Genomic DNA, 71,279 nt, shown 5'->3' with positions numbered 1-71,279 from the left:
ATACGAACTCCGTTGATAACCATTGTATGCCGGAATACGTACAATAAGGGTTAATCCGTTGATTCACTCATGAATACCGGAAGAACACCGAGAGAAGGGAACAATCCCACCCTCTACATTTTAACTCTCAATTCGACTCTACTAATAAAACCCTAAACATCTAAAAGGAAACAAACTAACTTGACCAACAAGACAAATAATAATTAAAGATATAATATATTATACGATTCTATCTTCATCAGTGAGAGAGAGAGAAGCAGGTGCGTTTAGCCCAGAAATTTCAGAGAGAGGACGTCAGTCGAAATTTTTGAGGAGTGAGTAGATGGATTGATTACTTGAGCTTGAATCATCAACAGCCTCAACTGTTTAGCAACAACGTATTGGCATTTGTTTTCAGTCTATAGCATATGTTCTACTTTTTTTTTTTGCATTAATCTTGTTGGGTATCTTCGCCTTGCCGGGATTACTCCTCTTGGTTCCCGAACCTCCGGTCCGTCTCACTTCGTGCTCAAGCACCAAATCCACTTCAATCTTCTTTAGGTCTTCACTCTTCCTTTCCAGATATTCAATCTTCAGCTCCAATTCTGCCTCCAATTACCTGCACCTCAGATCTGCACAAATAAAGAGTAAAAGGAGTAAAAGGAACAAAAGAAAAAAAAAAGGGATAAGGAATCAGAGAAGGGTTTCAGTCGAGGGAAAATGTGTCCTCGGGACACAGGGGCTCAGATTTTCCCCCTTAAACTCAGCAACCCTTCCGGCAGCTGAATGATCAAAGGCAAGGTATGGATGACGGAGCAGCTTCTCAGATCTCAACAGAGCCACCAACAGCAGGAGCCAAGGTCAGAACTCCAGCGGCTCAGATCTTCTCAGGTAACCACCAAACAGGGCTCCGATGATCTGGAAAGCCCGGTGATACCACCACCCACGCAGGGAATCCCGTATTTTCAAGGAGGTTAACCACAAAGGAATAGCAGAGCCTTTCAGTCCTTGACCATACGTACTCCCGGCATGGGAGAGCATCAGAGATATAAAGGAAGGCAGCAGCAATGGTAGGGAGGCGTGCCATTGAAGGCGGTGGAAAAACCAAGGCAGGAGGGCGGTGGGAAAGTGGAGAGAACGAAGAGTCAGGGAGGGAGTGGAGAGATTTAGGGTTAGAGATGGAGCGGCGCGGATGAGAAATGAGAGAGAGAGTGGGGACGCGGAGGGGTATATCTGAGTGATGGAGTGGGCTAGGGTTTGGGGATGGGTTTAGATAGGTGAGTGGGCTCGGTTCTGGGCCCTGAAGTTGGCCCAGACCCAAAAAGAAAAGAAAGGGAGAAGGGAATGAGAAATGGGCCAACCTCACATATCCACCTTTGGCACATTGATCATTCTGTCACCAGGGAAGGGCCATCAATTGAGTTGGAGTTATCATCACAGCCCTAATTTTTACTCTTATCTGCCACAAAGTCAAGACAAGAGAGGGTGAGAAAAATATTAAGCATATTTAACTCAATCTCAAACCACAGAGATCAACCCAAGGAAATCACCATTCCTCAAACCCAAGGGGTTATCATTGGAGACTCAACAGTCACACACAGAGAACATACAGAGCAGAACAGAGCTCAAAGCCCATCATGCACAGAAAAAAGAAAACAAGGCAAACACACACAAGAGATCCACACAGGAAGCCTAAAAGAACAAGAACAAGAACAGATCAACAATCAAACACAAAGCATACAGAAGAAAGGAAAAACAAGCAGAACAAGATAACTACACATTCATATGCAAAGTTTTCTGACAGGAAGTAAGCTTGGCAACAGGAAGACACTTAGTACCCATGTCAGCAGGATTGAACTCAGAGGGTATTTTCTCAAGTATGACCTCACCTTTCTCAACAACATCTCTTATGAAATGATACCTGACATCTATATGTTTTGTTCTATCATGAAACACAGGATTTTTGCATAATTGGATTGCAGACTGACTATCAGAGAACAACAAGGGTTTATCATCAATATGTTGGAGTTCAGACAGGACTCCATTCAACCAGATAGCTTCCTTTACAGCTTCAGTGGCTGCAATGTACTCAGACTCAGTAGTTGACAGAGCAACAATTCCCTGCAATTGAGATTTCCAGCTAATACAAGAACCACAGAGAGTAAACACATAGGAAGTAGTTGACTTTCTATTATCCTTATTGTTAGCATAATTAGACTCAACATAACCAACACATTTGACTCCATCATCAGATTTATCAAAGGAGAGACCACAATTCACAGTTGATTTCAAATATCTGAACAACCATTTAACAGCTTCCCAATGAGGCATTCCAGGATTAGCCATATATCTGCTAAGGCAAGAAACATCATAGGCTATATCAGGTCTAGTGCTTATCATTAAATACATGACAGAACCTATGGCATTAGCATATGGAATGTTTTGCATCTCTGCAAGCTCAGACTCAGACACAGGACATTGCTTTTTACTCAACTCAAAGTGTGAACCAAGGGGCACATTAACAGAATTGCAATTTTCCATGTTAAACTTCTTTAAAACCTGCTTCACATAATCAAACTGATGCAACAGTAAAGTGGATTTCTCCCTATCTCTTTCAATGCACATGCCCAAAATTTTCTTTGCATCACCAAGATCTTTCATATCAAAATTCTCACATAAACACTTCTGAACATGCTCAATGGTTTTCAGACAGGGACCAAGAATCAGCATGTCATCCACATACAAGAGCAAGTAGACAGGAGTACCAAACTTCATGTAATACAAACAGTGATCAAACTTACTCCTTGTAAAGTTCATGCTTCTCATGCATTGATCAAATTTAAGATTCCATTGCCTTGGTGATTGTTTTAAGCCATATAAAGATTTTTTCAAAAGACACACATGATTTGGAAAGTTTTTGTCAACAAATCCTTCAGGCTGTTTCATATAAATGTTATTCTTTAATTCACCATGCAAGAAAGCAGTTGTAACATCCATTTGCTTTAATTCCCAATTGAAATGAGCACATAAAGCAAGCATAATCCTGACAGTAGTGAATTTAACAACAGGAGCAAAGATTTCATCATAATCAACACCTTCCTTTTGAGTAAAACCTTTAGCAACCAATCTAGCCTTGTACCTAACATGGTCCACCTCATTCTTTATCTTAAACAGCCACTTACACTCAACCAAAGAGCAGTTATCAGGTTTTTCAACAAGAATCCAAGTATTATTATCATGCAAGGAGTTCATCTCAGATTCCATAGCAGCATACCATTTTTCAGATTCAGGACAGTTCATGGCTTCAGAAAAAGTACTAGGTTCAGACACATCAACATTATTAAACACATTGAAAGCATACATTGACAAATTGTAGTCATCAAACCTAGCAGGGGTTCTCACATGTCTTCTTTCTCTATCTCTAGACAGCAAGTAATCATTCTGAGTAGTGTTCCTATCCGAGCTAGGTTCTGGGGCAGGATCATGCAAAACTCCAGGTTCAGGTTGAGGTTCTGGTTCAGGTACTGGGATATTGTTATTGGTATGATCATGCACATGCTCAGGCTCAGTGTTTGGTTCAGGGTCCACCTCAGAAGGAATGGGGGGAGTGATTATAAAATCATATCTTTCTAGGTCAATAGGCCTGGTTGTCTCCACCTCACTTGGAGTGTCAGAATGTGAGGATTCAGGTAAGCATGGAAACATAAGTTCATTAAAAACCACATCCCTACTAATGCATGTCTTAAAACCAGGCACAGACCTATCCCAAAGCCTATAGCCTTTGACACCCTCAGGATATCCTAAGAAAATGCACTTCTTAGCCCTAGGCTCAAGTTTATCAATATTCTGATGCACATAAGCAGCACAGCCAAAGACTCTCAGATTATTCAAGCATACAGGCTTATTCCAGAATACAAACTCAGGTAGTTTACCAAGTAAAGGAACAGAAGGAGATCTGTTAATCAAGTAGACAGCAGTCATAAGGGCTTCACCCCAGAAATGCTTAGAGAGACCAGAAGCTACTAGAAGACTTCTAACTCTCTCAAGGAGAGTTCTATTCATTCTCTCAACAACTCCATTTTGCTGTGGGGTATAAGGGACTGACTTGTGCCTAATGATGCCTAACTCAGAACACCATCTATCTAAGGACTGATTACAAAATTCAAGGCCATTATCAGTTCTAATGCATTTAATGCTTTTTCTAATTTGGTTTTGAATCTGAATGGCCCACTTAGATAGTTTATCAAACACATCAGATTTGTTTTTCATAAGAAACACCCAAGTTTTCCTAGAAAAATTAATCATTTATCACAGATAGAAAGTACACATTACCACCATGAGTGGGCACCTTTGCAGGGCCCCAGACATCAGCATGCAGATACTCAAGAATTTCAGTGCTAACATGTTTTCTGGGATAGGGAACAGAAAGGGGGAATGCAGACTTATGATGCTTTCCTAAAGTGCAAGGTTCACAAAATGTTATGTCTGAAATTTTGTCATTACCAAAACAGCCAGCTTTTCTCAGGATATTCATGCCCTTATTGCTTAAATGACTTAGTCTAGCATGCCAAAGTGCAGACTTATCATCATGAACCATATTAGTAACTTGTAAAGGCACAGATTCAGCATGCACAGCATACAAATTTCCCTTCCTAAGTGCAGAAAAAACATGCTCAGAATCTTTCTTGAATTGAAAACTCAGATGATCAACAGATCCAGTTACTCTATTATCAGCAATTTGAGACACAGATAACAAACTGAACTTCAAGTTGGGAACAAATCTGACATCAGTCAAAGTAAGGCATTTTCCATTTTCAAATCTCAAGCATACATCACCCTTCCCAATGATTTCACAACTCTGACCATCAGCTAAGGCAACATGACCAGATTTGACAGGTTGGAGATTAAGAAAAATATGCTCATGGGGAGTGACATGAAAAGTACAACCAGAATCAATGAGCCATTCACTGGAACTCATGGTTTTTGAAATAGCATTTGAGTAACTTATGAACTGAAAATCATAGTCATGCATCATATAAACACAGTCTTCCTCATACACATTATTGGCATTCTGACTAGGCTCTTCAGGAGTGGGTTGCTTTTTCTGCTTAGGGAGTTTACATCTGTTTATGAAATGACCAGGTTTTCCACAGTTCCAGCAGACCTTCCTAGGCTTTTGATAAGAGTTTTGTTTCTGGTTTTGACCTCTATACTCAGAATTCTGATTATAAGGTCTCATATCCTTAGGCCTATCAAGGTTCTGACCCCTATTGAAGTTCTGGGGTTGGTTCTTATTCACATAAAGGATTTCACCATGCAGAGGTTTTGACTTAACCAAATTTAGTTCACTTTCTTTTGACTTAAGACCATTGGTGATCATTTCACAAGTAACTTTTGACCCACCATACTTCAAAGCAGATTTTACCTCAGCAAAAGGCTCAGGTATAGAGTTTAAAAGAATTTGGGGGGCATACTTCTCAATAGAATCATCTCCAGCAAGCTTTAAATCATGCAGGAGTTTATTGAAATTTTCCATATTGGTGTCAACATCTTTAGAGGAATCCATTTGAAAAGACATAAATTGGTTTTGCAGAGACCAGGTTGACACTTCAGAAGGTGCAGCATATAAGGCATTTAAGTCATCCCACAAATCTTTTGCACAAGCATGATGAGACACTTTTCTGACCACAGAACTACACAAGTTTAACAAAATAGTGGCCCTAGCACTATCATTCATTTCTTGTAGTTTAACATCAGTAACAGCCTCATCAATTTTAGTGGTTATGGCCTTTTTTACCTTCTCTTTAACCAGAATGCACTCAATTTTGATTTTCCAATCCTGAAAATCGTCCCTGCCATTAAATGGCACTACATGCATGTTGTTCATGTTGATGCAGATGAAAGCAAGGAAGATCACACAAGCACAGAGCAAGAGACACCACAGCAAAGGTCACCAGGACCTTAAAGATGAATCAAATGGAGTTCAGGAGCAGGGAAGAGCCCAGATCTCAGCACAGATTGATCTGTGGAGCAAGGATTCACACTGGTCCCTCCAAAAGTTCCAACAGGACTTAACAGAGTCCAGAAACTCTCAATCTGAGGGAGTTTTCAAGGTATTCAACCTTTCAGAGAACAAAAAAAAAAACACAGAGCTCGAGAACACAACAAAAGTTACAGGTGTACTACTGTAAGCCTCGTATCAGTCAAGCTATCCAGGCTACCACGCACGAGAAGACACTTTAAAGTGAATTCAGACGGACTGGACCGTAAGCTTAGACCAACGATGAGCTTTTGAATGCTCTTGAGGTCACAGGAGATAACACAAGAACACAAACAGAAAACAGCAAGCGGAAGCAAGTAACTCAGGATCGAAAGACACCCAAAGGACCAAACAAAACCAAGCAAAACAGAAAAGCAGCAGGCAACACCAACCCTAGGACTAGGAGTTTCAGTGATTCAGCCAATTTACCAGAGCTGGATTCCCGGGTAGGGAAAAATCCAGACTTACCACAACCCTTGCTCGTCGGGAGCGAGTCGGCGCAGCCAAAGGGCGGCGGGGTGAGAGGGATGTGTTCGGGGGGAGCCCCGGCAAGGTCCCCGTGGCTCTGATACCACTGTTGGGTATCTTCGCCTTGCCGGGATTACTCCTCTTGGTTCCCAAACCTCCGGTCCGTCTCACTTCGTGCTCAAGCACCAAATCCACTTCAATCTTCTTTAGGTCTTCACTCTTCCTTTCCAGATATTCAATCTTCAGCTCCAATTCTACCTCCGATTACCTGCACTTCAGATCTGCACAAATAAAGAGTAAAAGGAGTAAAAGGAACAAAAGAAAAAGAAAAGGGATAAGGAATCAGAGAAGGGTTTCAGTCGAGGGAAAAGGTGTCCTCGGGACACAGGGGCTCAGATTTTCCCCCTTAAACTCAGCAACCCTTCCGGCAGCTGAATGATCAAAGGCAAGGTATGGATGACGGAGCAGCTTCTCAGATCTCAACAGAGCCACCAACAGCAGGAGCCAAGGTCAGAACTCCAGCGGCTCAGATCTTCTCAGGTAACCACCAAACAGGGCTCCGATGATCTGGAAAGCCCGGTGATACCACCACCCACGCAGGGAATCCCGTATTTTCAAGGAGGTTAACCACAAAGGAATAGCAGAGCCTTTCAGTCCTTGACCATACGTACTCCCGGCATGGGAGAGCATCAGAGATATAAAGGAAGGCAGCAGCAATGGTAGGGAGGCGTGCCATTGAAGGCGGTGGAAAAACCAAGGCAGGAGGGCGGTGGGAAAGTGGAGAGAACAAAGAGTCAGGGAGGGAGTGGAGAGATTTAGGGTTAGAGATGGAGCGGCGCGGATGAGAAATGAGAGAGAGAGTGGGGATGCAGAGGGGTATATCTGAGTGATGGAGTGGGCTAGGGTTTGGGGATGGGTTTAGATAGGTGAGTGAGAAGGGAATGAGAAATGGGCCAACCTCACAAATCTGGACAACTTTTCATTGATGGATTCTTCATATTTCTGATTTTGGAGTTTGAGTTGATTAGGTGAGATTCGTTGAAATGTACTTATTAAGTTTTTCGAAAATTTATTATAAATTTTAAATGGGGCTATAGGGGTAAAATAGTATAATAATAATTATTTTTATTATTTTCTAAAAGTAAGAGGCTATAGTGATAAAATTGGAGGTTGTGTTTAAAATTACCCATACTAAAACTAGCAGCTGCCCTAACTAAACAAACTGAGGTAATTAAAACCTTAAAGTGCCGTCCATTAGCTCCAATAAATGGGATTAATCGGCCAACACTACAAAGGCCCAAAAATTAATTAAACGCAAGAGTTTTAGGCTAAAATAAATTTAGAATAATTAACTCCAAACCCAATTTCTAATTCTCTTCCAAAGCACACGAACTTCATCAAATTCACACCATTCTTGAGCTTTCTTCATCCATGAGTCTCCAACTCCGATCCATGCAATTCCTGCGCCAAATACCAACAACTTGGGTAATATCAAAGCAAAATCAACGACAAACGACACGAAAATAGATAACTAAATCACACACATCACATATACTATTATATATTTTAAAAATATAGATTTTGATACAGTATATACTGCAATTTTCGGTATCCCGGAACAAGGTATGATACCTCATTACCGATATACCAGTATATATCAGATATTGCTGTTTACTAGAATAAGGCATGATACCGTTATCTAGTATATCTTGCAATATTCAATATATACCGATAATAAGGTATTATATCTTGTTCGGATATATACCTTTAATACAACATTTATTGATTTTACGGTATATACTTAGGTATTGGTATACTTCGGTATCTTGAAAATCAACACCTTTACTTTACCGTAAATTTTGGGTACGAAAAATTCGATATATCTAAAGTTCGGTATTTTACGATATTTTTTGGTACCGTATGATCGGTATATCGAATTTTTGATATATTTTCCTAACTTTAGGCTCAACCAATGCTAATGCTCTTAGTTGTACAATTTTTTGTACTACATATATACAAGCAAGAGATATGTATCTTTTTCTGCCTGCGTGTGGTGTAGTAGTGGTTCCGTCTGTGTTGTGTAGATATTTTTATTTTTATGTGGTGTAAAAATTTTACCTACAAATTGGGATGTCAATCGGGCCAACCCATTCGGTTTCGGGTCAATCCATTCGGTTTCGGGTTATTTTCGGTTCGGGCTAATCGATTTTTTTATTTTTCGGGCTAAAATTTTTCGACCCTAACCCTAACCCACTCGGTTTCGGGCTAGCCCGTTCGGGCCCACAAATTTACGATTTTTTATATGTATAATTTTTTTATATGGATAATCATATTATCGTAATAAAAATATGTCATGCTTTTTAATGTAAATTAGTGTTATTTTAATGTAAATTTACATAATATCTAATTTTAACTTTTTTCCCGATAAAAATTATATATAGATATAACATAAATTACTATCTTTCTTTGACTTTTATATCATAAATATTTATTATTAATCGTTAGAAAAAAGCAAAACATATTATACAAGTATCAAAATGTTATTATCAAATTAAAAAGTAAAGTATTAAAGTTTAGAAATCAATTATAAAGAAAGTGTTCGGTTAACCGGGCCAACCCACTCGGTTTTCGGGCCAGCCCTATCGGGCTCGGGCTATTTTCGGTTCGGGCCATTCGGGCTAAATTTTTTTCGGGCTAAAAATTTTCAGCTCTAACCCACCTTTTTTATCGGTCTATTCGGGTCGACCCGTCGGTTTCGGGCTTTTTTGACATCTCTACCTACAAATATAATAATTTATTTAAGGGATATTAGCCCCAAAATATATGAACTTTGCTCCAATTCTTGTTTTGCCTCCTAGCTTTCCATAGTTGTGAAAAAATATACCAACTTTGAGATTTGTCTCAAATTGCATTTTTTCATGTCTTGAATATTTTAGATTGACCCTCTTAAATGATAAATTTTAGATTCACCCCAGAAACTTTTGGTTTTTGACTAAAAGACAATTTATACCTTAAAATTGGGCTTGAAGGGTATATCGGCTGGAAACTTTCCTCGTGCCCGATAGATTACTTTGTGATCTGGGTCTGGACTGTGAGACAATGCCACGTACTTTTAAGCAAAAAACAGTTTAAAGATCCTTGATGAAAATGGTATCAGAGCGGGTTTTTATAGAGGAATTATATTATTTTTAATTTATTTTATAATTAACCTATGTGGGAGGAGACTCCACTTAAAACTATGGATCCGGACGATTGTCCGAGATGTGTACGATACAGGAATTCTCTCCAACATTTGGAGGAAGAAACCAGTCGTCTATTAGGCGACCTCAACTGGAACAATCGAGTCCTCGTTACCAATTTACGACGAGGAGGAGATATCGAGCTTATTCGCGAGATTATCGCGAGTATTCAATTCTATCATCAGAACCTCATGAGATTCGCTGCAACCATAACGGCGATCGAACAAGCCAGAGACGAGGCCCATCAGTCGCACGATTGATGGAACCAAAAAACAAGGCAGAAGTAGCCTATCCAAGCTACCACAAGATCGAGCCAGATTCTTCCGAGAATGTCAACCTACGGGAGATTCAAAAGACGGTGGAGCATTACGGCAACAAGCTGTATGAGCTACCGATGGAGATGAGCAAAATATCACTCAAACAAGAGGAAATACTAACCCTCTTGCGTGATATCCAGAAAAGAATGGAGGAGATCGAAAGGCGAAAACCATGTTCCGGAAAAATTCGGAATCAATGGTCCAAAGACCCAACGCATCTATCTCTATTTGATGCAACACCCAAGGAGTTGCAGCCGGAGGACATAATCCGAATCATGAAAGGCAAATATCATGAATAGCCTTGACAGAATCGGATTAGAAGATCTACAAGAGTTAGCAGAATCTTTTGCTAACCTCAATATGGTTGATCTAAAGATGAACCAAGGAGATGAGGTTCCCAAAACCGAGCCTCAAGAAGGAGAACCGTCAAAGAAGGGGTCAGCTCAAGACGATGCAGGCCAGTTCCAACGAACCAGACGACGGAGGCCTCAGATGCAGGATACTCCTGTAGGAAAGGTCACACTAGAACCTATCCATCCATATGGATTGATTCTCAACCTCGACGAAGCCAGTTTCAAAGAATGGGAGGGTCTCATCGACGAATGGGCTTCATCATTAAAAGTCGTGATTGCCACAATAGATTACGACAAAAAAGAATTTGCCAGAGTCTTCGAAGCTAGCTTGGCAGGCATGGCAAAACAATACTGGGAGAAATTGGAGGTCATGACAAGGGAGGAGTTGTTTAGTAGCACGTCAATGTATGATGTCATTAAGGAAACTACTAAACAGATTAAAATCCATTTCTTGGGAATGGGTTTTTTCGAAGGATCCGCAGAGGAGAAGCGCAAAAAATATCAACAGGCACTTTACAATCTAAGATTGATGGTGCTAGAGCCAAAAGCTCTCGATGAATTTCTGCGCCTATACACCTTATATGTCCATATGGGGGAGGTTGAAGATCAGAAGGCCATGGACCTCTTCTTCCCAAAGTTTCCAAGTCCATGGAGGGAGATGCTCATCAATGAGTATGTTTCACCAGGAGGATATCCACTTGATAGCGCTTCAAGGAGGATGTCTTATGTCCACAAGAAGCTGTTCGAATGGTGCCAGAAGGCAGCGGATCAGAGGAATCTCAAGAAATTGAGGAGACTCAACAAGAAATCCCCATTGATGTGCGACAACATTGATCTTCCAACAGAGATTGGTGCTGAGTTGTTGTATCAAAGGAGGAGCAGAAAGAAACATAGGTACCAACCCTATGAAAGAAAGTCTAGAAGGAGTTCTTGGAAGCCAAGAACTAGGTGGACCAGACAGAAGGCAAGCTCCTACAAATCAGGCCAAAGGAGCGGACCATCAAGGAACCGTTTCTCTTCTCAAAAGAGAACCCCGGCGAGAAAAACTTTCAGGCGTACTCAAGCCAAAACAAATGAAAGTTTTAAGGATTGCAATTGCTGGACGTGCGGTGCAAAGGGGCATATTTCAACCAATTGCCCAGACAAAGAGAAAAAGATGATAAGATTCGAATCCATACCGGATATCGAAGACGCCATCTACCATCAAGAATTGATACCCGTGTATCAGTTCGAAGATATATCCTCTGATGAGAGTATATATGAGCAGGAAGAAGTCTTTAGTTCTGAAGATTCGGAAATGACCGATGGATCAACCGAAGACGAGTCAGACTAAAGAAGAGCACGAGGTCCACCACATCCAGAAGGAGGATCAGAATGGATTCACTAGCCATTTTTTGATTCCACAGGAAGAAGTGGTGAAGAAGCTCGTGAAGAAACTCAATAGGGAAACTGGAGAGGTACAGACATACCAAGGGTTTTCCAATGGAAGATTGAATCGAGTTTTAAATAGCTTGATTCCATCCAAGAGGAAGCATCATGTCTATTTTGGTGTCACAAACCGAGAAATGGCGCTTCCAATTGAGATTACAAGTAATCAAGTGGAGATCCAGCTGGTTCCAGCCGAAGATATTATGCAGGATCTTAAGAAAATGAAGCCAGAAGTCGCAAGCACGATGAAATGGATTCATATTGGAGCAATTCAGTTGGTAATCAAATCGTCCCTCTCCCCAGGGACAGACCAACCAATTGACGTCGCACTTTGCGACAAAAGGATCAGAGATGCTAGAGCATCAGTTCTTGGAGCATTCTCGGGCAATCTCTATGCCAAAAGGATTATAACCGAGTTCTACCCACAGATCGCTTATAATCTACAGGATTCATCCTTCAGCCGAGCCCTGACCCTCTATCAGGACTACAAAAAGAAGGAGCTTATGACGGGAGGAAATATGCCATACTCACTGACTTATCAAGTCTCGTATGCCTTATGACGGGAGGAAATATGCCATCACACGGAATTATTTTTGGGAAAAGAATTTATTGAAATTCCAGAAATATTTAAGGAGGTTGCCAAGGCTGTCAATCCAAACCGAGTGGAGATTCCTCAGATCGGAGAAATCGACATCGATATTGGAGACAAGCAGGTGCTCAGCCATACCCAGAGTCTCAGATTGGGAGCACCAAGGTTATCATTCCAAGGAAATAGGCTATCTTCAGGGCCTATAACAAGAAGTTTCTCTCATTCATATGAGAGAAGGGCGATTCAGGAGACACCAGTTCTGGACATGAGAATCAAGCTCAAATGTCCCGAAGGATGGAGACAAGTTTCCACAAGATTTGATACAACAAACAGGGAGAACAAGTTTCCTTGTAGATCGTTGTATTATTTGGCAAATCCAGGAGACAACCGATACATCGGAACTCTGGAGGTTGGAGGTTTTGAAATCCAAACCGAAGGCCAAGCCGGACAAGAAGCAGATGTCCTGATCTTAGGACGAGATTTCCTTGACAAATATAAACCATGGTCATGGAAATCAGGAGGAATGGAGATTACAATTGGACGCCAAAGATTGATGATCCAATGACAAGTCCATTCTCGATATACATCTCTGTAGGGATGTTATACGAGAGATACAAAGCAGAATATTTTGTTGCTTATGTGGATTCAGGAGCAGGGATCTGTACAGCGAAACGAGGAGTCTTTCCAACAGAAGTTGAAGAAGAACTACCCCGAATTGCAGGAAGGAATTTCTCCAAAAAGATATTGCTTCTATCAAAGGGAGTAAAACAAACGAAAATATTGATCGGCGGAGCAGGACAGACACCTTGGTACAAGGTCAAAACTCCACCAATTTATTTCCATGATACCGGAGCAGATATATTATTCGGAAATAATTTTCTGCAAAGCTTCAAACGGTACATACAAGACAATGAAGCCAGGAGGCTAGTGTTCACAACCAATTGTGATCACAAGATCATTGTGCAAAGGCTCAATGGAGCTTTTCATCGCTCGATGCCAATCAAATTTCGCAGCAAGCGTGGTGATGATGGCAGACTCCGGAGACCCCAAATGAAGGATCAAAGGAGATTCGGAGAAGTTTTGCTCAAATGCAGAACTGAGGGATTCCCAGATCTCTCCGAGGAAGAAACTCAAATCCTCAAAGTATCCCTGATATCACACAAAGATATCAAGGAAGAAGAACATGTGTCCATTGCCGATGTCAAAAGAAGAATCCAGAAGTGTTACCACGAGGATCCTTTGGCATGGTGGGACAAGAACCAGCTCAGAGCAACCTTGAAAGTTAAAACTGGAAAGGAGCATGAGTTCGTAAGGTTCAGACCTATCCTGATGAACACTCAAGATCAACAGGATATGAGGAGTATAATCAAGGAACACCTTGATTTGAAGCTGATCGAACCAGGGAAATCGCCTTACAGCAGTCCTGGATTTCTGGTGAGAAATCATGGGGAGATCAAGCGAGGAAAGCCAAGATTGGTCATTAATTATAAAGGGATTAATGACATTCTTGAGTTCGATGGATATTTCATCCCAAGCAGAGAACACCTTATCAACTGCATCAGAAGTGCAAAGGTATTCTCAAAGTTCGATTGCAAATCAGGTTTCTACCAGATTCGCATGGAGGAAGGGAGTAAGAAGTTCACAGCCTTCTCAACTCCACAAGGACATTATGTCTGGAATGTCATGCCAATGGGGTTAGCCAACGCGCCTCAGATATTCCAAAGGAAGATGGATAATCTCTTCAAAGATTATTCTTCGTTTATGTTTGTTTATATTGATGACATTCTCATTGCATCAAAGAACATTCATGAACATGTCAGGCATCTAGAGATCTTTGCGGATGTTTGTCAACAAGAAGGACTAGTGCTGTCTGAAAAGAAGGCAGTCATAGCCACCCAGAAGATGGAGTTTCTGGGGATTGAGATCGATGAAACTGGGATAATTCTACAAGATCATATTGTGGAAAAAGTCCAAGGATTTCCGGAGGATCTCAAGGAGAAGAAGCAGCTCCAAAGTTTTCTCGGGGTTGTCAATTTTGCAGGGATGTTTATCAAAAACCTTGCAGAATACAGAAAGGTCTTCAGTCCACTACTGAAGAAAGATGTTCCATTCATTTGGAAGGAGGAACATCGAGAGGGTATGAAGAAGTTAAAAGAGATTTGCAAAAATCTCCCGAAACTTTCAATACCACAAGACGAGGATGACTTGGTCCTCTACACCGACGCGAGTGATTTCTGGTGGGCAGCTGTGCTTACAAAGATCACCCCTTATGGAGAAGAACCTTGCAGATATTGTAGCGGTCTTTTCTCCGACAACGAAGCTGTGCGGTGGCACATCAACGAGAAAGAATTCTTTGCAGTGCGAAAGGCGTTTAAAAAATGGCCGCTTTTCTTACTTGCTAAAAAATTCGTTTTGAAAGTTGATAACACTAACGTTAAAGCTTTCTTAACAAAAAAGATAGAATCTAAACCTGAAAAGGCTAGATTGCTTAGATGGCAAGCAGAATGCCAATATTATGATTATGATATTGTCATCTTGAAATCTGATCAAAATGTTCTTGCAGATTTCCTTACAAGGGATGGAGCTCCCTGAGGTGGAGGCCATCGAGGCAAAACAGGCGCAGCTCTTTGAAAGTCTAGAGCTGCTACAACAAGAATGGCAAAAGTGTGTTCTACACACTAAACAAGCAGGGAAGATACAAGCAGCTGACGAAGCTCAAGTATCTAACCAAATCGATGCATGCTTCATGAAGATGTTCAATCTTCAAGAAGCAATCAACAAGCCGCTCTTGCGCGTTATCCGAGATAATCGGATTAAAGCAATGCTTTTCGTACAAGGCGGATTACCTGTAGCAGGGGATTCAAGTACCCCTAGCACAAGTCCTGAGGTGATGGTTTCACAACCGGACCCTCGAGGAAAAGATGTTGTTAAGGGATCACACCCTGACTCAACATGTCAACCTTCCACCTCTGGGGTAAAAGAGGAAGAGATCAATCTTAGGCCCATGACAGGCCAAGTTAAGGTTGATACTGATTTTATTGAAATTTCTCCTTCTTGGCAGATGTACCAGGACAGGTGGGAGAAACTTCTCACAAGAAAGGGCATTAATCCGGGAAATTGCCGGGTTGATGTTGCAGGAAAATATCCACGGGTTTGGACGACTCCAGGAGCCAATCCAAACGATGTCAAGGAATGGTATGAGTTTGGGGCGTTGGCCTCAGTTTATACCACCTCTCCAGCCTTCACTGAGATCAAGGGTCTACCTAAATGGATCCAAAAGACGGTGTTTGATACATGGGAGAACAACGAGTCCCTCAAACGGGGAGATGTTCTGGAATTGTACTTTTTCAGTGCAGCGCCAAAGCCAGTTGGAAAAGGAATCCGGGAAGCTTTCCACTTCATCAAGCTTCGGAGACCTGATACGGGAGCCCTGAACAGAATCAAAGTTCCCGATTTCCAGGCCGCAATCGTCTCAACATTCAAGGAGGATCAAATCTCCACTAGACGAGCATGGGGCCTATGGGTCTGTCTCACAGAGATGGACAAAATGAAGTCCAGATTCAAGTTCTACCAAACTTTAGATCTGGGAACGTTCCTGGTTAACACAATGACAGGAACTACGACCCATTTTGCCGAAAAATCCTTCGAGAATAAACGGCAAATGTTGTGGGAAAACAAGATAGCGGGGAGCAAGGAGACTCGTCGCAAATTTTGCAATATGGCTCATCTGGGCCATTGGATCGAGAAAGTCTGCGATCAATGCTCATCGCAGAAGGAACCGAAATTCGGCAAAGGATTCTTCCCAAAGCCAGACAGAAGGAGGTTCCGATCTGATGAACATGATGAGCATCAGACTCCAAAGGGAAGAACACCTCGGGCACCAAAAAAGTAAGGTGGCCGACAAAGCAAAGTGAATCATGTGATTCACAGCAAGGATCGCACCCACAAAAGAAACGACAAAAGTGGGTGCAATGACTGAAGGACCACTCACCAAACGCTCCAGGACAAACGTGAGTGGAAGGAAAAGCAGCCGGCCCCTACCAGCATTATCACAAAACGATAAAGCAAGGGTCCAGCACCATGTGATGACACTAACAAATGTCGGCAATCAAGGCCGACAAAAGAAGGTGGATGTCATATTCAAGAAAGCTGGCCACAAAGATGGAATACGGGGCCACCAACCGAGCAATTATAGAGGGGATCAAACCTCTATATAAACACAAGTGCTGGAGAGAAGAAATCATCCGAAAATCACAACACATTTTCACAAGCACTTCCTCTCTCTAAATTATCTTTGTAATCTTTTATTTTGTTTTCAAAGTTTTTTCATTTTAGTTTTAGTTCCTTTTATTTTTATGTACACAAGTATTAGCTACTATGTGTAGCTAAACAAGTTAGTCTCCTCCCTTGGGGAGTTTTTATGAAATAAATTAATTATTATATAATTCCTCTATAAACGCTTAGTTTTTGTCCAATTATTCCGTTTGAGTAAAAATATTTTCTTTATTTTTCCAACAAAGTATTGAGTCGACACTTAGTGAAGGAGAAGGGTTGCAACCATCTCTTGCGAGAGTGTGGTTGGTGCGTGCCGGGTGGGCAGACGAGCCGTAAAACGCAACAGAACTGACTCCTGAAGAAGACCAGTCGACAAAGGTATAATGTTGGTTTAAATTTAAGATTTATTTCGAAGTGTTACGGAAGCATGTTGGGCCTGATTAATTATTAAACTGTTTTAGAAATCATAATGAGGGTATTTTGTCTGGGTTTATTATTTGTTGGGGTGATTCTGCATTTTTTATTCTTGAGGGGTCGTTTTCTAATTATTTGAAAATGAGAATTTCAAGATTTGCTACAATTTGAAAGGTGATATATTTCTTGGCAAAGATTGAAAGGTTAGAGGCAAAATAAGAATTGAGTTAAAGTTGGTATATTTTGAGGCCAATTACCCTTTATTTAATTATATAATATATATAGATATTTCTTGTAATTCAGAAAAGAAAAAAAGAAAAAAAAACAAAAGAGAGAGAGAGAGAGATGTATCTTTATTATTAGTTGCCAATGCTCTAAAGACAAAAATTTATGTGTGGCCGGCTTTAATTATTAGTACTAGTTGAGGTCGGTATTAGGATTAATTAGGGTCTTAATTGCGATAAAAATTAAAGTTTAACCAAACCCTATTTATCAAATAGTTAGGCTATTGGTGCCTAAATACACAAACTTTGGGTCTATTTTGATTTTTTTCATGAATTTTAAAAATTATCAAAAAATACACGAACTTTGATTCAATTTATTTTTTTCTATAAGCTTTGAGAATTGTCCAAAAATACAAAAAATTTGACTCATTTTGTTTTTACCCATAATATATATTGTTATAAAAAAAAGATCCAAATAATTCTTTTATAATTAACTAGCTAGCTTAACTAATTTAATTAATTATAGATGACATGAATTTTTTTTTAAAAATTAAAATATATTCCTTAATCAAAACGACATTGAAAAAAAATTAATAAAAAAATTATTTGGACAATTTTTTATAACAATATATTTCATGGGAAAAAATAAAATTAGTCAAAGTTTGTTTATTTTTTGAAAATTCCTAAAGTTCGTGGAAAAAAATAAAATAAGTCAAAATTTGTGTATCTTTTGATAACTTTTAAAGTTCGTGGAAAAAATTAAAATGAGCTCAAAATTCGTGTATTTAAGCATCAACAATCCTTAAAAAAATAGTTAAATACAATCCCCTCGTGACATTTTTCTTATCTTTTTTGAAGTTGTATAAAAGTTCATTAATGATGAATATGAAGTATCCACAATACGACACTTTTGTATAAATAATTCACTAAATACAATACACTTTTTTTTTTTTAAAATAAAATTTTTATTAAAGAGGAAAAGAGAAAAAAGACGGCAGAACCAAAACCCTTGAGAGCACAGAGTGGAGCAAACTAAGGGCCGAGCCTCATTAAAACCTCAGCAAGAGGAAAATGAGTACTCGTTTAAGAAAAGGTGCCTAAGAAGCTTAGTTGGAAAATTTTCAGAAGCTCCGGCCGAACCATCGCCCCTTAAAAATCCCGGCTCCCAAAAGCACAGAAAAGGAACAAAACAACATAAAAGAAAAGAAGAAGACGGGTACATGGCCGGAAAGACGCCATCGCCGTGACCCCTCGAAACCGCAGAGCAAACAAAACCGAGGGCCAAGATGAATCGCTCCACCCAAGCGCAAGCCAAACCACAACCAAAACTCATCAATAACGTAAACGAACGTGGCTGTGCGAAGCCATGTCAAGACCAACCGCCGTCTTGATAGCCTCAATCGCATGGAGCCACCAACCATTTGGCACCCCCTCGCTTGCCATAATATCCGCTGGCTTATTGCCCTCCCTGTAAATATGAGTAACCTGCAAGTTGAAATCTCTAAGCAAACCCAAGGTCTTCTTCCAAGCAGCCACGAAGTGCCACGGAACCAAATAATCCCGCCTTCCAAAAATATTCACAATATAAGTAGAATCTGATTCCACCCATAAAAACCGCCAGTTCCGCTCATGCGCAATTTGAATCGCGAGAATGACCGCAAGAAGCTCCGCTTCAAAGGCAAACCCTTTGCCACCATCTTGATGAAAACACCCACGGACACAACCATGATTATCCCGAAAAACTCCGCCAGCAGCGATCTTCCCCGGAGCTCCCAAAGCAGAGCCATCAGTGTTGACCTTAATCCACTGTAGAATCAGAGGCCACCAATGCACATTCACAAAAATAGGAGGCGGCGAGGCTTTAGACGCCACCCCAATCCTCCTAATAATCAAATAATCCGACCAACTGTTATTCATACAACCCAACTTGCTGAAGTTAGCTTCAACTTCTTTAAAAGTAATCCTAATGTGTTGTAGCAAACGCTGCCTGCTAAAAACCTTCCCTTTGAACACACACTCGTTTCTTTGATGCCAAATAGCCCAAAGAAGATAAATAATACCAGCCTTCCAGTACGTCAGAACTTGAGAGCTAGGCTTATGATTCCATGCAGTAACTAAGAAACCATGGATATCAACATGCTCACCATTAAAATTAAACCAGTTTAGGAACTCCTCCCAAACATGTCTAAGCTCGCTGCATTGCCAGAAAAGATGATCGATAGACTCCCCACTCCTATAGCAAAAACAGCAAAAATTAGGCATAATCAGTCCTTGCTTAATGAGGCAATCAAAAGTAGGTAAACGGTTATGAATCAGCCTCCAACAAAGCAACGAACGTCGAACCGGGATGAAATTTTCCCAAATCCAAGAACCCCACTTAACATAAGGAAACCCATGACAGCGTTTTGAGAAAGCTGCGGCAGCAGAGACCGTACCATGCACAGAACTCTTCCAAAACCTATCATCCGAACCCTCCCCGACAGGAAGAAGCAGGATATCACAAACGATTTCTGGGAAGACATTTATAAAGTTTTGAGTGAAATGCCAAATCCCTTCATAAAAATAATCCGCCACTGAGCAAGTCAGCGTCTGCAAAAGAAAATCCGGGACACCACAGCGCTTCACAAGAGAGTAACCAAGCCAATCATCAATCCAAAAATTGATCGAAGTTCCTTCACCCACATAACAATAAGCGTCATCAACTAACTCAGTGATTTCCGGCCTCAAGCCCAACCAGATCGAAGACGCCGCCGCCTTGGTAGGACGGCAAAGCGGCGTCAAATATCTACTGCGCATAATCTGATGACTGAAACAATGCCCACCAATAATGTTCCACGCCATCTTCATCAAGTAGCTCTTGTTCATAATATCAAATGAACGAATTCCAAGACCACCCTCCTCCTTAATAGCACACACCCTCGCCCAACGAACCGGGCAGCTGGGTCTCTTGGAGACATCGCCAGTCCAGATAAAATTCCGACACTTCAAATCCAGCTCCTTAATGAGACTTCTCGGCCAGCGATACACCATCATAGAATGCGTAACAGAACTCTGAATCACAGACTTCACCAAACAAATTCTACCAGCCATAGAAAGCTGCATGCCCTTCCATCTAGCAAACTTGAGAATAATCCGATCATGAATTGCACGCAAGAAAGAGGCTTTGACCCGCCCAGAGAAAATAGGCACGCCTAGATAATTGAACGGCAGAGATCCCTTCCTGAACTTCAAAATATTAATGATATGACGTTTCAACCTGTTAGGAGTCTTGTCCCCAAAATAAACGTGAGATTTCTCCATAGAACAGATCTGGCCGGAAAGAGAGCCATAAAACTCAAAAATATGAGTGATCTTTCGAGCATTCGCAGTCGTTGCACGACCAAACACCAAAATATCATCTGCATAAAGAAGATGAGTAGGGAAAGCAGTACCTCTGGTAATTTTCATTGGAACAAGATTACCAGAATCAACACAATTCTGGAAGAGGACACTGAGCACATCTTCAGCAATTCCAAATAAAATTGGGGACAAAGGATCCCCCTGCCTGACGCCTCTAGTATACAATACACTAAAAAAGCCGGTTGTCTAGTATTGTATTTAAATACATAATTTTATTCAATTTTAATTTTATATATAAATTAAAAAAATTGCCTTTAATTATATGAGTTTTCAGTTATTTTAATTTACACGCAATTGCCCTAAATTAATATTGAAATAGACGTCTAAAATATTTATATAAACGGACGATGTATTAAATGAAATAGTTAGATGTTTAAGACTTGAGATCCTGGGTTCGAGTCCTTCATCACGCAGTTTTTAAATTTCTTTATATAATTTATTAAAAAAGAAGTTAAATGTCTATGCTACTTTAGCTAGCGTCATTAACCGGCCACAATGATATTAATTATTCGAAAATTATAATCATATGAAAAATTAGAATAATTAATCGAAAATTCATGTATTCAGATATTTTTTTTTATCACACGTCCAAAATTAAAAAATTTCAAAAGATTATGTATTTATAAGGGTTAAGTACCAATTTCCCTCAACATTGACACCCCTATCGTCTAGCTTTAACACCCTAACGTCAGGGTTGACATTGTTTACTACCTCAACGTGTTAAAACTGAAGCAAATCGCCTCCCTCGTTTTAACGGCCGCCCAAGGCGCAACTCTAACGGGGTTAAGCAACGTTAAAATGTGGGAGGCGATTTACTTCAGTTTTGACACGTTGAGATAGTAAACAACGTCAATTCAGACATTAGGTTGTTAAAGGTGATATGGGTGTCACCGTTGAGGGGGAAAGTGATACTTTAAGACTAAATGTAATTACTCTTCACTCAATTGACCTTGTCACATTACTATAAAAAGGAAAGCCGAATGAGGTAAACAAAGCATTGATTAAAAAAGAAAAACCAAAATAAAAAGATGGAGCAGATAATCACGGCAAGTCGCATTGTGAAGCCGTCATCTCCAACTCCGCTTGCATCCAAAACCCACAAACTATCACTTGTCGACCAAATTGCACCCCCAATTTATATCACCCTCATCTTCTTCTACCAAAACCATGAATCTCGCCACCACCAACAAATCTCGCGACGTCTGCAACAATCCCTCTCGGAGATCCTCACCATCTTCTATCCCTTAGCCGGCACAATCAAGCAAAACACATTCGTCGACTGCAACGACTCCGGAGCCAATTTCGTGGAGGCCCGAGTTCACGCCCGCCTCGCCCACTTCACACACAACCCTAAAATGGAGCAACTCGGAAAACTAATCCCGGCCGGCTACTCATCCGCCACCGACGACAACCCCAAATTGTCAGTGAGAACCAGCTACTTTGACTGCGGAGGAGTCGCCGTCGCCGTCTGTTTCCCGCATAAACACGGCGACACCGCAAGCTTCGCAACGTTCATGAACGCGTGGGCGGCCGTTTCCCGCGGGGAAGCTTCTAGAATCATCCAGCCCTCCTTCGATTTGGCGCTGCGGTTCCCTCCGAGAGACGTATTCGCCTCCGGATTCCGCGAGGGAATCACGGAGGAGAAAATGGTGACGAGGAGGCTAGTTTTCGACAAGGAGGAGGTGGAGAGGATTAGGAAATTGGAAGCTTCTAGAAGCGAGGTGGAGGATCCGACTAGAGTGGAAGCCGTCTCGGCTTTCCTCTGGCGGAGCTTCATCCACGCGCATAAACAAACGGGGACGGAAACGGCGTCGTTCCCGACGTGTCACATGGTGAGCATGAGGCGGCGGGCGGCGCCCCCCGTGGCAGATCACGCCTTCGGGAACTGCTTCACGATCGCTCTGGCGCTTGTGTCGGGAGATGGAGACGAGGATGTGCTGGTGTCGAGATTGAGGGCTGCCATACGAGGAGTGGACGAGGATTACGTGGAAGCCATCGGCGGCGCCGAGTTCGCTCAAGCGGCGCTGGATGAAGTGGGCGATTTCCTAGTGTCGGGAAACTGTGGATTCACGAGCTGGTTGAGGTTTCCGTTGTACGACGTGGATTTCGGATGGGGGAAGCCGGATTGGGTTGGCACGGGGACGATGCCGTACAAGAATCAGGTGACTCTCATGGATACTCCGTCGGGAGATGGTATCGAGGCATGGATTAACGTTCCTCACGACCACTTCTTCCAATTCATACAAGCCGATTGCAATAACCTCCTTACTTAATTAACCTAATCACTCAAATATCGTGTCCCATACTTCATAAAAATATAAAGAAATATGTGTGCGTGTGTTGGCCTAGCGTAGGGTTGTATACGAATCAAATAATTTTGTTCGATTCGGTATTCGTGTTCGAATTTTGATATTCGTATTCGAAAATTTACGAATCGAATCCAAATACAAATAATATTTTTGATTCGATTAGTTACCAAATACAAATTGAAAATTTTGATATCCGATTCAATATTCGTAAGTATTCGATTCGATTAAATATTTATAATATATATATATATATATAATATTTTATTTATAACTATCTAATCTAATTATAATTGTATAGAGATAATTAATGAAAGAAATGTATAACAACAACCAACCTAAACCTTATTATTAAATAGATAAGCTAATAAATTATAATTAAATGAATTAAACAAAAAACAAAAATGATTAAAACTAAATCTTAATATCTCTAAGCCCTAAATTCAAGAGCAAGCGCCCACGCCTTTCTTTCATTTTCATGTCTTTAGGTTGAATATAGAATCTTACATTGTTTAGAATATTATTTTAGATATTTTTTTTTATAAAATTTTGAATTGAATCGAATATTCGAATCAAATACGGATAGTTCAAATATTAATTCGAATCGAATACAAATCAGATTTATTATTTGAAAGGTATCCGAATATTGATTCGAATCTTGAATAATTTCATGAATACAAATCGAATACAGTAATATTCGCTTCGATTCGATTCGTCTACAACCCTAGCCTAGCGTAGGTGATTAATGCCCAAAACTTAAGGTCCGAGTTGGAGTCCATCGTAGGACGGTAATTAAATTTCTTTATTTACTTTGTATTTTATCAAAATAATAATAATAATAATAATAATAATAATAAATCTTATTATATAATAAAGTCTAATTAATATTTATCACTAAATAAAATTTAAAAAAGTTATATATTCTAATTTTAAGCTAATTAACCCAAATAATCTATTACACCCATATTATATATATATATATATATATATATATCATGTATGTATTATGTTTTATTAGATAAAAACATGAAAAAATAATAACACATCAATAAGTTGTGATAATATTATTTTGAATTGGAGTGAAAATGAGTTTGCCTGGAACATTCTGGAGAAAATTATTCAAAGAACATGTGAAAATAATGAAAACACAAACACTTGCATACTAGTATGCGCCGGCCCAAATTCGACCTAAACATGACCCAAAAGTCGACCCAAATTTTGATGTGTGATTGTATAATAGCAATAGTTCTTTATGAATTTTATAGTGACAATCCTTGTTAATAAAATTGGCAATTGTTATAATTAGAAGCAACATTGTAATTCAAATAAAGGTAATAGGTCTTATGCTTAAAAATAACATTTGTAAATTAAAGTGACGGTTCTTATGAATAAAAATATTATTATTTTTATATAAAAGTAATATTGTTCTCAATAAAAGTGACAATTCTTATGCTTAAAAGCGATAATTATTCTTAATAAAAAAAAGGGACTGTGATAATGAATAAAAGTGACAATTCGTACGTACGCAAATAAATGGTTAGGATCCAGGTAGAGTTCTTGATCAAGATTGAACCCAGATCCGACCCCCATACATTGTGCACCCTAATGTAAAGACGGAAAATATTATAGCACTTGTCGTTTCAGAAAATCAAACTGTTTATCCAATATTTTTTTCTACTCTAAGCCAATCTTATTAACCTCATTAATTACTTATTTTACTATCTATAGTGGGTAAATTTTGTATAAACTCAATCGGCTAAATAAGTAGACCCAACAGGACACTCGATCGGGATAAGTGGATTTCATGATTAACAAACCCCAATTGGCTTAGTTACACATCTCAATGGGTCAAACACAAATTTAAATCCATTGATCCTAGAAGAGCAAGGTAGGAAGGAACATGAAGAAACATCCTCTTGAAAGATCAAAACTGGGTTTGATCGATGCAATCTTATCCCCTCATTCGCTTTTAATATAAATACATCCTTCTAGCCCAAATAGATCGTCACATTTACATTGACACTTACTCTTTCATGTTCTCTGCTTTCCCTTCTTCCCCGATGAACATCACTTCCACCACCACTTCTATTATCTTTACAATGCTATATATATCTAACTAGATCGAGCCTAGCTAGGGAAACTGGAAAAACACCCATCCACTCTACTCTATAAACAAAATGGCTGCTTAGTACTTCACGTGCAGGCCTATAGTACTCCTCTGAAAATTGTATACTGTACTTTTTTTTTTTTTTATCGGGCAAAGTCATGTTAGATGATCGAACCCGGGTCACTTCACTTAAGTGAGGACCCGGTGGCCAGTGGGCTAAGCCCCCTGGTTTGTATACTGTACTTACTAAGTTTAAATTTGTACACAAACTACAAATTATGCTTTTAATTACACAAACTTAATTTCAATTATTGTAATTTTTCATACAGAGTGTCTAAAATATTTACATAAACGGCTAATGTACTATACGGCATAGTTGAATGTCTATACCACTTTATAGAAAGTGTCATTAACTTGCCACTTCAGATGACCACGATAATATTAATCCATTGAAAATTGACAATAGTGTAAATAATTAGAATACTAAATTAAAAATTAATGTACTATTCAAAGAAATTTTTTTTAGCCCAGGTGCAAAATAAAATTTTCTTTTCAGAAAAATGTGTATTTAAACGTAATTACTCTTTAATGATCAATTGACTTTATAACATTATTATATTATAAAACGAAAGCCGAGTGAGGTAAATAAAGCATTGATTAAAAAAAGAAAAAACCCGAAATAGAAAGATGGAGCAGATAATCACGGCGAGTCGTAGTGTGAAGCCATCATCTCCAACTCCGCTTGCATCCAAAACCCACAAACTATCATTTCTCGACCAAGTTGCACCACCAGTTTACCTCACCCTCATCTTCTTCTACGAAAATGCTCAATCTCAGCAGCACGATGAAATCTCGCGACGTCTCAAACAATCTCTGTCGGAGATCCTTACCATCTTCTATCCCTTGGCAGGCACAATCAAGCAAAACACATTCGTCGACTGCAACGACTCCGGAGCCAATTTCGCGGAGTCCCGAGTTCACGCCCGCCTCGCACACTTCACACAAAACCCTAAAATGGAGCAACTTGGAAAACTAATCCCCGCCGGCTTCTCATCCGCCGCAGATAACCCCACTCTCTCAGTAAAAACCAGTTACTTCGACTGCGGAGGAGTCGCCGTCGCCGTCTTTTTCCCACACACAATAGGCGATACCTCATGCTTCGCAACGTTCATGAACGCGTGGGCGGCCGCTTCCCGCGGGGAAGCTTCTAGAATCATCCATCCCTCGTTCGATCTGGCGCTCCGGTTCCCTCCGAGAGACATATTCGTCTCCGGATTCCGTGCGGGAGTCACGGAGGAGAAAATCGCGACGAGGAGGTTGGTTTTCGACAAGGAGAAGGTGGAGAGCATTAGGGAGTTGGAAGCTTCTAGAAGCGAGGTGAAGGATCCGAGCAGAGTGGAAGCCGTCTCGGCTTTCCTCTGGCGGAGCTTCATCCGCGCGCATAAACAAACGGGGAGGGGAGAAACCGAAACGGCGTCGTTCCCGACGTGTCACATGGTGAGCATGAGGCGGCGGGCGGCGCCCCCGGTGGCGGATCGCGCCTTCGGGAACTGCTTCACGCTAGCTCCGGCGGTTGCGTCCGGAGATGGAGATGAGGAGGATGTGCTGGTGTCGAGATTGAGGGCTGCCATACGAGGAGTGGACGAGGATTACGTCGCAGCCATCGGCGACGGAGAGTTCGCTCGAGCGGCGCTGGATGAAATGGGCAGACACTTTGGATGGGGAAACTGTGTTTTCACGAGCTGGTTGAGGTTTCCGTTGTACGATGTGGATTTCGGATGGGGGAAGCCGGTTAGGGTTTGCCCGGGGACGATGCCGTACATGAATCTGGTGATTCTTATGGACACTCCGTCTGGAGATGGTATCGAAGCGTGGATTAACGTTCCTCACGACCAATTCTTCCAATTCATACAAGCCGATTACAATATGCTCCTCACTTAATTAATTAACTTAATTAGTGAGGGTGATTACACTTTTGTATCACATAATAAACCTATTAGTGACCAAGATATATATGCTCGGATGAGATCCAGTGTACCATAAATTGTGTCCCACTCCATGTCCCATTATGTACGCTTAGTTTGGTGATTACAATATGTATGTTTGTTTGACTTTCAAAGCTTAGTTATGATTTTGGTCTAAGTGATATATAATCATTTCCCAAAAGTATCAAATATTCAAATTGTAGATTTCCCAAAATTCTCAAATAATTTATTTTTATGTACGTGTGAATACTCGTTTCAGCTAGTTATAGGAAAAGTATGGTAGGTATATTGAATCAACTTTGAGCAAGGGAGTATTTTACAGAATATTAAGTTGAGAAATTAAATTGGGATTAAGATCAGCAAGGCAGCCTCACCCAGGGACGGAGCCGGGGGGGGGGGCTAGAGCCCCCCAAATTTTGAATTTAAAAAAAAAATTATATATATATATATATATATATATATATATATATATGGTGTGGTTCTAGAGAGAACTACATTATTTGTGAGAACGGGAGAACCATCAAATCTAATGCATCCACTGTAAAAATTAATGCATTCGCTGTTAAAATTAATGCACTAAAAAAATTAAAAAAAAATTGCTCCCTTCAGGATTCGAACCCGGGATCTGCATTCATCCAACAAGATGATGCATCCACCGTAGATCTTGATGATCGAATGGCTGAAAATGGTTCTCCGGTCTTTCTTTATTTATGGTTCTTTCTTGAACCTCTCCCTATATATATAAATATATATATATATATATATATATATATATATATATATATATAAACGAAAATTAAAACGGGCAGCGTCACAGACTCCCAATTCACAAACCCTGGCCGCGAAACTCACCCAGCCTGAACGCTGAACCCACCTTGCGCCGCCACCACCTGCCGCTCGCGCCACCACCGTCGGCCGTCGCACCACCGGTCCACCACGGCACCACCGCTGTGCTGACTGATTCCACCTTCCATTTTAGAGACCAAAAGGTAGTTTAGTTTGCTTAGCATATGCGAATTTATTTTGTGAGGTGAACTTTGCTGATTGCTGATTCAAGTTGTTTGGGAATGGGCAATTGGTGGGAATGGGCGGTGGAATTAATTTGTGGAGTCAATTGGTGGAATTAATTTGGGCTAATTAATTTGAATCAATTAATTCGGCTAATTAATTTGCTGCAATGAAGCTCGTCAAAAGTGATTTGCGAAATCGTATGCAGGACGAGTGGATGAATGACAGTTTGATCGTGTACATTGAAAATGATATTTTCTCAACAATTGATAATGAGAAAATATTGCAACGTTTTCAGTCGATGAGTACACGTCGCAATCAATTGTCATCACTTTCTCAAACAGAAACAACTAGTTCACCAAGTATTTATTCTTAGGTTATTTGTAATGTATTGAACTTTTATAGCTATGTTATTTCAAATGTATTAGAACTATATTATCTATGAAAATGTTGTTTATTATTATTATTATTATAAAAATGTCTAAAATGTACTGAATGTCCCCAAAAAAAATTCCGAGGGCTACCGCCCCCAAACCCCCGTAGAAGTTCAGCCCCCTCCCCCAAAAAAAATCCTGGCTCCGTCCCTGGCCTCACCCAATTACTATTAGTTACTGCAGAAACAAATTAGGTTAGAGACGAAGAAATAAATCCATACCTTGTAAGTTCATGTGGCCGCAGCACCCTATAGTATAACATATAGTCATGTAAATAAAAATATAAAAGTAATATTCCTCGAATTTGATGATCACAAGCAAATTTTCATTAAATTTGCGTAATAGTGTTATTTATACTATTAACACAAATTTTGATTTACACAAATACAAAAAATTCGTGTAAATTGTGTAAAGCAAAGTCTAATGGTAAAAAATTATTATTATTTTTATATTTTTATATGAATGGATATAATTTCCTTTTAGTATACGGAAAATGCTAGAATTGAATATTTTCTCTTAATATCTCTATAGATATATATTACATTATTTTCTCTTAGTATTACATTTTTTTTCCCTCTGATATCCCCATCAACCTCCCCTATTGTTTCATCTCGTGTTTTTGCTATTCTCCTATTAATATATTGTGTTTTTCTTACATGGTAAATTGGTAACTCACAAAAAGTTTTCTTTCAAAATTTTAGTTTGACTTTGGAAGGTTATATATATACAAAGAATTCAATTCTACCCTGTTAGCTAGGGGAATTTTCCCAGCTAGCCCCACAAGACAACAACTTCCCCGGCCCTATTCCTTCCTCGCACGTTTCTCTATTCTCCTATTTTATAGATATGTGTTTTCATTGTGCTAGTTGAAAAAAGGTTTATTAAAATGTTGTTGGAATTTTTTGATGAACAAAACTTGTAATTAATACCCTCTTTACTTAGATTGTTAGTCTTTCTAATATATTTAGTTGGAGGAAGGGGCGATGAGGATTGAATCTTATTGGAAAGGAGCTTCGCTGCTTGGATATTCATAACATTTTATTTTTTATTGAATAAATTGCACAGATTGATCAAAATGAAAATTTTTGGTTTAATTCCAAGTTTAGAAGGTGCTTTTAATTAATTATGACTTGGGTCTGCCTGTGAAACTTAATGTTAACTAGAGAAATTAGAATAATGATCAGTTGAGGTTTAATTAGCCGGACCTTATTATACTGGAGAAGCAAAATTAGGTTACATACGAAGAGATCTCGAAGTCGATAGCGACGACAAATTTTCCTATTTCTTCCTCGCACATGTTTTTTTAAGTTCGTGGACTATAGTCCATAGCCCCTACTTTCCAATGCACACGGGATAAGTTCATATAGGATCTGACAATTTAGTGTGTATCATCGTGTCTTACTCTTAATTTCTCTATTTTATTATAATTTTGATGAGGACAATATTATGCACATATCTTTCGGTTAGAACTGATAAATATTAATGTAATGCTTGGGCCTAATTGCTTGAGTTAATGGGCCCAAGTGTTAGGTTTAATCTAATGCTTATAAATAGGACATTCATTTTTAGTTTTAAGGTATGTTCTCTTTTCACCTCTCACCATGTAAAATGTAATAACTCACCAAATATAGTAAAAATCCTGTCAACCACTCGTTGATGTAGGTTATTATATGATCGAACCACGTAAATCTGAGTGTTATTTATTATTTTTATTTAATATGTTCATATTTGTTTAATCAAGTTTATTATAAAAATAAAAAATATTATTGTATAATAAACTCTAATTAATATTTATTACTAAAAATTAAAATAAAAAAATTATATTATCCTAACTTTGAATTAATTAATCAAAATAATTCATTATTAATTCAAATAAATATAAAAAAATAATTATAAATCCTAATTGGATGAGTGAACCTTTGTTAATTATTTTTTATTATATTAAAATATAATAAATTAACAATGAAAAAAATTAATTAATAATTATAACAAATTAAGAGTACGGATGATCCCATACGAGATAAACCCACATTCCTTTCAATTAATCCCCAACAACTTCCCCTAATTAAAAATCAATTGTAACACATTGAAACCTATAAAAATATTAGTTTCTTTGAGACCTTTGCCTCACGAATACCCACTTTAATTACTATTAATTAAGTCGTTCCATGGTAAACACTTTTTCTATTTTCCTATATATCTGTAGGTTTGCATTTTTCTTTCTGTTGATTGACAAAAAGAATTCATTAATTGAAATTTAATTTGGATTTTCCATTAACACATTTCAAATACGCCCTAATAATTTTTTTTGAAACCAATACGCCCTAATGAATTAATAACACCTTTACTTTGAATGCTACTGATGGAAATCGTATAATTAGTGTAGATATGACAAACATTATACTCAATTGACTTTATATAGAATTAATTTGATAACATCAGTATATAAAAAGAAGGCGAAATGAGGTAAAGAAAGCATTACTAGAAAGCCTTGATAAGATAAGAACATGGCAAGTCATATTGTGAAGCCATCGTCTCCAACTCCACCTGCTTCCAAAACCTACAAACTATCATTTCTTGACCAAATTGCACCATCATTTTACGTGCCCTTTATTTTCTTCTATCAAAATGAACAATCTAAACAGCGGGAAGAAATATGTGGGCGTCTGAAACAATCTTTATCGGAAATCTTAACCATCTTCTACCCGCTGGCGGGGCCGATCAAACAGAATTCATTCGTCGATTGCAACGACTCAGGAGCCGAGTTTTTGGAAGCCCGAGTTCATGGTGGCCTCGCGCAATTCTTACAAAACCCTAAAATTGAGGATGCATTAAAACAGTTAATCCCCATGGAAAGCTCCTCCCACGGCGACAACCTAATTCTGTCTGTGAAAACAAGTTTCTTCGAGTGCGGAGGAATCGCTGTGGGCGTGTGCCTGTCGCATAAGCTCGCCGACGGCTGGTCTGCTTTGGCGTTCATCAATGCATGGGCGGCACAGTGCCGCGGGGAAGGTTCTAGAATCATCCATCCCTCCTTTGATTTGGCGCTCCGTTTTCCGCCGATGAACTCATCCCGGCGATCCCATTTCAATCTAGCAGTGACGGAGGACAGAATCGTGACGAGGAGGTTGGTTTTCGAGAAGGAGAAGGTGGACAGGGTTCGGAAACTGGAAGCTTCTAGAAGTGAGGTGAAGGATCCGAGTAGGGTGGAAGCCGTCTCGGCTTTCCTCTGGCGGAGCTTCATCGGCGCGCACAAACGAGCCGGGGTGGAAACGGCGTCGTTTCCCGCCGTTCATGCGGTGAACCTGCGCCCTAGGGCGGCGCCCCCTCTGCCCGATCACGCCTTCGGCAACTGCGTGACGGCTGCTGCGGCGGTGTCCGAAGATGGAGATGGAGATCTTGTGTCGAGATTGAGGGCCGCGATACGAGGAGTGGACGAGAATTACATCAATCGAGCTGTTGAGAATGTGAGATCAGTAGATGAAGGCGATAATAGCAGCTTGCTGAAGCCCGGGAACTGTATTTTTTCGAGCTGGTTGAGGTTTCCGGTGTACGAGGTGGATTTCGGATGGGGGAAGCCGGCTAGGGTTTGCACCGTGGGCATGCCCTACATGAATCTAGTGGTTCTAATGGATACTCCGTCTGGAGATGGCGTCGAAGCATGGATTAACGTTTCTGACGATCACTTCTTCCAATTCATCCAATCTAATTACAACAAGCTTCTTGCTTAATTGAACTTGATGTTTGAATTATTGAATAGCTTATAAGTTAAAATGTTTGAATAATCGAGCTTATATTCTAGAGAGAGTTGCAGTTACAAAAAAAAGATTGAAAAGATATGAAATTGGAAGTGTATCTTTGTAAATTGACTTTTATTTATAAAATTATGAAAAAAAAAAGTTAAAATTAAAGAACTTATTTGTTGAGGAGCTTATATATCACTACAACAAAATATTGAGCGATGAATAGCTTCTGAAGTATTGTGAGATCAGTAAATAATATTGAGACATTTTAAGAGATGAGTAGTTATTACACGTGTCATAAAAATAAAAGCATGTTATAAAATTTAGTAACTTTGAAAAGTGTAGTTAATTTTTTAACATTTAAAAATATACTTAATTTTAATTATTCTTCTTGGCAATATCCCTATAAACAATATTAAAAAACTTATAAACTTAGCCAATCAAATCTTAGTTACTACCAAGATGATACGCCGGCTACTATATTTATTCAATGAAATTGTAGAGTTATTACTTGACATTAAAATGTGGTTTACTTTGGGGAACTTAAGAAAAGGAAGCCCGTGTTTCTTAGTCCCATGTGCTATTTGACTATTTCAGTTTACAAGGTATAAAAAATTTAATCAATTACTTCCTCGGTCCCAATAATAATGTTTCAAAAAAATAAGACACACAAATGTAGATAAAATAAGAAAAAGATACAATAATTATTAATGAAACGTATCAGAAAAAAATGTAGATAAAATAAGAAAGAGAGATAATAATTTAAAACAACGTAATAAAACACATGATAATTAATCAGATTAAAATGTCGTATTTTACATCCAAAACAAAACTGTCCCCATGAATTAGAACTGGTAATATCCGTAGACGAAAAATCATTCCCTCGTATCAGAAAAAACATGGGGATTTAGTCACATAATGATGCTATAGCCTAAAAGTAAAAGAGACATTAGAAGTGATGCCTAGTATAGGAGTATATCATATACCAAAATTCCATAGCTGCTCTAGACTTTCTTTTTCTCTGCGCTCGTCGTAACGGCCCGTTGTTTCTTCTTCCAAGCCGGCATCTTACCGGGAAAGGCCCACCTCAAGAATCTTTCCCAGCTGTAGCAAACCACGAAGGCGAGGAAAGACCAGAGCATCAGCTTATTTCTCAGTTCTTTCGGCAAGGGCACTAGCTTCAGCCAGTTGTTCAAGTCCCTGAATAAGTCGGAGGTGATGACGGTGAAGAAGCCGACAGCACCAACGAGGGCGTACTGGAAGGGTCTGTTCTGTGAGATGCTCTGGTTGAAAGGGTGGCCCATGTAGTTGACTGCAAAAGTCGCCACTTGCAGCATCATGCCCACCATGTAAGAGACGGTGTTCACGAGGTTGGGATGGAATTCGGAGTCGGGTTCGATGCATTCTTCTGGCATGTACCTCTCAGCTGCCTTTACTGATGATATCAAGAAGAAAATGTGAACAGCAAACTGACCTAGGAGGGAGAGCAAGACGTAAGAGCAGAAGATATTGGGATGAGGCCTCTCGGCTGACAGTGTAGGAAGTGGGGAAGCATGGGATATGAACAAAAAGAAGGCAGCCGTGAAGACCCCGCTGATTGTAGCCTGAACATCGCCCAGTTTTACGCCATCTAAGTACATTACGCTCAGGACATAGGCAGTAGCAAGACAGTTGAGTCCAAGTATCTTGAACATTTGGAGTGTGGTGACGAGGGTACTACGACCCTGACGAATCACGTCAATAGTTGGAGAGACTGAAGCATGCTTTGCTGTGAATGGTGATGCCATCGAGGCATCACCCAGTTTAACAACTGGAGCAGAACGACCATCACCATCCTCATTTAGCTCATCCATTAGTTTCTTCAGCTTTTGGCGTTGCATTTCTGCAGCTGATAGATGACGGTTTGCATTTGGATTGCTGGTAGACTCCAACTTTGAAACAGATCTGCTCTTAGAAGAAATATCAACACTTCCAGTAGCAGGCTTCGGTTTCTTAGATTTACCAGACTTTTCAGTTTCATTTTTCGAAGATGTTTGAGACTTCTCATTTTGTCCAGCAGGCATCGCATTAAGTAAAGCCACCCCAACATGTGCCTGTCAAAGAATCATCAAGATTATACTTAATTAATCTCTTTTACTCGACCACAACTAAGGAATTTATTGTTATCCTTAATTCTAATCAGTTAATGAGAAACAAGTCTAGGGCAGTAAACTGAAGCATGGGTTATAGAACCATTGGGAAAAGAGGATGAATAATATAAGTCAAGAGGACTGCTCCTAAAGCTTGGAAGGGAGGGGGGGAAAAGAAAGAAACCAAAAACACTTCAACGCGAAATTTCTATACAGCTTTAACTAATTCAATTACAACCAGTAATTAAGGATTTACATCTCCCATTATGACAAGCATGTGGAAACTCGTCGTATCTACAACATCCAATAAAACTATCATAAATGCATCTGGAGAAATATTTCATCCAAGTGAATATTAAAGTAATTACCTGTTTCAGAGCACCAACATCATTGGTGCCATCACCACACATCAGCGTCACCCTCCCCACAGATTTAAAAGAAGTGATTATGAGTTCCTTTTGCTCAGGGGCAACACGGGCAAATACCTAGGAAAATATAGAAACCTTTTTTTTCAACAAGAACCAACAATAAGAGAGCATTGAGCCACAAATACACAGCCATAAGTTGCACCTTCACATAAGGAATGACTTTAAGGGTAGAAGAGCTTTGCTGCAACATTTCCATGCAGTCACCACCAATGCAAAGATCATGACTCTCAGATAGGGCTTCAACCTCATTCTCGCTTTCAAAAACATAAAAACAAAAACACTGAAACAGCTTAGTAAAGGAGGGGCAGCTGTGAAAACTTATACGCGAAGGCGTAGGGAAATGCACAAAAACCAAATAAGAAAAGAAAAAACGTTTGGCAGTTTGAGGAACATATAACATGAATAATCATATAGAAACTAAATTGAAATCCTTATATCAGACGATATCCTCACCTGAAGCTAACTGTTTGGGTCTCATCTGGAGAAACCCACTCATACCCACCATTATTACCTTCAGCCCGGCCAAGAATTAGTGCTGGTTTTGAGATTATATTAACTTGGCGGGCGACATGGCAAGCTGTCAAAGCTTGATCACCAGTAATCATCACCTGAAAAATATAATGTAAGAAGTAGGTCAATTTAATGATAACATAGTCCTAATAACCAAGCCTGAGCAAAATTTGAAGGAAGAGCCTATAGAGTCTAGTTGTCTGCATCACGGTGCCAGTATATAAAGGGCAGATTTTAGGTTTTATCAAACATGAGTTCTTATGTTTCACAGATTTTGTGACGAAACGAGATTTAATTTAAACATCATCCTTTCAAAAACTTTATGTGCGAAACATTTTTTGAAAAATGAAAGATGAACTATCTTTAACACAAGATACCTTATCTGTCGAATGATTTGAAACTAAAAGCATAAACGAAGTTCCATTATCAGAATGAAGTCTAACAATATACAGATCTTAGTAAATTCAGCAGGTTTCTCAGCAATTCCCAGAAATTAGTCTAAGGGGGCATTTACTTTGATTAAAATAAATAATCCAAGCTAATCTACCATTTGTTTTGACGGATTGATTAATTTTGAACTTGAATGACCATCTTATTTTTCAAATACTCCCTATGTTTTATCAATCTATCCTATCACTCAAAGTAAATGCTCCCTAAGTTTTCCATTTCAACCTGTGGTTCCTCAACTGAGGCACAAATAGCATCAGCAAATATAATTTCCCTTGCTAATTTAATGAAGCTGGCCATGCATTAATATATGTCCATCATCACAAGATACATCTCAAAGCTCTAACTGACCAAACAGATTTTATACCATCATCATGCCAAATGAAATGCCAGCTGTAATAAATCATATTGCCATATAACAATTCCGAACGGTACCAGAAAGTGCTCACCAGATCGTGCGAGGATTTTTTTAATTCCGACAACACAGAGGCTGAGTCTCCACGGATAGGGCAATTGAAAACCTGAAGTAACCATGAGGGGCAGGGCATCATACAGACAATTATATAGCATCTAGCTGATAGATCTCCAAAGCAAATTGATCAATTTAATGTTTGAGCTTTATAGTACTCATTTTTCTTTCAGGGTGGAAGGTGGGGGCGCTAGGGGGGATCAGGTAAAGTGTTCTTTAGATAACTTACCGCAAATCCAGCAAAAGTAAGACCACTTTCTACAGTGTCTCGCTCTAAGCTTCGTGCTTCACTAACCTTCAGTTCAGTAATAAATATGGCATTAATAATATGTAAAGCAAGATATTAATGAAAAGGGGCCAGTGCATTCAAGTGATCTTAGAAAATAATATGGCTTCCCTAACTGCATGAAATTATTGACAAGATGAAAGAAAAAATGTAAATATACAAAGTATAAGTACAAAGATGCAAAATATGGCTAGGGTGGAAAGACAATTACTGTCATATCTGGAAGAGACTTGTAAGCCAAAGCCAAAACACGGGACCCTTGACGTGTGTGTTTCTTGTAAGTCTCAACATACCATCCGGGCACGTCAACAAGCCTTTCCTGAATGGTTTCTGGAGCACCCTGAAATATTAGGAGATGGGATCATAAACCATTTTATAATCCAAAAATTAAGTACATAAATAAATGAGAATAAATTTGTAATAAATCAAAAACCACATCATAAAAGTGCCAATTCAATCATAGAAGCAAAACAAAAGAACGTATAATTACTGCATCTCGTATTCTTGTTACAGCATAAAACACAACAAGCCCCATGAGCTCAAAAGCCAGAAGGATCAGGTCTGGGTATTAGCATATCTGGAGCTTACAAGCCCAAAACATTGCAGCTTAACATTTTAGGGCATGCAAGCACTCCTTGCAAGAGCACCTTTTCAGGGTTACAAGCTTGTTTTAAGGAAAAATCGTACTCTCCCCCACTATTATTTTGTTAAGTTATCCGAATTGCAGCCTCAGAACAGCTAACTTCCCCATCCCTCAGCAACACAATCCCAGTCCAGTAGGGCCTCTAGAACCTTTAATCATGTCTGCCACTTTCCTTCTTTTCCTGTGCCAGCAAGATTTATCCTTGAAGTAGCCCTGGAACAGCCACTTCTTTCCTACTCCATCAGCCCTCTCAGTTTCCATTCCATAGCCAGCATCCACTTTACCTAGTATATGTCAACAGAAGATTTGCTTTCGACTATGAATCTATACCGCCTCAGCATACCCAACTGCCCCATCCCTTTACACAATCCAGTCCCAGTTCAGTGATGGCATATCATTACAACAACCAAACCATTGATACCAGCCACATAAATAAATTGAGGTTATCTTTCTAAATCACTGATTAGTTATATTAAGAAAGATTTAGAAACAGCTTTTATAAGCACAAAGATGCTAAAAATCACATTAACTGGCATGCCCATTCCTAAACAAGGCCAACTAATGCAACGATTAAAACTCAGAAACTGCAATGCACATCATTTGGTAAAAATGGTTATGATGAAAATTGATTGTCTTAATGATAAATAATTTTTTTTCAGCTCCAGAGCATCCCCATTATGAAGTATATGTTTTTAATGGACTTCAATCTACATTTGCATGTTTTCTTTAAAGTAGGTGAAAGATTGCTTTTTATGCAAAACTTTCATGACGTGCATGTGGATAAATAATACGTGCACGAAAATAGACTTTGTCTCTGTACCTTAACAAAAGCAAAAAATTGCTCCTGGACACGAACAACTACTGCCATTCTTTTTAAGTGAGAAGCAAAGTGATGCCTCTGAACAATCTGGACAAAATTGGCACCTCCCCTGCATTTGTTCGCATAGAGGAGAATAACGCAACATAAGATTTACAGCAGAGTGTTAGTTAACAAAAAACAATACAGCGAAATTCAAGAAATCAACAAATGGCGAAGAATTGTTCTTAGTGTATAGATGTTTATGAAAATAGAATAAAATCACAAAATGAGAAATCCAAGCCAATTAGTATGGCATAGCAACAAGGGTTTTCTTTTAAAATGGAATCAAGTACATTTAAGCATCAGCTACAAAAATCAACAATATCTACATAATGGCACTAACTGAAAGATTAATAGCGTACTTTTTTGGCATGGCCTTTTCATCTGATTTGTAGGTCCAATCAATTCCTTTCAGTGAAGCTTTCTCAAGAGGATCACCAACCTACATAAAGGTGTGGAGGGAAAATATTACTTCATAAAACATGAGTTTACTAAACGGATTATACAAATTTAAGACTTCTAACAATTTAAATACTGGAGGGCTCATAAAGTTTCATGAACAACCCAAAGGTCCCAAACCAAAGAGAATCCGATGTCAATAAAACATTTCAAACATATTATAGCAGATAACAATACTATGTGATTCAACCTGAGTGACTTTTCTATCTGCCTACAAATCAAAGCCCAAAAAAGGGTAACATATTGACAACATAATATACCTAATAATATCAGTTATAATTTTCTTGCAATGCAAGTGAGCAATATACCTTATCAATGTTTCAGACTTCTCAAATAGGGAAACCCCGATTGTGAGGAAATGCAATCATCGTGGCTATGCATGTTTGTGATTGTAGACAGGATGACTTGACAAAAGAAAAATTTATTACCCAGTCTTCAACAGGCCATGACTAGAGAAAGCATAAATTTCCAGGAACGTCATTTACAAAATGCATAACTGTCTAAGAACCACATAAACCACTGTACCTTAGTAATACAACCACACATTTCAGACTTTTCAAAATCTTTAGTTTTATGAACTTCCTACCCCTATTTGCTCTTTCCCTATCCCCCCCCCCCACGTTCATAACTAATACTACCTCCGTCCACACAAAAATTGCCACATCGTGGACGGCACGGGTTTTAATAAAATGTGAGTGGAGTTGTTAGTGGAGTAAGGGTCCCACTTCAAATGTTAGTGGAGTTGTGTAGACCTACTACTATAATAGAAGTGGCAAATTTTTCGTGGACGGGCCAAAAAGGAAATTGTGGCAAAGTTTTTGTGAACTGAGGGAGTACTAATCATGAGTTATGTTACTTATGTATAAACAAATTAATATTCCACATACAAAATCACTTTAAAAGAAATAAAAATACATCGTGTAAATAACCATAAATCACATAGTAACAATCTTAAGATATGGGTCACTAAAGTCATCTGACACTTCTACTGAATGACTTTCCAGATTTTGAAGCAGTGAGCTCAAATAAATGCTTCATAAATGACAATATATCATACCAGTTTATTATCCACAAAGACCAAAGCATGACAGGATGCAAGTATTTCCAAAGTTCGATCAGGCACTTTAGACATTTCTGTTTCTAAGTCTTCACTATCTGTCAGACCACCAACTCCAGAAAATTCCTGAGGACCAAATGAAGAAAATAAACAAAATATACTAAAGGCTCAAGAATAAATCTGTATACTTCAACTTGAGCATCGTACCATGTCATCTGAAGTTAGCGTCCCAGTCTTATCAAAACAACATATATCAACCTGAAAGGGCAAATAGATCAAAATCAGCAGACAAGCTTTAAAGTAAACGTAAGAGCAGCAGCCAAAGAAACAGCTAGTGTGTGTGTGTGTGTGTGTGTGAGAGAGAGAGAGAGAGAGAGAGAGAGATAAAATCAGTAACTGACATACTCTAGCATTTTTTAAAAAACTATAGCAATATGAGACTATAAAACACAGTAACCACACTTTTATACAGGTAGAATTAAATAGTTAACACTGAGTTCTAAGAACACAAAATTTGAAATTCCAAAAGAGTAAGATTATATTAAGTTCAATCTAACCATTTATAGCCAATATCGATCATTTAGCAAGTAATATCACACAGAACCCTAAGCAGCACTTCTGCACAGAGCATCAATCCAGTAACATAACAAGCACTTGGCTACTATGTCCTGCTAGTGATAGACAAATTTGCTAACTAGAATAAGCTTCTGATTGGTTGGTTGCAGCTGGCAATAGGTCAAGGATTAATTATAAGTTATAACTAATTGATCATTAAAGACCAAATCTTTGCAATAAACTAAAAGGTTAAGGGCAATGCTAATGAGGTACAAGATCATTCAAATTCCACAATTTAGAGGAAACTCAACTTTCAACTCCAAACCTGATACACTCTGGACAGAAGAAAAAGCTTAGATTGTTTTGGGCAGACAAATAAGATTTTACAAGCTTGTACGACAGAGATCCTTTGATATGTTGGAGGACTCATCATAAATGATTCAATATAAGACAGAATAGTCTCCTGGTTTCAATTAATTCAGGTACATTATACCCAACTAAATTATTTCAAATATAACAATAAAAAACAAAACCAGTATAATATTTTTAAAGAAATGTCAGCTACGAACAGCAGAGAAAACAAAATCACAGTATTATCTTAATCTCAACAGGAAAAAGAGCTCTAAGATTGGTACTAAATGAACCCACTAATATTTGTCCAATTCTATATCAGAAAATAAAAGTTGGTATTATTCACCTTTCCAGCAAATGGAATTCTAAATGGTTCTGTACAGTAAATTCCACGCCGGGCTAGAGCAATCAGTGATGTATTAACAGCTATTGACAGCTCCATCGGAAGTTCGGGGGGAATCACAGAAGTAATAATCAATGAACAACTCAGAAGAAGCTTGTATTTACTCCTTGTTGGATCCTCAAGACCCTGTGGAACAATTATTGCAATACATACACCATGTTCTTTACAAATGAAGTATCCACACAAGATAGAATTGGAATGTGATCTTCATGAACATATATCAGAACCACTTTACCTTTTTAAGGACATAACCGGCAGCTATAAGAGCAAATACTACCAAGAACAAAATAAATAGCCCACTTTCCCAGCTGTTTGCAGTAACCTAAGGATCACATTCAATAATAAAATTGTAAAGGAAATTATGAATAGAATTATCCATATAATATTAATAAACCAACTAGAAACCAGAAACAGCTTTACCCTCTCAGTTGAAAACAATATAGTACGCATTAACTTTCCTTGACTAGTTTCAAATCCAGTTCGCAGCACAACAGCCACACAGCCCCCATCAGGGGCTTTCAAGTGAAATGACTGTATCAAGAAGATAATAAATTAATGCACAAGTATGAACAAAACATGTGAGTGTTCTGTCAATTGAAAGAATAGAGAAGTGAGAAACCTTATCTGGTGTATGCTGTAATATTTTTGTACCACCAAAAAGAACATGTGCTTTATCCCGTTTAATTGATAGTCTCTCATCATTTCCTCTGTTGCCTACTGAGACCTATAAAAATCTTAACGAATTAAGATGAAAACCTCAGAAGATGATGTCCATAATTTTAGTATTAGGCGTATAATTATCATAATTCATAACATGAATCTTGAAAAGGACCCCAAAGAAAAAAAGTTGTTATTATTTGCAACTCTTCATCCCTTTTATATTCTTCAGGTGGATGTAAAGCTTATCAATATCTACAAGAGAAAGTGTACTAGTTTAATGAAGCTACTAGAAAGGCAGACCTAAGAGTTATGGGGAAAATTATATCCATTCTCTTCCTAAATCTCAAATATAGTTATTAGTTTTTAGCGTATGTATTGCCAGTGAAAAGCATCCTATGCTAACTGAAATCAGTTGCTATAAAGCAGAAAAAAATAGAATCACAAGAATAGCCTAATTAAGGGAAATGAGAATAGCATAATAAGGAAATCAAAGGACAGTGAATCATTTTAGCAGTGGAAATAACCTTCCATTGTGGCGTAGACTCCCCAGTCAGAATGGCTTCATTCACAATAGCACTTCCAGCTAAAATAAGCATGTCAGCAGGCACAGATTTGTCTTCCCCATCCAGACCAGTGGAGCGCCCAATGGATACAACATCCCCAGGCAGAAGTTCTGTCCCAGAGAGTTTAACCCACCTAAATTTCAAAGTAAAAGGTAAAGGATAATGCAAGTTTAGAGAGAGAGAGAGAGAGATAGCATAGTATTAAAAAAGAAATAGAGAAAGGAACTGATTGGGACGTACTTGCCACACCGATAAACCATCATAATTTGGCTATCCACTCTTACACGTCTAAGCTCAGATAAAGTCTTTAAACGGCTTTTTGCCATTGTTGATTCAAACATAAACAGCATGAATAGAGTGAAGAGACTGTAGTACCAATACTCGTCCAAACACCACAGGCCAACACAGAAAACCTAAATGCAATGCAACAACAGATTAGAGAAGACCTCATGATGTGCCAAAGAAAGTTTAGGAAAGCGAGGCAAGTATCGCACAGCACAAAATATTGAAAATGTACAATTAATCAAGATGAAACAAAAATGTAGTTGGAATTACTATAAACCTGAAACACGAAAAAAGGTTCCATGATCTGCTCTTTCATCAACTTTTGGAAGGTGGGTTGAGGATACTCAAATCTGTAAAGTCAAAACTTATTTATTAGCAAATCAAAGCTCTGGATGCACAATGATTACTCCTTCCAGAAAAAACAGAGGAAAAGTACGTGAACATATATAACTAATACTGTTTAAATAGACACTGCTAGAAATTTTCATAATTACACCATATCATCTAGTGCTGTCAGATGGAAAGATGTAAACACAACTACACAGTGGATTGAAGGAACTTACACATTCCTTCCCCATTTCTCAGTAGCAACAAGAATTTTAGCTTCTGTACCATAACCGGTATTCTTAAGATAATATCCAATTGCTTCCTTGGATGGATAGGGAAGTTTAGAGAATGTATGTTTCTCATCTGAGTAAATAAAATGTTGCTTCCTGAAATCGAAGTAGATCTCTTCTGTACCCGGTGATGTAGAAGAAGCTGCCAACTTAGGAACATTTAACAAAATGGTAAGATTTAGGCACAGATAGAGATAATTTGTTAGACAAATGTTCTTTCTTTTCTTTTCTTTTTCACAAGAGAATAGAGTTTATGCATAAAAGAATGATGCACCTAATAAAAGTGGTTGTCAGCCCATTCAACAAAATATTTTACAATTACTATACCTATTCACATAATTAGATGCGGCAGCCAAAAACCAGACTGACCCCACAGCTAAGACTATCGTGTAACATATAATATATCTCACACAATAAGACCACAGCTTTACATTTGCAAAAAACCACACCACAGAAATGGCTATCATTTAAGAACAATTAGTCAACATGGACTTAAAGACACATAAGCAAGGCAAACTTGAATGAGAAAGAGAATGAGGTGTCAAAATCCCAACCTTCCGAAAGTGAAGCGGCACAACTTCTTTAGAGCCAGAAAATTTAGCTGGAGTAATCTTGCAAGCATCTGCATGGTGAATATCATTAACCTGTCATGGAACACTCAGTATACGTTAGAAATTCGACTAATAATGTACAATCAGGAGAAAAGAAAAAAAAACTCAAGTGCATGTGAGATGACATCTTAAATAGAGATGCTAGCACTTCATGAGATGCATGGGCCTGAACTAAATCCTCTTAGATTTTATTAGGTAGACAAAACCCAATCATACAATGACATTATGACAGCCAGAAAACGCAAAGCATGCATTAGAAATTTACAGACGTACAGAATAATTAGTGTATGGCGATTAGCATGTTGCATTTAATACATGTACCCATCTTACACGACAAAACAATTCATCAATAACACATGCAGGACTAATTCTCTAATGCGTTCAAAGACAGTCCTCAGTTTACTTTTTATGATAATCTGTACCCGCATTACAGAAGCTAACCTCACAATTTAAACTTTTAGCCACTTACAATCTTTTGTGTTTTGATATAAAACATTATTACTTCGAAACAGTAATCATCACCCCCCCCCCCCAAAAAAAAGTACACACACACACTCACACAGACGGAAAATGAGTCTTTTATACCCTCCTCTTAATATGGGTAGGATAGCATAGTGAAGAAAATGGGTATGGGATTCATAACCCCACCCCCCAAAAAAAAAAATGGGCGGAGTATAGTACATTCCAAATATTGGTGAATGAGAGGGCCTGTGGGAGAATGATATTGCCACACCAAGCAATCCACTTCTTTCATCCACTCCTAACTCACAACCTCCCACCCCGGCAAGACTTTTTTCTTCAACCTCTCAGTCATATCATACGAAATTACCATCTACATATAAATATGTATACACTGTTTAGAGCAGTAATCATGGGCATGCTGAGAATTCGCAACATTCACTATTTCTTATAGTACACTGTCCAGAGTGCTGACTCGCAATCTGCTAGCTGAAGCATTGCAGGAAGCACTTGATTTCTTGACCTGGAGTATGACTGTTAACAAAGCAACAACCTTTTTGTTCTATCTCTATATTTTCTTTTTCCAGTGCCCAAACTGACTTGTTCCCTGCATCAAGCATTCCACTTGATACCCAGATCTCAAAAAAATCAAATTCAAATTATCCCATTGAACGACAGAAAACTTGACTAGTTCTAAGTTCTAAGAAAGTAATTAGCAAAAACCTTTGTGCCTTTCTTAAAGGAATTTTGCTAGCAATTATAGTAATTTCTACGAAAGCTAGAAGTCCAAATAAAGAAATCTCAACTATCAATATTGGTCCCTTGTGAGCGACAAATAAAAAGTATCAAAAAAAGAGATCAACTTCAGATGATTTCATTATTCATAATGATCGTCACAAGTCTGTACCATAGTCTACATCCTAAACAGTCCAGCAAACTTTAAGCAAAAATATACTTACATTACTAGGGACTGAAAACTATATACTATCATTCAATCCAAAATCTCGAGAACAATTATGCACATCTGTTTATTGATGATTCTAACTTTTAAAGTCGTGATCACTAATGTATTAGGCATAAAATCAAAGTTAAATCTTGAGCAAAAGCAAGACAGAATGGTTATGAAAAGCATATTCAGTCACAAAATACGAACCTTGGAGAATTGTACAAAGCATTTAAAATCCACGGCCCAAACGGTGAATAGAAACACGAGAATGTGAAATGCAGAAATGCCGCCCAAAACAATACAAGCATCAGTGAAATCCAAGCTGGGGACTGCAGCTGACAGCCACACCCCGTAGAGAATCGCAAAAGGCCACATATCCAAACGCCATGCCCAATGCCTCTTTCTCAACAAGTCAACAGTATCAACCACTTTCCCGCCCACGTGAAACCTTGACATCTCACTTCTTCTGACGATCCAACAACAAATTCTCTGCAATTTCCAATTTTTAATTAATAATGAAAAAGAGAGCGAGAGAGAGAGAAAAAAGAACTTGTTCAAAATTAAAACCAGAAGTGTAACAGGTCTTAATCTCCATGATCGAGTCAGGATTCGGGTTGGGGCGCTAACCTTCGATTCTTCGCCGCAGGAGATCGGACTAGAAGAGTCAAGGCTCCGTCGTGGCGCCGCCTTTCAAACTTAAAAACGACGACGGAGAGCTCAGAAGTTGTAGATATCGAAAAATAGATTTGGCGATGGAGTAGTAGACGAAGAGGAGTGGAATCTGAAATCTGAGCGTGCTTGCCCTAGCCCCCAAAATTCCAGAAAAAAAAATAAAATTTTAATTTTTCTTAATTTCGAATGGGTCGGGTTATTAATGGGTAGTGCTTGAATACGTTGTTTCTCTGGGTTACATTACAATTCGTAAAATTAGGAGCTTCCATTTTAGCCCAAGTTAACAGTTTTTAGGAGAAGATGCATAACTTTAATTGAATAGAAAAGGGAAAAAAAGAAAAGAAAAGGAACAACTAATTGAATAAGAAATATATAGACAAAGCTTTAGTTGAGAATGCTAAATGTATTTAGAATAGGAAATGCGTCTTCAACTCTCTTGAACAAATTAAGATTTTTGATGAATAAGTCAATAAATTTTATAAACAAACAAACAAACATTTTGGTAAGGATTCGAATTCCGGAGGAGCGAGATTTTCATCATTTTAAATAGATACGCATGTTCATCATTTTTATTGATTTATTCAAATAATTTATTCATTGTTCTCAATTTTAACACATTTAGTATTGAGTTCTCAATAGAATCACATCATAGGGGAGTTCCAGTGAGATCCTCTATATGTGGTGAGATTATTGATTAATTTGTAAGCGTTGATTTAATGTATACCTAGATTCGAATTATGAAGAAAACAAAAATTTTACTAATTTTTTTAATATCGTTAACACTATATGTTGTTTTATTCAACACTATATATTACCTTATTTATTAGTCTCACAATCTCATAAAAAATAGGAATCTCACTATATATATATATATATATATATATATAATTATTTATTGACATACACAACCCAATCTCGTCCAATCACCACTTGTCTACAAAATTCTTCAAACTTTTGCTTTGTGAGGCTTTAGCTTACGGAGCTAAGGAAAGGCCCCTGTTTATTAGTATAGTCTTAAAAATTGAGGAGCCCATGTGAAAGGGATAATAATATTATCTACATATATTTCATGATTATTTTGGACGACTAGCTTTGATAGATAAAAATAATAAGATTAATCTCTTATTTATTTTTAAGGGTTTCAATTTTGGGATATCCCAAGATCCTTAGTTATTACTATTATTTAAAGGTATCATTACTAGTATCCTAAAATTGGGATTCTAGACATTGGGGTGTTACAATTTTTTTATAAAATACAAAGGAGTTTACTAGTATTAAGTAGGCTCCAATTGAACTCACTCTTTATCACAAGTTGACAAATTAGCAAACCCGAAATATTATTCTCTCCACATTTCTGGATTACATCCTAAAAGTTTTTTATAATGCCACACTCCAATTTGGACAAACAAACCCCACACATCGGATTCTCAGATAAATCAGAAACTGCACCTTCCCTTCCAACTTCAACAAGATGCTTGAAGCAGAGATACACAAAAACAAATCATGTCATCTCAACCTGGCCCTTAGCTCTGGGCGATCCTGTCTCCACATCGTTGTAGGTCGAAAACCGGGAGTTCTCGTTCCTCTCGCCCTGCCCCCATATCGCGTAAGCATCCTCCCCGTGAGCTGCCTGATCCCCGATCTCCATATCCTCCTCCGTCATCCTCAGTGGCACGAAGAGTTTCACCACAAAGCATATCACGCTTGTCGTCACAATGTTGACACCAACCACGAACACCACGCCCACGAGCTGAAGCCCTATCTGCCTGAATCCGTGGCCGTAAGCCCCCATCTGAATGCCATAGAACAGTCCAACATATCTGTTATACTTCCCATAGAACAGATAGCAGAGCCTCGGGTTGGCAAAGAGGCCGGTTAGGACCCCTCCGAGGCACCCGGCCACTGCATGCGTGTGGAACACGGCCATGGTGTCATCGACCTTCTGAAGGAGCTCCGACTTCTTGTGCACAACCATCATGGTGAACCAAGGGATCGAGCCCGAGCACAGCCCCATTATGATGGCAGCCCAACCTTGTACAACTCCTACATTCAAGCAAACAATGCAGATTTAAGCTCAATAACATGTCACCCATTTCATGAAGGGGTAGTTGCAAAACAAATCACGAGCTTATACCCATCTAAGTATTTCACTTTTGAGTTAATACACAATGAACTACATTGTCTCAGTCCAACCTGACGTCCATGTCATTTTCCTGATCGATTTAGTCTAATCTCTTGCAGAATGAGTATAAATCTGTGATTTATTTTGCAATTACCCCTTTCATATAAAGATGGGCGCAGAGAGAAAACCTGCTGCAGGGGTGATGCATACGAGGCCGGTGATCATGCCCTGAACTGCCCCGATAACAGATGGTTTCCCGAAGAACAGGATGTCGAGCAACAGCCAAGTCAACAAGCTCGTAGCAGTGCAGACATGAGTGTTGAGAATGGCCAGAGACGCGTCAATGTTGGCAGCGTAAGGGTCGCCTCCGTTGAACCCCGTCCACCCCATCCAGAGCAGCCCTGCCCCAGCCAACATAAGTAGGATGTTGTTGGGTGGAAATCTCTCCCTATCCTTAGTCAGCCGAGGCCCAACCTAAACAAAAAACAGAGCAAACTATCAAAATCATCGCCAAACAATTTATAACCTGAACTTTCAGCAAATTTCAGTTTATAGCCTCAACTTTGATTTAATTTTTGTGTGTCCTGAACTTTGAAAATTTGTTGTCCTAATTATAAACTATAATTAACCTAACACCGGAAGAAAGAGGCAGAGAGGGGTCGAACCCAGTATGCAGCGGTGAAGCCAGCAACGCCGGAGGAGAGGTGGATGACGTAGCCACCGGAGTAGTCGATCATCCCAGCCTTGGAGAGCCAGCCGTTGAGGGACCAAATTGTGTATGCTCCAATGGTGTAGGAGAAGGTGAGCCACAAGGGCACAAACAACATCCACGCGTAGAAGTTCATCCGGCCCAGCACGGCCCCAGCGATGAGGATCAAGGTGATGGCCGCGAAGACGAACTGGAAATACACCATTGTAGCGTTGGGGAAGTTCCCCGTGAATGCCTTCTCAAAGAGGTAATGCTGAGACAAAGCCACATTTATTTTTCCCCAAATGGGAACAAGCTGATCGCCGAAGGAGAGGCGGTAGCCCCAGCAAACCCAGCACACGAGCACGCAGGCGAAGGCGTAGAGCGCCATGAAGGCCGAGTTCACGGCCCACTTCTTCTTCACAGCGCCGCCGTAGAGGATGATCAGCCCAGGCACGCTTTGCAGGCCGACGAGGGTGGCCGCCGTCAGTTGCCAAGCGTTGTCCCCTTTGTTCATCCACTCGGGGTTGGCGTCGTCGGGGACGAGGTTCGCCGGGAGGAGCGCGGTCCAGTTCGCCATGGCTGATCAAATGTCGGAAAAGGGAAAAGTTCGGTCAGGACATACAACAAACACCTTGTGTGCCAAGTGAAAAACTTCGGTTACGACATACAGCAAACACCTGGTGTGCAGAGTGAATATGCAGCTGAGACTGCATTCTTGGGGAGTTTTATAAACTTGGGTTTTCTTCAAATTGATTCCCACGATGAGCTGTGGCATAGATGGTATCTTTCTTGACATTATATGTGGAGATTTTTGGTTTTTTCTTGTTGCGTTTGCATGCCATGAAGAAACAAAAGATCTCATTGTTCAGCTCGCTACGGATTTCACAATGGGTAGCGGCGTAATCAAGGCAGTTGAAGCGTTATCAAAGCCATTTTCTACACTTTTAGATTATCTCGTTGGAGATTATTTTAATGTACTATTATATTGGTTGATGAACATTTGATGATTCTGCAAGATTTATGACGGCGCCACGTTGGAATATTGAGTCTTACATTCCTTGGATTGAACCAAAACTTACAATCAATAAACCATCTCTTCAGATTGATCTATTAATATTTAGCAGCAGCAGCAGCTTACTATGTTCCGACAACTTTTTTGGTGTTGGCTTCAGTTTGATCTCCCCCGAAGATTCTTGCCATGCCGAAATCCGATATCTTTGGGACCATATCTTTATCCAGAAGGATGTTGCTCGCCTTGAGATCCCTGTGGATGATTCTGAATCTTGAATCTTGGTGTAGATAGAGCCATAGAGGAGGCCTCGTGCAATCCCACATATGATCTTGAAACGCATTTGCCAGTCCAGCATCGAGCTTTTGTTTTTCTCTGCCACAAACAAAACTGATTAGTGCCAAAAATGCATATATTTAATTTCGAGAAGAGAAGAGAAGAGAAGAGGACATACTGAAGAGAATAGAATCGAGGCTCTTATTTTCCATGTACTCATAGTTTGCACCGACCAAATTTTAACGTCATAACTTTACTTATCAAGTACATATATTTATCTCAATTTCATTTTCAGTACTTACCTAACTTGTACAAATAATCAGAAGACAAATTTTGTATTGTGGAGAACATACAGAGCAATCTTTGTCGTGTCAGCAATATATAATTATTCTAGTAGAGGCTGGCGCATGCATAAATGATTAAATTCCTAGTTTGAGCCCGATTTGAAGAATCAAACCTAGAGCTCTCCAAAGATTCTTTTTTGTGAGAGGTTTTAGATTTAATTTCGCCTATACACTGTATAATTTTCTCTTAAGTTCAATCCCGCCTGTGTGCAGTGTAATTTTTCCACTTTTGTGTAGATAGTGATCCCGCCTACGTGCAACTATTTTCCTATCTTTTGTGTGATGTAGAGGTCCCTCCTGTGTACGGTTATTTTCCTACCTTTTATGTGGTGTAGAGGTTCCGTCTGCGCACGAGTTACTCATTTGATTATATTTAGATTTGATATCTCATGTAATTCTAATTCAAAAAAATAAAGCATCATAAGTTTAAGGGTTATAAATTACGTATAGTTTATTGTGGTGTGATGCGTTCTTTAAAATAGTTTATAAAATAATAATAATAATAATAATAATAATAATAATAATAATAATAATAATAATAATAATAATAATAATAATAATAATAATAATAATAATAATAATAATAAAAAGAAAGAAAAGTTTATTGTGGAGTTTTTAAAAAAGTGACTTCAGAGTTGAGATTTTTTTTATTTTCTAAATTTCCATAACTTTTGTCTCGCGATCAAAATTATTGTGTTGCATAATCTCACAAAAGAAGATTATATTTTGCACCGAGTTTTCCTCATTCCATCTCATTTCACCGATTATTAAAACGATATTAGTTTATAAAGATAACAAAATGAGTGAGATAGCATCATTTCATACAGCTACTTTGTCTTTAGCACAAAATTTATCCCAAAAATGAATGGAATAGCAAAATTGAATAATTTTAACACAAATTTTAAAGTTAATGGCCAAAATGAGTTATTTAAAAATTCAATAATTTATATGGGATTAATCTCAGTAATAAATACCTATAAATAAAGAACAAAATATATCAATTCATTATGGAAAAAGTAAACAACATATCTTTAAATATCGAATAAAGAATAATCTGTCTTTTAACTATTTTTCACTACATAAGTATCATACATGAACATAAATAAACAACTTGTCTTTAAATTAGTAATTTTTTTAGTCGCCAACTCTAACTCAATATGCAATTTTTTGCAATTCAAAGTTTACCCAAACGCTCTTGAGATCCAAATTTTAAATTCCGACTGTTGAAGCCCATGATTTGAAAAATCAAAGGATATAGTGTTGAAGCCCATGATTCGAGAAATCAAAGGCTAAACTTTAACACACTCGAAGATAAGAATATTATTCTAAAAAAAAAAAAAGAATATTATGTCGCCTAAAACAAAGTAATATGAAACTGAGTTAGGAAAACCGTAGTCGGTAGGCTAATTTTTGTCAGCAATTTCACTTTATATCACAAACATGCCAATTTCTTACAAGAAGAGAATATAAATTACACGGTATCATTACAAACACATCTAGTAACATGTTACAATCTAGTTAGAACTAGCACCTAGATTTCTATCAGTAATTGGTACTCGATATTCAAAATTCAATTTCTGTAGACAAACTTCAGAGCCTCTATATAGCACATAAAAATTTATATTTACACATGTGCAGTCAAGGTTCAATCTTTTGCTGCCCGACCTTCACCACGAGGCATTTTCTTCGCCCCCGCTGCAGGAAAAAGCAATTAAGCCACGTGTTCAAACACAGAGATTAGATGCACAACCAGAAAATCTTCACAAAATAGAGGTAGATGAGTAGAGATTTCATACCATCCTCCACGTCTTTCATTTGATAGAAGTGAGGAGCTATCTCCACTAGCCATTCCGGTTTTAGCTCGGTCACCTGCATGCCGACATCACAAAATTAGCTACATAGCCATATATGCACACATGTAAGGGATGAAACACGAGGTGAAGTATGATTGTACCTGCCGCATATACTCCTTAGTTGTTAGAACCAATTCATGGTATACAACCCATCTTGGAAGCACCTAATGAGAACAAGACAAAGCTGTATGAGAATCAATTTGGTAGCTTAGATCACTCATGGTAACTGCCTATCCAAATGATTACAGAGCCAAAAAGCACATGCAAGAAGTCAAATATTGCAAGAGTACATTTACATGCCCATAGATGATAGATGAGCGCATGCATGCACATCTGAGCTGGCAACGAGAAAGGGAAAGAGGATAGGTTGAAGTTTAAGGATTCATGTGCTTTCGTTTGGCAGTATATTGCAGGATATTGGTGTGGAAATATCATGGTACACAAGATTTCAATATTTTATGCTAATGCAGTAGAAGATTATCCTTATCAGCTATTTATTGAAGGAGAAGTTTGCACCTGTGCTAAACCAGAGCTCGGGTGAATATGAACAGTCTGTGGATGCTTGACAGTTCTATAAGATCCATTCTTTTGTATCTTTGCTGAATGGGGAAAAAACCCTGATGTGATAGCTTTCTTTATTGCATCGAAGTCGTTCATATTTGAAGTTAACTCTATCTCAACCCTTTCCAGCAACCCCTCCAGCTGATCACGTATATCCCTAGCTCTCTTCATGCTCCTAACCTGGAATATGATATTTAAGATTCATTAAGCATTCAAAAGAAAAGGTGATGCCTGGTTACTCCATAGCATCGATCTTATGAAATTATGCAAGAGAGACTCGGCCTATGATTTCTTAGCCCAAATGTTGTTTCATTTCCTATTTTCTTCAGGTGACAAACTTTGAGTAATCTTTCTGGAAAATAAACTAAACACTATACCGTGGTGAAACATATCATATTGAATGTTAAAGTTGTATTTTACCAAAATCCAACATGTAGCGTGTTTTTTCTTTCTATTATCCAACATTACTGATTATCACTTTTTGTTCGAGAATGTGCAGGAAGGAATATATTTGATTTAATCATGGACTCAAATTCACATCCTTGCAGAAAATGTCATTCAAAAGTTCCTCACTTATGTCAAGGAGTTTATGCTGCCCTTGGAAAGGATATGCATACTAGTTGGGTTTGCCTAATTTACAAAACAGCAATATCTGATAATGGCATCCCAAGTTAAGAAAATCATCAGGAGCAATTAGCATCAAACTAGCGCAAATAAATCGCCCAAAAGATGCAGCATACCATAAAAGGAAGTAGAATGTTACCTACCTGGATATAATTCTCATAGCACCACTGAGTCGAGAAATTGGTTTCCTTCCATGAGCTATACACCTGCAATGTATCAACAATTTTGAAGGCTCTTAATATTGGAAAACAAATAAAACTGCAAAAGTAAGAAACAATCATAGCCACTCAGTTTATGTCTAAACCAAACTCAAACATAGTATAAGAACTCACACTTTTTCATTAATGTAGACCACTTGCATAAGTAATTTCTAAATTTAAGGAAAAGCAATTGATCAACCACCATTAGTGCATCAATTGTTAGCGTGAAAAGTTACTAGATATTATAAGCATCATATCCCAACAACACATAAAAAAGCATGGAAAAAATATAATTAATGAGGCAAACCTTCAGCAATGCAATATGGTCTCCGACATTTCCCATATGGAAGTTCAAGCGTGCATTGTCTGCATGAACTTGTTTGTCCTTAGGCCGGTAAAAGATTGAGTTTCCAACAGATAACATAGCAGCAATAGATATGATCTCATCAGAGCAAGTATATTTCTCAGAAGCAACAATCATCTTCGATAGCATGGGATCAAGTGGGAACTCAGACATCCTCCTGCCGACTTTTGTCAGCTCACCGTGTTTATTAAGCGCACTCAGAGCATAGAGTAGTTCCAAGGCCTTCAGCAAAGCTTCAGATGGAGGTGGGTCCATGAAGTCAAAGTTAAGCAGGTCGTTGATGCCAAGGCTCTTGAGCATAAGTACCACATTGGCCAAGTTGGTCCTTTGTATTTCAGGAACAGTGTTATCTTCCAGATCATGAAAAAAATTATAAGCTGTATACAATCGAAAGCATTGTCCGGGACCTGTTCTGCCGGATCGACCAGCTCGCTGGTTAGCTGATGCTTTCGATATTGGGGTTACCAATAACGATTCCATGCCAGTCCGAGGATTGTAAGACTTCATCTTGGAGAAACCTGGATCAATGACATATTTGATCCCATCTATGGTCAATGATGTCTCAGCAATATTAGTTGCCAGGACAACCTTACGTGCCCCTTCAGGTGTGGGTTCAAATATCTTAGCCTGCAGTTCTGTAGGCAAATTTGCATAAATTGGACAAATGATCAGTTCTGCTATTTTTGTCCCCAATCCTCTAGTCCTATGCTTAAGAGTCTCTTCAGCAGTTTCGATCTCCTCCTGCCCCGTTAAGAAAACTAGAATATCACCATCCCCCGGCGGTTGTGTCACATGGATTTGAAGAGCGGTTACAATAGCAGCATCCAAGTAGTCAGCTTCTGGGGCCTTAGTATAATGTATATCAACAGGGAATCTTCTTCCAGGTATTTTAAAAATTGGAGCAGAATCAAAATAATCACTGAACTTCTCAGCATCAAGCGTGGCACTCGAAATAAGCAATTTGAGGTCAGGGCGAAAACGAGTTATATCCTATCAGAGAAAAAGTTCAGAGAAATAAGGATACATGCTATGGATCAAGCAGGAGAAATGACTGTACAAACCATGACATACTAGGATATAAATCTACACATTTACTAATTTTAGCAATGTACCCCTACAATAACCAGCTTGGATAATTAGATAATATTTCTTACAGAGTTCAGATCAGCTTGGTTGTAAGCCCCTTAATAATTATTAAAATTTGCATTTCAATTGTACTTTGAGCAATGAATCAACAACATTAACCACACAACTTGTAAATTTCTGATTCATAGTGCTTTCTTAGTTTAGAAGTCCCTTTACGTATATTTAACATCTCTAATCTACTTGCATCATTACAGTTACTGTTTTCTACAAGGAATCAATATTCTGTTCTGCAAGTGTGATTTGCCAAACTAGGTTAAGCCAGACTTGTATGGCTGGCTCACTACTTTCTTCTTTATTCCCGATACCTCTACTGTTTAAATAATGTAATTGAGTATGTTCTATTTAACTTTCAGGTAAAAGCTCCATTTATAGCAACTAATATCTAATAATATCAAGGTTGTTCTACATCAGACAACAATTTGATCAGGAGCCATCTATTACCTTAACTAAACCAAACAGAACGTCCGTTGAGAGAGTTCTTTCATGAGCCTCATCCACCATAATCACACTGAAGATAAAATATAAAATTAGTCACAACTCACAGTACATTATTAAATATTAACTATTGAATCTGGCATGCACCTGTAACTTGCGAGGTCAGGTTCTCCAAGGAATTCACGCAATAGCATTCCATCCGTCATGTATTTCAATACAGTCTTTTCCGAAGTACAATCTTCAAATCGAATAGAATAGCCAACCTAAATGTTACAAATTCTATTTAGTTAACTTACCATGTTCTAACGACTGGAATTAAGTCGGAATAAAGAGAAAAAATTAAAGGTATAACACAAGTCACAAAGGACAAGAATCCAATACAGTGATCACAAAATATCAGTAGTCGTGTAAGAAGGCACACCTCATGTCCAAGTTTTACTCCCAATTCTTGAGAAACTCGGGCAGCAACACTCATAGCAGCAACACGTCGTGGCTGGGTACATCCAATCTGTTAAGAGATATTGTCATTACGAGCCTATTCTGGCTTATGTTTAAAAAAAAGTTTCACTATCCTCAAGTGGTTACATCATCCATAATTATGCAGAATAGGTTCGAGCACAGGATCCAATTTCCCCAAATAAATCTGAAAGAAGAATATTAGAAAGTAAAGATGAGCAAGGGCTGTGTTCAAGACTGGGGTGTCAACATCCAGAAGGACTTAGCATAAGTTTACAAAACTAATCAGTTGCTGTAAATGTTTCTTATTTGCTGTTTCAAGATATGCAAAAGAGTATCCATGATCTACATATAATATTCTTGACGGAATTTACAATCATTAAACAGAAGTGTGACAATCTAAAACTCCTACCATTGCACGTAAAGATAAGTGTGTTTCAGAATACATGAGGATCTACTGATTGCCCATATTCTTTTCAATTTAGAAAAAAATGCATTGTTGGATTATAATCATCAATTCAGAAGTTGTAAAATAGTCAATCTGCATACACAACAATGAATATATCACAGTTGATTGTTGCATATGCCTAGTTATTCTTCTAAATTCCATCAAGGCTGCACTAAAATTTTGCTGATTGTCCTTAAACAATCCAGTAAATCATAAAATGGGATTGGACAAAACCCTAGTACCTTTCCCCGCTCAGAGTATCCTGCTTCATGAAGGTACTGTGGTATCTGTGTAGTTTTTCCAGAACCCGTCTCTCCAACAATAACAAGAACCTGCAATAGAAATAATATGTTAATATTGCACCATCTATAGTGTGGATTATTTGACAAATTAAAACTTAAAATTACGTGTAAACACATAAAATTACGTAGATCTCTTCAACAAATAATTTATTTATCAATGTTTAAATGAGAAAACTACAATATATGTGCTGGACCTTTTCCATTGATTTAGTAAAAATAAATGACGGAAGTTGAAAAATCTAAGTCATAAACAAATCAGAAAGGAAGCTAAACCCAAATCTGAATCTACAAAACCAAAAACTAAATAGTTCCAAGTGATCATAAGATCGACTAAACAATTTTCTTTGACAATAATTTTTGTTCTAAATTTCCAGTAAAACTGAACGAGAAAATATCAAACCTGATGATCATTCACGGCTTGGAGCAACTGATCCCTATAAGGATATATTGGCAGTGTCTTCCTGTCATTCTGATAATTGAAGAGCCAATGAAAGGTCAATAATGACATATGTGATAATATGATCAGTTATATAATGCTACTCTATATCTTGTTTTGGAAAAACCACAGAATTCTTTTTAAGTCCGAACATACATGTCCTTTTGCAATACTCTGTTTTTTAACAAGAGAACTCGCTTAAAAGCACTAAACATCCCTTACAATTACAACATATCATTGATTACGGGAACATCCCCCCCTCCCTCCCCCCCCCCCCCACAAAAAAAAACAACTTTATTATAAAAATGAACGGTTGGTTTCATGATCATAGAATTTGTAGCTTCCATCTCTCAAAAAACTGATTTCTACCACTGAATACCAAAATATTTTGAGCTAATGATTTTCCATAAACATGTTTATTCCTGAGGTCATGGAGCAAGAATCACTATTCACTGAGAAAGAAGCTTGAAAATACACACCTGGAGTTTTTCCAAGGCTGTTTTGGCAGCAGATGCCTCCGGTGATTGCACGGAGTCCTGCTCAACCTGCATAGCAAGTGGTATCAAGAATCTTTGCAACAACAATTTGTAAAGCTCCTTATTACACTATGCAAAGGTTAGACATACGTACATTGACACCCTCCATGACTGTTGCCTTTATAAAGGCTATTTGGTCTTCAAACACAAACCTATATAAAGGAAATAAAAAAGAAGAAACAAAAGCATCAAGCCATCAGAAAGTTTCCCTACACCTTTAGTTCTACACAAAGCAAAAGTAGATCGGCGATGTGGTGTAATGCCATTGTGAGCTCAGACGTTTTCACTTTAGAAAGGGGTGGACGGGTGCAAGCTAGTGCATAATTGAATCAAATATAAGAATAACAGAACTCACTCATAATCATCATCCTTTTTCTTTTTATCCTTGGATCCAAAATTAAGAGTCGCTTTGCCTGAAATATATAACGACCATATGATTTGTGACGGAAGACTACAGATTGACAATTTAATATTAATTGCTAAACAGCTGAATAATTGCCTATCTGATGCTCCTCCCACGCTTCTTGTTCTGCAAACGGATTCATCTTCTCTTCTGCAGCAGGATCCCTGTGCGCGGCAAAGGGCTAGTAAATCCCAGTTTTATTTAGCATCTTAAATTTTAAAAAATACACATCTAGCCTGAGTGGTAGCACTGGTTGTACGTGTATCTAGTTTTCTTGATAATGAAAAGAACCTGTAGCGCTGCAATGCCACAGAAAATCTCTTTTCTTGATTTACGCCACCATCTTCATCATATGCATCAGGCATCCTATACTGCATTTGACAGGGTTTAAAAAAAACAGATATCAGTAGTAGACAAATTCAAGTTACATGAAGAAGAGTAGTCATTAAGACTCAAAATCAACAAACTGATCTCATGATGGTATGCTTGCTGAAAGTAATGCCTACTGACTTAACTGTAGCACAACCTTATGGCACAAATCAAATATTGGATTATCAAAGGGCATAGTAGTATAGTACACATGTAGATATTACATTATATCCACAACTGTGTGCAATATATATTTTTCCAAGCAAGTGACAACAGCAGCTAATTTTGACAAAGACACAATCGAAGTGCAGTACAAGGAACACCTAAACCAAATACTTTGTAAAGGGGTGATCACCTCATTTGTAAAATCAGACTCTTCCGTCCTCTGCTTGACGAGCTCATATATTTGTTTCTTGTATCTGCCAAAAAGTAAAACTTTCCAATATCAGTTCAGATTTCTCTAACTAAAAAACGGGCATATATTTTTGAAAACACAAGCAACCATCTTGCTCTAATATCAAACAAACAACCGCTGAAAGAGTTCAAGGTAAAAGCAAGATAGAAAAATAAAATGCTGAAAGCATAATTGGCCAAGTTAACGAATATTAAATCCAAATAATTAGCGCAAATATTTAAAGCCATCTTACTGTAGTTCTTCAACAATGTGAAGTTTGAGTACCAATTTATATCATAATATGAGTTCGAGCACAAAAGAAAACCAAGACTGTTTGCTTAACTTCAAGAGTTACGAAATAAGATGGTAAATATGGTGTGAATTCAATATACGATTTTATAATCAACAACTGAGAAGATGGAGGTATGGAGCTATTGAATCATTGAGTACTAAAGATAATGTGCAACAACACACCCCTTTCACTAAATAATCCACAATAGCAAAGCAAATATTGTTTGTGAAACATCAAGTAACTTTAGATGAAACATTGAAGGTAATTAAGAAGTCTTGATATAAACATAATGCAAGGAAATATACTTCACCTTAGCTCCTGGTACTCCTTTTCAGTCAGCTTGACGCCATCAAATAAGTATTGCTCATCTTCTATATCGTCTCTGGATTACCCCAAATAGACAAGGCACATAGCAAATCATTAAAAATTATGACTTATATTTCAGCCATTACTGGGAAACAAACATTCTAACTTCATTACCTAAGCTCTTCTAATTTCTTTTGCTCCCTTTTCTTCAAATATTCTTGTCTTGACACTTTCCTGGTACAGAAGAGAAGATAATATATCCCAATATAAGTGAATCAGTCATCATGTACTAAATTGGTATTTTCATAGAGCCAATGGTACCACAAGAAATTGAAACTGATAACAAATACAGTAACTTCATGAGTAGAACACCTTTTGCACAGAAAATTTTCTGCAACAATAATAATATCATCAACCAACCCTATCTAATGATATTCAAATCATATAAATATTACTCCTATTATTCGCCCACAAGGCGCGGAACGCCCAATGACCAACTTAAATACCAAATAATTAATCCAAGGAACCAACCATGCGTTAGCCTGGTCAAAATAAACTTAAAAACTATCATATTTTATCAATTAAAAAATTCAACGGACATGTGAAAGAAAAAGGGCTAGACTGTAATTAGCAGTGTAATACACAGTGCAAGTTACCTATATATAGACAACAATACTGTAAAGAATGAAAAGAACAAACCTTAAAGTCTGAATGCCATCATTCTCCAAAGCGTCAGATCTCCGAATTGCCTCTTCTGTTAAGACATGCGCCATATAAAAAAATTAAACACATGTAATCTAGTATGTATGCCACCAAGAAAAAGCCACAGAACTAACAGAACTTCCACCTCATATTCGTAAACCAGATCATTTACCTTCTTCCTTCTTTGATAACTTTTGATCAGTGATCTGTACAAACATGGAATTAAAAGAAGAATGAGATGAACAGATTAGAGAGACAATTCCAAGAATGTTACAGATAGTGTCATAAGAAATATCACAGACCCAACAACCCTCCTCAAAAGGCCAAAATATATTGCAACATATCTGATTCACCAAAGAGAGAACAAAAGAAGGCAACACAGTACATTTTTCATGGATGTCTGCAGGAAGATGGAACAAGAACTGCTGGAAACATTCAACTTTATGAAGACATGCTGGAAATACAAATTTACGGCTTCTCTTTGTTCTTTTCAGTTGACAAAAAGGAAATCACTGCCATTACATGAAGGTATGCACAAGATAACTCCACCCCTGTGCAATAGCCCACAAACCATTCAGGAGAAGCAAACCACACTACACAAGCATTGTGCGATGGACTTTAATCTATTTGTGGTGCAGATGTAGGGATTTGAACCTGAGCCCAAGCAACCAACACCGATCGCCCATATTAGGGGAAAAAGAAAAAGGTTTGGCTTCCTTGCCTAAATGTTCCACTACAAAGGTTTTAGCTCTCTCTATATAAGAAAAACCAAATAATTCAATTCAAGATTTTACACCTGTTCTATTTCAATGATGCATGCTGGAAACAACAGCACAAGATTGACATTTTTACATACAATGTAATAACATACAAACAACTATGTTGAAAATGTGAAGCCATTGAACGGATGCTTACAGTACTCGAAATATGAGTTCAGTATATGTTAACTGTCAGTTTAATTTTGTTAAATATTGGACAAAAAAAATATCACAATTCAACCTAATGGTAGCCCATTAGGATCTAAAAAATGAAATAAAAAAAAGAACTATAATTCATTTATCTTTACCTTCCTGGTACCCGCCGCATCTCGTTCTCTAATATGGCGTTCCAACTCCTCCCTTTCTCTCTGGTCACGCAGCCTTTCTTCTTCTGACTGTAACCATGAAACATCGCGTAGAATTTTAAAGAAAATGAAATTAAGGAAACAGCGAAGGTAAAAAGAGCACAGCAAACAGGAAGGATGGAGGCTTCCAGCAGAGGACTAGAAGATACAAAATGAATGATAAAGAAGACAACGAGTGTTGACAAGACCAAGGCTCTATTTAGGTCTTTTAATCCAAGCACCTACTTGAAGATAACATTTCAAGTTATTCTTTAGAATGATTCTATCAGTACTTTTCTATGCATATATGTCCTTGATATGCAGATGGAATAAGCTTACATCAATAGCAAACTCAAAACTAAATGCCTAGTCCCAAGGCGCATATACAGGCATTTAAAAGAACAGCTTTCAAACCGAGAGAACACAAATAGATGTAATAATACCTCCGAACCATCATCTTCATCCTGAACAGTTCGGCGTCTTACTTGTCTTTCTTTGCCCCCATGTGGTACTACCTACACCAAATTCAGCAACACCATAGCATCTTACTATGACAAGAACTGAAAGTGAACCTTAGCATAGGCAATAAATAGAAAATACCTCATCATCATCATCTATGTCATCCTGAGGTTCACTTCTCTTCCTAAACTTCTTTTTTCGAATTTCCTCCTTTTTGGGAGGTGGAGAAACATGAACTGAGTCATCATCATCGTCATCGTCCTCCAAAAGTGTGTAGGTTTTTTGTTTCCGTGCAAGCATTGCCGCCTCCCTTTCTTTTTGTTGATATTGCTAACATAAAATAAATAAATAAATAAAAGAGAGAGAGGGGGAAAATAGTACAATTGCCATTACATTTATAATGAAGCCTTTGAAATAAATGCTTAAGACGTAAGAAAACTGAAAACACCTACATTTGGCCCTGAAGTCTTGTGTTCCACCCTGGCAAAAATTTCTTTGGCGAACCCGACTGTTTCAGCAGAGGAAGATATTCCCAAGCCCACCAGTTGATTTACAATCTCAGAGGGAGATGAAGCTTTCTTAGCTACACCAGTACAGAACATAAAGCAGAGTTTAATTCAAAAGGAAAACCTACTATCCAGTTGCTATAATTGAGTATCTTCACATTAGGAAAATCGAAAATAGATAACCAAACATGTGTATGCTTCATTAAACACCAACTTACACAATGTTATCACATATTGAACAACGGTGGGCTGTGAATATCCCAGAAGGGACATCAATTTGTCAGAGACCCATGTCTTCAAATCACCCATTTGAACTGCATTGACAAAAGAAAGAGAAAGCATTGTAAGCCCACTACATATTATATAAGCTCAAATAATTGGTATTCAGTGATCATGTTGAAATTTCTCAATGAAATGCAAGATAACTTAAACACAAGTAAACTTCCCAACGAACTCGAGTTAAATCAAGAGATTCATTATATTGTAATTTACATTAATTGCAATTTTAGGCCATCCACACCAAGCCCTAGGCATCCAAACTGGCAGTGCTCATTAGAAAGCATTTGCATTGAATAAAGTGAATGCTCTTATACTCACCCTTAATTAAAAATAGCCATCATTAACAATGAACATTGATCAACATATCAGCTCAGTAGAGGCCAACAAGATAATGAAAATCAAAGAGGGAATCGTCAAGTTACAAACACGGGCTCTTTACAGCATGGAAACAGAAGACTAATTTCACATTTATTAACAAGAAGAATAAAACCCTAGCACGGCAGCACCTATATAACAGAGGCTCAGAGGAGGGGCGGCGCGGCTGCTGCGGGAGACGAGGCAGAGGACGAAAAGAAGAGGCCGGAGGGGGCGGGCCGGGCGGCACCAGCTGCTGGGTCACCTTTGCGCGTCTGTTGATTTATACAATGCTCACCTCCATCATAACCCAACAATACTCGCTCAAGCCCACTCCAATTCATCACAACAATAAAATAATCAAAATAAAATTTTGGAGAATCATGTTAAATCTATGTATACTTACAAATTCGCATGGAAAACATTAACCCCAAAACCCATAAAACCCTTTGCAACAAATCTAATCCAGCTTACGGCACCATTGTGGCAGCTTGTGCAGTATAGGCAACAACATTTGCAAATTTCAGCCAACCACAAATTAAGAAAACTCACCTAATCGCAAATTGGAGGGGAGTTCGATGAGGCTGCGAATGGGCGACGGCGACGGCGGTGGCGGGCAGAGTTTTGCGTTCTGTGTTTAAATTCTCTCAGTATTTATTTTCCTTAAAACTTTTTAAGTAAAATAAAATTGCAAGATTAATCTCAATAAAAATTGCCGTCTTCTACGAGTATTTTAACTCTCTGTGACACAATGTCTTTCTTCGCACAAACTCAAAAAATAAATTAGGATTTAAAGTTTTTTTATATTGATAAATAAATTTTAAAAAAAGAAAAGCTGTTAATTTCTAGTTGCTAATTAATCTAATTATATCATCCTATCATTACCATCGTTTAGTTCTCTTGACATTTCTACTCAATGAAAAAATAATGGTATTGTTTATATACTTGATGATATGTATATATCAATTTAAAAAATCAATAGCGAGTTTAAGATTTTTATTACAAAATGTGATTATACATTGAATAAGATAATATTATTAAGCTTTTTTTAAAAAAAATGGTATATTGAACTTTTAAAGTGGTAATGACATTATTTTCGATTTTATTGGAACTTTTAAACATCATTATAATATTGTCATTGAGATATTCTCTCAAATTTACATCTCATTGCATACGTGACTTGCATATACACTAAAATGCCTTTTTTATGTAAATTTGAAATAGTAAGTATATGAATATTTATCCTCAATCCTTTTTTTTTTTTTTTTGAGATAATTTCTCCTCAATCCTAATGACTGGAAATCGCATCAAATACTCGAGCTTATGGTATGTATCCAATTTATGGTCCAACACAAAAAAATTCGTAATTTGTGGTCCAATTAAGTTGCATCCTTTCAAATGATTTAAAGGGCCCAATTAGTTAAAATTTTGATACACAAAGGCCCAATTCCGTGATTTGGTATTTACAAACTAAACTGATGAAGAAAAAGAAAATAAAAAAGGTGCATTTATAAATCATGAAAAGCTTGAAGGTGTGGATGCTTTGATCGAAAATTTAAATTTTAATTTTTTTCATATTTAGCAAGCACAAATTCAATTATTTGTATTTTTCCAATAGTGTGTAGGTTTCGAAAAGAGGATGCAAGTGACCCAAAATACAATGGACTCTTGCAAAGATAACAAATAGATATTCCAAATACTATTATTTTATATTTTTATTCATATCAATCAATGATTATTCTGGTTTTTAGTTTTTATTGTACCTAAATGTTGTTAACATGTAATGAAGGTATGTAAATAATGTGGAATATCTCGACTTTTCACATCATTGAAATTATATAGGTGGAAATGTTATGTGTAAAATTTTGTTGTGAGATACTTTATGACATCTAAAATTCCAACGGATTAAATTTATTACAAAATGAATTTATGATGCTTGACCAATATATTAACTTTATGCTAAAACTGTCGCCAAATTAATTTATGGAGCCTAAATGACCATTGTTCCTCGTATATTAAATTATTTGTAATATACAAAATGGAAATTGTGAAACAATTGTTTTATGATTAGACGATTTAAACTGAGGAAGTGACTAAAGTTGTATGAAATGTAAGCAACAGCAATATTTGGTTGTAACGGCACGTGGATACATTGATAAAGATTAAAGAATGCTTGGTTTAGCTAAAAAAGAGTAAATTAACAAACAAATTTAGAATGATAGTGCATTGCCAAACCATGATATCCAACTCTTCAACAAAAAAATTCCATGATGTCCAAAACACTAGCTAGGTGAGATCGGGCCCCACAACGTCAACTATTTTATATTTGTTGTTTACCCTTATCACAAAATGTCGATTTAATATCAATTTTATTTTCGCTTCAAAAAAAATATATCAATTTTATTTGCAACATCTTCTAATTTTGAGTGTTCCCTGCGTATTTGATTGTGAGATTTTTGCTCATATATTCAAAACATGCATCATTCTTGCAAATTTGAAGTAACACATGCACCTTTCATATAAATAACACTTCATATCCAAATTGAGGTTGTGGCCATTTAGTTGCTCCATAGTCCACACACACACACATATATATATGGAAAAATTGCAATTTAACATATGAATTATTGATTTTTTTTATAGAAATGTATTGATGTATACATAATTACAATTAAATATTTGAATTATAAAACTTTTAACAAAAAAAATTCAAATTATATATAATTCAAAATAAATCTCGAAGTGTTGACCTTTTCACGTGCGATAAGTTGTCTAAGGCAATTTTATTCCACAAGATGATTTAAAGAATTGTGAACTCTGTCATGAAAGAAATTCTTATGCAAAAAAACTAATAAAATTACGCAAAATTCGACTCTATTCAAAACCAATAATTGAAGATTATTCATCAAAAAATTTGTAAGGTGAAATGTTAGGAGGGAGCCCTAATTACATCGTATAAATAAGCCCATAAGTGAAATTTAATTCCATTGGGACAAGACCTCCCCAAATGTTGATACCAATACTCCATATCATTTTTACTGCCTTATTTTATATTGTTCTTGTATCAATTATAGTGTATAAGAACATAAAAAACAGTACAATATGCCACATACGTGCTGAAATTATAGAATATGATCACTCTCTAGCTTGTTGATGAAATTAATTTATGATTAAACTCGTCCGAGTAGCTATCCCATTATTTTAATTTGTAATGATTCTTACATGTACTTGTAAGGTAAATAAGTCAAGAAATATACTACAGCTTACTACGCAAGCGGCAAGCCTAATAATGATCATATTATAAATTGACTGATACAAATGGTCACCTACCTTTTGTCCTAATTTTTTTTTACCACACACTTATTCTTATAATTAACCTTCGTTTCGTCACTTTGGCGAAAAAAAATTGTTTTCACTGTGAAAAATCATCTAAGAGATCCTGTCACCTTTCATACAAAAGAAAATTAAAAGTTACTAGCAACCAAGGTGAGAACAAGTGTAAAGTGTTAAGTTAATTAGGTGATATATATAATATATGTATACAGAGCTCAACTCTTCAACAAGGCAACTGAAATGACAATTTTATTTGATTTAAGATCAAATATATAGCACTTTATATTTTCTAAAAGAAAGGCCCATAGAAAATAACAATATACTTGGAATGGTCTATTTTACTATGCCTTACGAGCTACCGTTGTATAATAACTTGTCTTGTCCCTAATAAACTATACTATTAAATTAATATTTGATATTATCATCAACTTAAACATGTAAAAGACTACAAATATAAGGAATAATTAATTAGGCTACAAATCCACTTTTTAAATACTCCTTCCATCCCATTGATATTGTCCTGTTTTTTTTTTTTTTTTTTTTGTCTCATTGATCTTGTCCTATTTCTAGATTTGATCATGATTTTACACTACAAATAATATGACCTCACACATTTACACATTTTTACAACACTAATTATACGTTCTTTAATAAATGTGCCCAAAAGAAATGGGACAAGTCTAATAGGACGGAGGAAGTATAAATTACTGAATTTACCGTGATAATATATGAATTTTAAAAAATGGCTTTTTACGAAATTCGAATCAAAATCATAAATTTACTCAATAAAATGATGAATTTACCAAAAAAATTTATAATTTAAAAAACAAAAATAACTTTTAATTTTTATTTTAATTGATCGCCACTAACATATGTTGAAGTGTGCATACGATGCATATGTAGCATACCAGATTCTTCCTAACCGAGTTGACTTCTCTCTCTCTCTCTAATGAACTGAAGGAGCCAATTGTTTAAGTGGTCAGCAATGAACTTGCGACATGCCTGCCTCGAACAGGCAAGACAGATTCCTAGATTATTTAACTATTGACTTTGCTCAAAAACAATTTGCATACCAATTTTAAAGTTTGGTATGTTTAATCTGAATTTATTATTAATTAGAATTTTAACTAAACTTACTGCTAACGTATAGCCGACTAAACGATGTCATTCTGTGATTTCTGTCAATTAATTGTCACACGATAAAGGTTTATTAGGTGGGCTATATCAACATTAAATTTGGCTGGAATTAATCTTAATTGATAGTAAAATTTAATTAAATTCATAATTCAGTAATTGTCACGCTAAATTTTAAAATTGTTATGTAGAATCGGAATAATAATTTATAACCAATTAATCATTTATTTAATTAAGTCGATTTTTTATTTTTCTAAGAGGGGTTAGGCAGACCTCCAACCTGTAAATAACCATCAATCAATATTTCATACATGGTGTTGCCCAAAAATGATAGCATCTAAAGGAGACAACAGGAAAAAAAAAAAAAGAGATAGAATATGCTAAAGAGAACAAAAAGATTAGCCTCATCTACAGACAACAGGAAAAAGAAGAGATAGAATATGCTAAAAACAGCAATGCAAATAACATCAAAAGAGAAACAAATCAAAACGTACTACCTATCATCATGGAAACAGAATTTAAAATTAAAATAATTAAATTGGTCCATTCTAACAACAAGAAAAAAATCTAGGAGCATAGAAACAGTCGAAAATGGAATTTGCTAATACGAGTGTTCCCAAAAAGTTATATTGCTACAGCTTTTTCAGTTTGCTGAAAATGAGAGCATGTTTAGTGTCTACCCATCTTGCTTTGACTTGGGATTAAAGATATATTGTTTGTGTGATTATTTGTTTTCAGCTCTTACTTCACTTGCATGCCTTTCATCATTAGTAAATAATGATGCTCTTAATAAAACCATGTTGACTATATATTTTTATTTCGATGGAGGAGCTCAATTTAACACCCAAAAAATTTAAAAATTTAAATCCAATGTACTAAAAGCAAACAGATAAAATGTTATACTCCTATATACTAACACGCATATCTTTTCATGGATGGCTTGTCACAATTTCTCAATCTTTCAATTTGTAGTAATTAATTTCGCTCCTCCTAAGCTTTTGTGCGATTTTGGAGTTTGGAGTTGAAATTTGAATAGTCAACTAATGTTGAAATTTGAAATTGATTTAGGGTTTTGAAATTTATTGCGTCGTTTGTCAATTTTATCATCAAATGTCTGAAATAGCAATTCGAACCATTCGGAAGCTCTAACTCAACTGTGTCAATTTCCGAAGCAATTACTAGTACTTACCACCGGATGTCAGAAGATAAAGTGGGCAACACAAAATCACAATTCACAACTTAAACAATAAGCTTAAAAGTCCTAAATCAATTTTAAATTTCAACGTCAAATAGATAAAGGTTTAGATCTTAATTTTGAACTCGTGCCAAAAAAAAATTATAAGGGAGTACAAATTAAAAAATTAAAACATTACTAATATGTTTTAAGAATTAGAACCTGATTTATAATGAAATTCAAAGTTAAAATTTAATTAACAATTACTCCTTCCGTCCCACTCCAATAGGCTCACTTCTTTTGGGCACGGAGATTATGAAAATTTATTTTTTAATAGGAAAATGATAGTAAATTGGTGTAGACCACACCAATTAAGTACAACTTTTTTACCCATAAAAAAAATGAGTCTATTGAAGTGGGACACATGGAGTATCTCTTAATTCTATATGGCATTTTCTTTATCTCGTACCCGCCCCACTGCTCAAAGACGCTTGAAAAGTACACAAAATACAAGACACATGACTTTATTTTATTTTTAAAGGTGGGCCCTTTGATGTAGTCTACTAAGCATGCATTTAACCACAATGAGATTAATGGAACATGCTCTCTAAAAACAAGGTAATGAAAGTGCAAAGTCCACTAATTGGAGTCTAAAATTAATTAATCTTCCCACACATTTCAGTTAGTAAGTTCCCTCCCATCAATAAATTTGGAGGCGTAAACCCTATATGTGTAAGTTTGGAGGTGTGTAATTGTTCGCTAATATTTTCACCACGCCGCAAGTATACGGGTAGTTGTAATATATGGAAGCAAGGTCGTATCCCACAAGGATTAGTAGTTCAATCTAGTGATTATCCTAAGTCATTATGCTATAACTATTTAGACTAAACGATGGAGTGATTGGTTTGATTATCTACTAATTACTTAACAAGTGCAAAGACAAATAAAACCAAATAAGTAAGTGGATTAATAAGATGATTAAGGCGATTTAGGGACTAGGCATCGATGATTAAGAAAAAGACTTCAATTATAACTCAATACTAATCTTGACGAACCTAATTATCTAGAGTGATCTCCCAACTGGTTTTAGCCCCCTCCCGGACGACTAAAACGGTAGATTACGGGTCATAGTTGCCGTCCCCGGTCAACTTCTAACCTATAACTCCCAAAAGCACACAAAGATCGACATACTCTCACCCAACTCTCAACCTCCCGGTTATCGAATTGATATGTTTCAAACACCTTATCTATTGCAATTATCCTCTCCCAATTCAAAGTGCAAATTAGAAATGCATAGAATGTGGCCAACAATCCATACAAGAAATAAATCAAGGGTTTGAAAAGATAATGTGCAAATGAACAAACAAGATTTATATTGAGCATAAATAATCAATCCATTACAATAATCATCTAGCCTAATCCCCAAATCAAAGAGAAATTTAGCCTAACATGTTCAAACACAATAAATCAAAGTTTAAGGTGTACATAATGAAAGAGAGAGTAAGAAATGACAAATCCTATTTATGAGCTTCTTCTTCCTTCTCTTCTCTTCAATGGTCTTCAATGGTAGATGGGTGTGTTGTTGGAGGCTAGGGTTTAGTGTGTGGAGTGTTGGGGAAGATGAGTGATGGAGAAGAAGAAGAATAATGAGAGAAAAAGGGGGAAAATGGGGTTTAAGGGCTGAAAAACGCGACTCCGCTCTTTTCCCGCGGTCATGGCCCGCGCCCGTGGTGCTCAAACGTGGGCAAAACTCAGGGAACCCGCGGTCCCGCCCCGCGGCCGCGGGTGGTGACCGTGGGGGGACCCGCGGTCCCAGCCCGCGGCCGCGGGTGGTGACCGCGGGACATCCCTGGACTTGAGCACTTAGCCCGCGGTCCCACCCCGCGGCCGCGGGTGGTGACCGCGGGCGATACATTCCCCACGACGCGTGACCGCGGCCGCGGCCTCTGTGCGCGGCTGACTTTGTCGGCCCCGTTCTCCCTCGTCCGAGCTCCGATTCGGGCGCCGTTCACGCTCATGGATTCCTCTCGAGACGTACTTCAATCCTATGCTCTCACAATTCTCCAATCAACTCTTGATTTGCCCTGAAAATACTCAAAAACTATACCAAGCAATCAAAACTTCATAAATACTAAATATTCGGGCACAAACAAGCATTCACAAGCAAAACATGAAGGGAAATGACAACAAAACATGTGGAATTGAGGTACGAAAACCATGTTTGTCAGTAATTTGTATAAAAATTAATTAATTAATTAATCTTACCCCTTCCTAATGTCAAGCTAATGATAGGTACCAACCTATTTTATTAATTTATATAGCTGATAAAATATAGTAATTAATAAAAGTGTTACTTAAAATTTATGGCCCGAACTTTAGAGCATTTATTAAAAAAAAATGAACTTCCATTAAAAAAAAGGGATATTTGTCGTAAGATTCACAAACTTTCAGCAAATTTTAGTTTTTCCCATAACCTTTAAAACTTGAAAAAAAATACACCACCTTTCGATTTTTTCTTATTTTTCCCACGGTATGAAATACCTTCAAACAGAAATTGATTTTAGGACTTTTGACTTAGATTTTTTGATACCTTTGCGTGACGGATAATATATGTGACATAATAAAGTCGATGCATCGGCTTACGTATCGACAAATCTAAGTCAAAAGCTCTAAAATCAGCTTCTATTTGAGAGTATTTCATAAAGTTGAAAAGTAATATATTTTTTTTTTCTTCAAATTTTAAAGGTCACGGAAAAATCAAAATTTGCTGAAAGTTCGTGTATTTTACCATAAATATCCCTTTAAAATAAACAACTAGCAAGTTTGTAGAAGTGTTCAATTTTGGCTACAGCCGAGAATCCAATGTCGAAAAGTTGAATCAAATAGTAGTTAAATTATCGCGCGGAATATACAATAAATAAGTGCAAGAACGCCGATTGAAATGGAAGAGAA

The 71,279-nt window shown here is 37.6% G+C and overlaps 6 protein-coding genes across 13 annotated transcripts; 3 read left to right on the top strand and 3 right to left on the bottom strand.

Moving 5' to 3' along the window:
• Positions 1–21,661: 21,661 nt before the first annotated feature.
• On the top strand, positions 21,662–23,197 carry LOC131008835 (stemmadenine O-acetyltransferase-like). Its single transcript, XM_057935903.1, has one exon. The coding sequence runs from the start codon at positions 21,754–21,756 to the stop codon at positions 22,996–22,998; it is 1,245 nt and encodes a 414-aa protein (XP_057791886.1). The 5' UTR covers positions 21,662–21,753; the 3' UTR covers positions 22,999–23,197.
• A 2,589-nt stretch (positions 23,198–25,786) lies between these two features.
• LOC131008834 (stemmadenine O-acetyltransferase-like) lies at positions 25,787–27,144 on the top strand. The gene has a single exon (XM_057935901.1). The coding sequence runs from the start codon at positions 25,826–25,828 to the stop codon at positions 27,077–27,079; it is 1,254 nt and encodes a 417-aa protein (XP_057791884.1). The 5' UTR covers positions 25,787–25,825; the 3' UTR covers positions 27,080–27,144.
• Positions 27,145–31,039: 3,895 nt separating this feature from the next.
• LOC131008833 (stemmadenine O-acetyltransferase-like) lies at positions 31,040–32,366 on the top strand. The gene has a single exon (XM_057935900.1). It carries the CDS (start codon positions 31,073–31,075, stop codon positions 32,294–32,296), a length of 1,224 nt encoding a protein of 407 aa, XP_057791883.1. The 5' UTR covers positions 31,040–31,072; the 3' UTR covers positions 32,297–32,366.
• A 703-nt stretch (positions 32,367–33,069) lies between these two features.
• On the bottom strand, positions 33,070–45,906 carry LOC131008831 (probable manganese-transporting ATPase PDR2). 2 transcript variants are annotated; one of them, XM_057935898.1, is made up of 22 exons: positions 45,673–45,906; positions 45,253–45,534; positions 43,584–43,673; positions 42,976–43,178; positions 42,690–42,762; positions 42,368–42,540; positions 42,089–42,260; positions 41,524–41,628; positions 41,325–41,435; positions 41,140–41,226; positions 40,848–41,030; positions 39,803–39,853; positions 39,596–39,721; positions 38,442–38,521; positions 38,041–38,149; positions 36,789–36,917; positions 36,521–36,586; positions 36,272–36,343; positions 35,319–35,473; positions 35,008–35,119; positions 34,806–34,922; positions 33,070–34,401 (listed from the first exon to the last, which is right to left on the bottom strand). In XM_057935898.1, exons 2-22 carry the CDS (start codon positions 45,499–45,501, stop codon positions 33,313–33,315), a joined length of 3,552 nt encoding a protein of 1,183 aa, XP_057791881.1. In that variant the 5' UTR covers positions 45,502–45,534; positions 45,673–45,906; the 3' UTR covers positions 33,070–33,312. The 2 variants fall into 2 exon arrangements, with proteins under 2 accessions (XP_057791881.1, XP_057791882.1); XM_057935899.1 differs by lacking the exons at positions 45,253–45,534; positions 45,673–45,906 and having other exon boundaries at positions 42,976–43,171.
• A 1,131-nt stretch (positions 45,907–47,037) lies between these two features.
• LOC131008830 (ammonium transporter 2 member 5-like) lies at positions 47,038–50,222 on the bottom strand. Of its 4 annotated transcripts, XM_057935895.1 has the most exons (5): positions 49,994–50,140; positions 49,199–49,914; positions 48,505–49,109; positions 48,028–48,313; positions 47,038–47,760 (listed from the first exon to the last, which is right to left on the bottom strand). In XM_057935895.1, the coding sequence occupies exons 3-5, from the start codon at positions 49,105–49,107 to the stop codon at positions 47,219–47,221; spliced, it is 1,431 nt and encodes a 476-aa protein (XP_057791878.1). In that variant the 5' UTR covers positions 49,108–49,109; positions 49,199–49,914; positions 49,994–50,140; the 3' UTR covers positions 47,038–47,218. The 4 variants fall into 4 exon arrangements, with proteins under 4 accessions (XP_057791878.1, XP_057791880.1, XP_057791879.1 ...); XM_057935897.1 differs by having other exon boundaries at positions 48,505–49,914; positions 49,994–50,222; XM_057935896.1 differs by having other exon boundaries at positions 49,208–50,141.
• A 1,344-nt stretch (positions 50,223–51,566) lies between these two features.
• On the bottom strand, positions 51,567–63,401 carry LOC131008829 (pre-mRNA-splicing factor ATP-dependent RNA helicase DEAH1). Of its 4 annotated transcripts, XM_057935893.1 has the most exons (28): positions 63,239–63,400; positions 62,839–63,019; positions 62,272–62,367; positions 62,000–62,130; positions 61,689–61,877; positions 61,532–61,603; positions 61,053–61,139; positions 60,159–60,192; positions 59,984–60,038; positions 59,459–59,518; positions 59,289–59,360; positions 58,648–58,711; positions 58,215–58,294; positions 58,020–58,087; positions 57,876–57,933; positions 57,615–57,672; positions 57,464–57,529; positions 56,949–57,017; positions 56,489–56,578; positions 55,764–55,850; positions 55,490–55,605; positions 55,349–55,415; positions 53,705–54,751; positions 53,341–53,403; positions 52,529–52,753; positions 52,114–52,176; positions 51,956–52,028; positions 51,567–51,854 (listed from the first exon to the last, which is right to left on the bottom strand). In XM_057935893.1, exons 3-28 carry the CDS (start codon positions 62,360–62,362, stop codon positions 51,805–51,807), a joined length of 3,135 nt encoding a protein of 1,044 aa, XP_057791876.1. In that variant the 5' UTR covers positions 62,363–62,367; positions 62,839–63,019; positions 63,239–63,400; the 3' UTR covers positions 51,567–51,804. The 4 variants fall into 4 exon arrangements, with proteins under 4 accessions (XP_057791876.1, XP_057791874.1, XP_057791875.1 ...); XM_057935891.1 differs by having other exon boundaries at positions 51,567–52,028; XM_057935892.1 differs by having other exon boundaries at positions 51,567–52,028; positions 62,839–62,961.
• Positions 63,402–71,279: the final 7,878 nt, after the last annotated feature.

This window comes from Salvia miltiorrhiza, chromosome 2 (assembly GCF_028751815.1).
Source record: "Salvia miltiorrhiza cultivar Shanhuang (shh) chromosome 2, IMPLAD_Smil_shh, whole genome shotgun sequence".
NCBI lineage: Eukaryota > Viridiplantae > Streptophyta > Magnoliopsida > Lamiales > Lamiaceae > Salvia > Salvia miltiorrhiza.
Note: the sequence above shows the minus strand (reverse complement) of the source record. Positions and strands in the feature narration are given on the sequence as shown.

Bases quoted from the DNA above. Each gene is read 5' to 3' on its own strand.
- LOC131008833 (XM_057935900.1), top strand. From the start codon at position 31,073: ATGGCAAGTCATATTGTGAAGCCATCGTCTCCAACTCCACCTGCTTCC.
- LOC131008831 (XM_057935898.1), bottom strand. From the start codon at position 45,501: ATGTCAAGGTTTCACGTGGGCGGGAAAGTGGTTGATACTGTTGACTTG. The intron at 41,031-41,139 runs GTAAAGTGGTTC...ATTGTTCCACAG, and splicing joins CCGGTTATGTCCTTAAAAAG to GGTCTTGAGGATCCAACAAG. The intron at 38,150-38,441 runs GTACGCTATTAA...GAACAAATGCAG, and splicing joins GAAAAGGCCATGCCAAAAAA to GGGAGGTGCCAATTTTGTCC.
- LOC131008829 (XM_057935890.1), bottom strand. From the start codon at position 62,362: ATGGGTGATTTGAAGACATGGGTCTCTGACAAATTGATGTCCCTTCTG. The intron at 60,193-61,052 runs GTAAAGATAAAT...ATGTTTGTACAG, and splicing joins ATGCGGCGGGTACCAGGAAG to ATCACTGATCAAAAGTTATC. The intron at 55,851-56,488 runs GTACTAGGGTTT...ATCTCTTAACAG, and splicing joins GATACTCTGAGCGGGGAAAG to ATTGGATGTACCCAGCCACG.
- LOC131008834 (XM_057935901.1), top strand. From the start codon at position 25,826: ATGGAGCAGATAATCACGGCGAGTCGTAGTGTGAAGCCATCATCTCCA.
- LOC131008835 (XM_057935903.1), top strand. From the start codon at position 21,754: ATGGAGCAGATAATCACGGCAAGTCGCATTGTGAAGCCGTCATCTCCA.
- LOC131008830 (XM_057935897.1), bottom strand. From the start codon at position 49,107: ATGGCGAACTGGACCGCGCTCCTCCCGGCGAACCTCGTCCCCGACGAC. The intron at 48,314-48,504 runs GTTCGACCCCTC...TTTTTTGTTTAG, and splicing joins GCTTCACCGCTGCATACTGG to GTTGGGCCTCGGCTGACTAA. The intron at 47,761-48,027 runs GTTTTCTCTCTG...GCTTGAATGTAG, and splicing joins ATGCATCACCCCTGCAGCAG to GAGTTGTACAAGGTTGGGCT.